The 72089-nt window shown below is 36.6% G+C and overlaps 1 protein-coding gene and 1 long non-coding RNA gene across 2 annotated transcripts; one reads left to right on the top strand and one right to left on the bottom strand.

The window, feature by feature from the left end:
• Positions 1-19312: 19312 nt before the first annotated feature.
• Positions 19313-39563, bottom strand: LOC114457530 (uncharacterized). The gene is made up of 3 exons (XR_003672949.1): positions 39203-39563; positions 20211-20336; positions 19313-19837 (listed from the first exon to the last, which is right to left on the bottom strand). It is a non-coding gene; the product is annotated as an uncharacterized LOC114457530 (long non-coding RNA).
• Positions 19561-71680, top strand: esrrgb (estrogen-related receptor gamma b). Its single transcript, XM_028439459.1, has 7 exons — positions 19561-20086; positions 29662-30074; positions 38412-38528; positions 52568-52678; positions 53467-53628; positions 61704-61973; positions 70680-71680. Exons 1-7 carry the CDS (start codon positions 20037-20039, stop codon positions 70922-70924), a joined length of 1368 nt encoding a protein of 455 aa, XP_028295260.1. The 5' UTR covers positions 19561-20036; the 3' UTR covers positions 70925-71680.
• The last annotated feature ends 409 nt before the right edge of the window (positions 71681-72089 follow it).

Here is a 72089-nt window from a genome sequence, read left to right as displayed (position 1 = left end):
AAGTACATGCAGGGACCAGGATGTTCAACTGAACCTTACGCTGCATTCAAGCTACCCTGAACTCAGCATTTCTGAGGTAAAAACTCGCAAAAATATCTCAAAGAGCAAGGCTATATTTACAATAAATACTTTTTACATTTTATGTGATTTAAAGTATGATGATTAGACAGAAAAGCCATTTTTATAGGCCCACCAAAGCGAGGGCACCATTATGTAGCACATGATTGGCTGGACAGTAGATAATCTTTTTAATATTGAACAAAACTTTAGTGGTAAACCTTGCATGTTTATTTTAATTCAATGACTCTGTTAATACAGAGGCTGTAGACATGCTAGCACTGTGCTAAAGCGCACAACTCCATGATGTTTTTTTATGAGGCACAGCTCATACACTTGGGAACACCCTGATGCCTTATTTCAGCTGTAACAGCAGCAAAGAGACAATTACCCAGAAGCATCGGGGCGAAAAACAGGAGGAAAATCAATACATAATTTCAGCATTTGAAAGGGTGTTTCCGTCAACTGGATCAATGTCTCTATTTGCTACAGTGACTTGGTTTAAGTTAACCTCCTTTTGCATGTTTACTGCTAAATATGGAATAAACAATTTACATACACTTACTGATGCAGAGTTTTTTTAAGACTGCTAAGGGGAAAACCAGCTCAAATTTTTAAATCCACACACTGAACTCTTGGTTTTGGTGGTTGTTTGTTTGGTGAATTTTTGGGTCTTGAAAAGCTAAATCTGAATTTAATTTACAAAAAGGCGTGTTAGAGCCAACGACCCAAAATGTAACAAGACCCAAATTGTTGTACTTTTTTTTTTTTTTTTTAATATAAAAACCCAAAATGTAAAATTTGTCATAATGTAACAGATGCTGAGCCAAAAACGTAAAAACCTTTTGCCTTTTTTACATATATAAACTTGTTTTTTTGTTTTTAAACAGGGGTGTGTATATATATATATATATATATATATATATATATATATATATATATATGGTAATTAAGTTACCAAAATTGTTTACATTTTTGACCAGTTATTATATTTAGGTTTTATAAAAAAAAAATGTTTAACAGTTCTGGTCTTGTTACATACTGTCTATACAACATCAACACAAAGGTGCATTTTTGTATATTCACAGCCTTTATGTCAAACCACTGGGTTCCATGACACTGTGGTGTGGTAAACAAGAAGATGGATGGGCAACCCCTGCCTACACAGCACCAAGATGCCATGGTGAGGTGACCGCAGCCAGACACTAAAATGAAACAAATCAATAGTGGCGTCTCATATGAAGAAGAGCTAACCACAAGCAACAACATGAATAACCACCACAAATGCACTCAAGCGTTGAGGCTACCCCCAGTGAGCCACTTGTTTCGATGAATGTAGCTTTGTATGATTGACTAATCACCGACAACATTAGAGAAGACACTCAAAGACCCTGGTGCTGCTTCTGAGAACTTTGTCTGCTCTGGATCATGAAAACAAATAAAGTGTTTATTTTGTTTTACTAACTTAAAACCAAAAGAGTAATACAGAAAAAAAAAAAAAAAAAACGATGAGCTGCGTTCTTCTGTTTTAAAATTAAATCTCCTGTTTGTGTGATATTTGGATATTTACGGGGAAACTATGACGAGCGCTTCATGTTTTAAGCTCACCACACAGAGGGGACCCACAGACGGGGCAGACTTTTACTCTTGGACAAAAAAAAGCAGCAATGCATAAGTCACACGACTGATTAAATGGTGAATTGGAAGGTTATTAGTACATAAATAAATCAAAACAAAAAAAATGCATGTTACGTAAAACATGCACATATGTGAGTAAAAGGAACCAGAGGTGTGTAGTGAGTCTACTGGTGCTCCTCGTTTCTTGTGATCAACTTCCGTGTGTTGACGGCTGCCATTAGTGGCTCACGGTATTATAACATGTAAAAAAAAAAAATATGATTTACTGCCCTCATAAAAAGCTGTAATTTTTGCAAAAATGCCAATGTGTCGAAACAGTTCTAACGTATATTCCTCACATCACCCTCACAGTTGATAGTCAGTCACCAGTTTATTTGGATACCATTTGGACCGTAACACTGTTGGGTAAATTTGGTATCAATAACTCTTCAACGAAACGTCATCAACACAAATTCAGCCTCTGCCATTGGTGTGAGGTGGACAACATGCTACAAGATAATTTTAATCAAACACAGCAAAGAAAAAGTCTGCCCCCCGTCTGTGGGTCTCGTCTGTGTGGCGAGCTTAAACATGATGCTCTCGTCCATAATTTCCCCCGTAAATATCCAAATTTCACACAAACAGAGAATTTAATTTTGGTTTTTGATTTTCTGTTTAGGTTTAAAGTCAGTAAAATAAAATGACCACACTGTTTAATTGTTGTTTGATTTGGTTTTAAAACGGAATAACCAAAGAACGAAGGGTACACGGATAACTACCCCATGATGGACAAAATTGAGCCTTTTCTTCCCTAACCTGGCAATTATACCACCTGCAAAAACTTCAGGCATCTCCGTCTTCCAAAATAGTAAATACCCCCATTTTTAGGATTAAATATCGCTTCCTTTCATGTTGTGGATTGAATATAAAAAGAAGAATTGGTGGGAAGCTCAGAAAGCCCCCGGGACCCAAACACAGACTTCCTCTAAAATGTTAATGGTTAGGCTAATTGAAGGGATGTTCTTTGTCAGCGCTGCGTTTTGGAAGGTCTCTTCTATGGACCAATGAGCACAAAGGCAAACCAAGCCTTTAGATGTTACCCGCATTTGACTGTTTCTGCACCGGGGACCGAGGTGCCAGTGGATTTAGGGCGCTTTTCAGGATAAGTTATGAACAAAACACTCTTAACACGCCTATTGACCCACACACCAACACAACGCTCGCGCACACAACAACACACACACTCACCTGTATGTACCATCATTTGCATCTAAAAGACAGTATTTGCCCAGGGCGGTGGCTGGGGGAGCGTGGCTCAGGATTCCCTGAGATTGCCTCTGTGAAGTGAACGAATCATGAGTTGAGACTTAACTGAAACTCTGTTTTATTACCAGCATTTTCAAACCCACGTCCTCTGGAGTAATAGGCAGCTAGAGTAGCTGTACAACGCTGCAAAAATGAATTGCTCCTTATTGTGAAAAAAGGCAAATCATTTTTACTTTTCTCTTTCTTTAAAAAAGATGAGCCAAAAAAAAACAACTTTATCCTGAGAACATTTCACACACACATGTTACGTTTTTTTTTTTTTTTTTTTTTTTTCCACGCTCACCAACTTGATTTTTACCAGAAAAAGTAGCTGTAAAGGTGACTTTGGCTTTGAAGTAAAGTGACAACTTTGGCCTAATTTCCAAACTAACTCAGAATTAAACTGATACATCGATATTAAATATTCATGTCTGATGAACAATAAGCCTACACATGCTGCAAAACATCCACCTTGCACTCTTATTTTTGACTGTACTTGTGTGTATTGTGTTTAATTTTTTCCTTTATTATTTCTTTCTATTGTATGTTTATATTGCACTATATTTCCGGGAACATTTCTTTTGTTGTATACAGCTGTCCCTGAGAAACAAATGTATTTTTTATGGAAACATGAACATTACATTAAAAAAAAAACCTTGAACCTTGATTGTTCTGATTGAACAAAAAAATGTTTTTTCTCTTTTCACACAATGCTGTATGTTATATAATGAAAAGACAGAAAGTGAACATCAGAATGAGTAACAAGCCTTTCAACACATGACCATAAGATAAAAGGCACCTTTTGTTCAAAATGATCTTTTAGATTTTTCGATAAAACCGCAAAAAAGAACTTTAAAGGCACGGAAGTCGACTTTAAATTTGAGAACTACAATTAAAAATAAAACTTCTGAAAACAGTGACACTGATCAACTTTGGTTGTAAAATAAAGCTTTATGATGGTCTACAGATAAATGAAATTTGAAGCAACAAATACAACATTTATTCTTTCTTTCACCCATGACAACCGACATGCCTTTGATTCCAGAGAAACAATGACACTGTGACTTTGATGATGACAGACTGTTGCTGATCCACACTTAAATGCTATTCATCTTAAAATTGTATCTTCTATTGCAGGGATGTCAAACTCATTTTAGTTCAGGGGCCAAATATGGACCAGTTTGATCTGAAGTAGGCCATAGATATTATGTGGGGAAAAAGAACAGTCCCTGCTGGATGTTCACTTCAAAAATGATTGATTTTGAACACATTTTGTGGAATTCTTTGTAAGAAATTGCCAGATTTGTGGAAAATTTGAGTCCTTTCCCCAAATTGTAATTAAAAATGACTGCATTCGTGTGATATAAACAAAGGAAAACTGCTAGCCCCGAAAAATATTGCAGAGTATTGTTAAATTGGTGAATTAAAGATATCCACAACTGCATTATTTGGTCATTTACGCAATAATTCATGTTATTTCTGTCATTTTTACTGTCTCCTGCGGGCCATATTGGACGATCCAGGGCCAGATTTGGCCCGCTATGGAGAGAAATTTGTCTTTTTATATGCAAACAAAAAATGTATTTGAAATTTAAAAAAGATTTGTCATATAACAAAACTATCATCACTAAAATTTATTAGCACTAGTTTCATTAAAGCTGATATCCGGAGTTTCTGAGAAACGTCTCGATGTCCCGCCCTAAACAGCCTCAATTCCTCCCCTGCCTCTGCAATCTACCAGAAGCCACGCCTCTACTTTTCTGCACACGCATCACGGAACATAACAAGATCGCATCGGGTCGGGTATTTTTATGAATTTCATAAGAATCATTCATAAACATAGATTTCTCAGAAATTCCGGATATCAGCTTTGAGTTTTGATTGTGTTTCAACTTCAAGCTTGTGGGCGGGCCCTCATCTGGTGTTTTTATTGGTCAGTTTCGAACGATGGTGTGAAAAAGACTTCGCCATCGTCCGGAGGAGGCCCCGCCCACAAGTTTGAAGTTGAAACACAATCAAAACATCAGGAAACGCAAGAAAATCTTTTTTTTTTTTTTTTTAATTTCAAATCCATCATCTATTTTTTTTGCAAATCATTTTTTTAAAATCCATTTTTTGCTTGATTGCCTAAAAAACATTTCTCTCCATAGCCCCCGGGCTTTGAGTTTGACACGTGTTCTATTGCATTACTGAAGGGTCTGCTTCACATTAGTTGTTATACCATCAGCTCAATGATTGTTCCTGTTGTGGTTTAATGGGTTAAATTGTCATTTGATTTGATGCAAGTGTCTCTTCAAGGCTCATAAACTCTTTTCTACGCAAACAAACACTGAAAAAAAATCACAAAGCGAAACACTTCACACAAAGTGGGATATAAAAGTGATTCAAATTCCTCGGACGCGGCATTGTCTCACTTGAAACCTCAGAAGAAGACAGAGCTGTGGTAAATTGCTTCCATGGATGTGTCTGCTGAAACCAATACAGTTCTCTTTGCTTTGCTAATTATTAATTACCCCTCGCCATGCATATGTGTTTACTCCTAATTGCATTTGATGGATGAGTGGCAGCTTTGACACCTCATTAGAGCAGATTAATTGAACGACACAATATTTATGTCTCAGCAATGACCAGTTATCCTACCATCTATCACTGAGATGATCTCACTGATTGAAAACCACTGGTCCGTGTAATCTTAATTATTTTGAATTAGAAAGGAATCCATAGCTTCTTGTGGCGTTTTTTTTTTTTTTTTTCTGTGATGATGGCAAATTGGAAACACTAAATGCATAACGAGGGAGAAAATGAGAGGAAGACACAATCATGAAATTAATGTGGGTGAATGTCGGTGAAGGGGGAAGGGTTAGCGAACCAATTGAGGCGCGTGTCTTGAGTACTCAAAGGTTGTCGACTAAGTCGCAGATTCAGAGAGCTGTGTTTTCTTTTTTTTTTTGTCAGATTCCGGGATAAAAATTTGTCTCCTTCTCACTGTTCTGTAAAGCAATGCCCATAGGATACCTATTTAGAAGAAGGCAGAGCTTTTTACACGTAACTACTCCCGCTATATTCTTCAACTCCCCAACCACTCACCTCTAAACATGCTTGTGCGTAACATCTCGATCTATATTCACGTCTTTCATAGAAAAGTTGGGCTGAGTACTCCGGAAAAACATTTCCACTGAACTTCATATAACCCTCCAATAACTTTGGCAAAGCTTTGCCCCTCCTGGGAGGAGCACAAACTAAAATCTAGCATTTGAGCACACAGAGAAGCAACTGGGCCCTGAAGAGTGGAGCTTTTACTATCATACGGTATAGGAAAGCCTCGAGGAAAAGACTTCTTTCCCAGGTAGAATGAAATTCCTCAAGCTTATTTTTCCAACTTTTTATGTTTCTAACACCATTAGCCGACTCCCTTGTGGTCTTGAACAGATAGAACATTGATTGCATTAAGCGGTTTTCTCTTTCGTTTCATTTTGACCTTCTTTCTTATGCTCAGTGCTGCTTCTGCACAGATACTACACACGTCAGTAGCTGCATTTTTGTTACCCTTGGAAATGCGCAAGAATCTAGATGGCGAATTTTGGAAAAAAACACTCAATATTGCTAAAAAAGTTTTACGCTTTCATGCGGAGTATTTCAGACATTTGGATATTGAAATGTGTCGCAAAAGCACTATGAAAACACTTATTCCGCAAACACACGTCACAGAACGTGAGGATACCAGGTCACATGACCACTTCCTTCTCCAAGAAAACATGGCGCGGTACGTGTAAACAGAAGAGGAGAGCGAGACATTTCAACAAAGGAATACAGCGTTTTATAAGCAGGTGTGGAGCATCCATCTTCTTGCAGCGAAGACTCGCGGGATGAGATTTCACGGGAGTTACGAGGCTCCTGCCCAAAACAATGTTCAATGGAAACTAGGGATGTAATGATTCACTCAACTCCTGATACGATTTGATTCCACGATAGTGGGTAAGATTCTTTCACGATTATTTTACAAAATGAGAGTGTAGACAAATGACTAAACAATGTTCGTTCTTTTTTTTCTTCGAAAATAAAAATGCTGTACTATTTTATTTATCTATTCATTGTCAAAAGCATTCCTTGATAATCTATGCAAAACAATGCAATTTAAAAATAAATTCTGAATGAAATAAATGAATAAATAGTACAAATGAAGAAGAAGCCTATTCATTTAAATTCTGGCTCTACAGTAAACTATGCAAAACTGCATAATTGTTCCTTTTCTTTTTAAAAGTGCAACTGAAAAATGTATTTTGTGCCTTAATAATTGTACTTTAAAACTAATCCCATATCAAAGAATAATATAAATAAACTATGGTTTTTATTCTCTCGTTTCTCCTTTTCCTCTCTGTGCCTCTCTAACCTTCACATGTTCTTTCTTTCTCACCACTCTCATTTTGTCTTGGGGAACCCAAAATGCTTCCACACTCCTTATTTTAAAACACAGTGGTGCATCCTGAATTTCAAATTCTAAACAGATAGCACCCTTTGCTTTAAAAAAAAAAAATATTTATATTTTTTTTTTTAAAGTACTGCGATTCAATTTCAGAGAATCGATGTGAACCGTGACACATTTGAATCAATTTTTAACTGCCTCACGATAATTCTTTACGTCCCTTATGGAAACACAGTCAAAGCGCAATTATACTTTGTCGATATTTAGAAGCATCGCTTTATTTTGCGAAAATCTGTAATGGAAACCCAGCTATTGACACACACATAGACTTTTCGATAAGTATGCACATCCAGATACACACACACAGTTTACATCGTGTAGCTACACAAACCTAATCTGAATCTATAGATGTCTGCTGACCAAAATCTCTCAATGGGATAAAGACCAAAGACATTCCAAGAATTTCCGCCTAAATGCCATTTACACATCATACTTTAATCAATTTCACCAGGCTTTTTTAGCTGTACTTGGCTCAAAATGCTCTTTCCGGGTTTTAAAAATAGGACAAATGGTCTTTGGGAATCAGCTGGGGAGATGTTTAATAAGATTGAATGAAGCTAAAGCCCGACATTTAGCTCCACACTGTGCAGAATACAAGATTATACCAGCCTGATATAGCCCTTGCACCACCCGTTTATTTTTATCCTCTATTAAGGCAGCGATATCCTTAAAGGCTGCCAAAATTATCCTGTAAAAATGCTGACTGGGAAATATGAAAGGTTCCACGCGGGTCTAGTAAGCAATCTGTGCGCATGGTGGAGCAATGTGACTGCTGTGCTTGCTATACATACAGGGGTGACCCCGTTTGGATGGGGAGGTGAGACCAAATGAAAGTCATCCCTGGATCTTAAGGGAGCCAAGTCTGGAATACGGAGCCTCTCGTTTGAAATGGGCAGTCCAACCAAAGAATCTGCGGTAGATACAGTATGACTCACAGCATCAATAAAACAGTGCAGTTATAAGAGAATACTGTGGATTCAAGAGAAATCAAAGAATAATCAAAAAAAGATTTAAAAAGACCTTTGGTGCGCGAGTCAACTCAATAATTTCAGCTTTGCCAATAAAACCGTATGTTTGGTTTTATAAAAATGAATGCACAAATGTATTCAGTGTTCATTTAGCTTTATTCTGGTTTTTGTGATTTAGTTGATCAAGCTTTTAATTTGAAAGACATACAAACAAATCTTTTAGAAATCTTTGGTCTTTGGAGAGAGCAGACGTGTTTTCATTCGCTCCAATAACACGACCTTGGCTACAGCTGGCTACAGCTGAACAGCCTGAAAAATTGGGCCCAAGACTGAAGGAAAATGGTGAAAAAACCGCAGGGAGGCCCTTCAGAACCCAATTCGGGTTTGGAAGAGGCCAAGGAGATGATACGCGAGGGTCTACGAAACCTATCTGCCGAGATAAAGTCGTTGGAAAAGACGCTGGAAAACTCACTGGAAAACCTACAAAGTGAAGCAAACGTACTGAAAGAAAAGAATGAAAGAAATGCTGAAGAGATAAAATTGTTGAACGCCAGGGTTGAACAGCTGGAACAAAAGGAAAGCGAGAAAGATGTCATCATCACAGGCCTAAAGATAAAACCCAGGAGTTACGCGAGTGACGAAGAAACAAAATCGATGGAACAACAGGTCATTGACTACCTGGAGTCGAAGGACAATGTCCTGAACCCTGACAACATCAACTCCTGCCATCTCCTGCCAAAGAAAAATGATAACGGAGCTGTAAAAATAACCTTCACGAATATGAAATTCAAAGGAGAACTACTGAAGCAAGGAAGAAAGCTGAAGAAAACGAAGGTTTTTATTAATGAAAACCTGACAAAAAAAAATGCAAGCATCGCATGGAAGGCACGCCAAATAAAAAAAGGAGGAAAGATTTTAAAGACGTGGACAAGGAACTGCAGAATTTACATCACACCACTGGGAGAAGAGAACGGAAAACCAATCCTCATCAAAACGATGGAAGACTTGGGAAAATACGAAGGATCCACCTAAACAACAACATTACTGATGGTAATCATTGATATGGACCCAGATCTATATAAACACTGGAAACAAAACTCAGACTGTGATTATTTTACGGAGACTGAATTAAATGTGGAAACCAAGAGTAAAAAAGGTCTGTCATTTATTCATTTCAATTGCTAGGTGGTGGGGTGACTAAGGATTACATTAAATTTAAATTCAAAGTGTTTATTGTCATATGTGCAGTTAGAAACACGTTTTCCTGTACAATGAAATTACTACCTTGCTTATGAACTAAGATATAATAATGTGTTTATACAAGTTAAATCTAACAGTGGAAAATACAACTCTGCCAATAGAACTAACAACAGCTGGATTAACCTTGATGTAGAGACAAAACAAGCTGCAAACTTGTGTGTCCAAAAGAGACATTCCCGAGTGGTGACACTATGGATGAAAAGGGAAAAAAACTTCCAAACACCTTCGAAAGAGGAACTATTCTTGCACTGGAGGAATGCTAACAACGTCTGGCAGGGAACAAGGCCAACACGAACAACGATAGAGAGAAGGAGGAATAAAAAAAAAAAAAAAAAAAAGACAACACTGACTACAGATGAGAATACACAAAAAAGGACTGTTCAGAACAACTCAAGAATGTTTGACCAGAGAGACATGTAAACCCATGTAAATTTGCGATGGTAAAACAGGGGACGGGACCCAGATAAGCAAACTGCTTCTCTCGTCTCCTTTTTCGGCATGAACAAAAAAAAAAAAAAAAGTGAATGGAACCATGTCGGAAATAAACTGAATAAATAAAAATAAATAAATTTATGAAATTATTTCTCTCTCACTTGAACTGTAGCGACTAAAGCCAAATTGATACAAAATACATCTTTATTTTAATAATAAAAACTAAACTTAAAACAAATATTCACCTATTACAATTCTCAAATTTGATGGCTTATAACTTTTATGAAGCGATTCCACAAGTATCTATTAACAAGTTATTCTATCAATGATTTAAATTTATTTTCACTCCTATTGTTGGAAACAATAGTTTATGAGTTAGCATTACTAGTTATGGTACTTAACCAAAAGGTATTGTATGGCTGTTTAGTAGCATTTAAATTACTTTAAAAAATAACTCAACAAAAATCTACCGGAGTCAGCCGATACCGGAGACGCTATAATGCAGGGGTGGGCAACTCCAGTCCTCGAGACTTTTAGATGTGTCCCTGTTCCAACACACCTGAATCAAATGAATGGCTCTTTATCAGGCTTCTGCAGAGCTTGATGACTACACATTGGTTTCAACCAGCAGGAAGAAACATCCAAAAGTCTCAGGAATCCGGCCCTTGAGGACTGGAGTTGCCCACCCCTGCTATAATGTAATGCTAATCACCCACCCAGCTGGTTAATCAAGGCTAATTAACGCCACAGTATTTATCCCAGACTTCCAACTGAAGAAGCCTTGGACAAGAGTTGAAGTATCTTCAAGCAAAGCTTGAAAAGTCCTGTTGCCTCAACTAAAACACCAGAATCATACATTGAAAAAAACCTTTCAGAAGCTCCTTCCACTGCCTTTATAGCCTTCATTTCAGTGATGTTACTGTATTGTACTGTAATATTATTACAAGATAAGTTTCATCTTTGTCGTGCAGAAAGGGTATCTAACTAGTTAGCTGCCCCCCAAACAAGAGACTTCACTACAGAACCAGGCTGCATACTTTCTGTCACATTCTGTACAGTTGTTCTGTAAAGCTATCCCTGGTTCATGCTGCGTTCACAACGAACGCGGCACAAGTTTTTGTGTCTGTAGCGAATATTTAAAAGGCGCCAACCAGACTCCCTTTATTTTCACCATCAACTATGGAGGACCCCAGTATAATTGTTGCTGTTTACCTTCTGTGGAAACTGAAGAACCGTCAAACTGCTCGACGCTGGCGTTCCTGGTTTCACCGGGTTAACCAGTGACGCATCCAACTCGCTTATTCTCCTCCACGCCAAATCATTCCTGGCCCTGTCCTGGTAAAAAATAAACTGGCTGTGTTGTAGAACTCCGGGTGGTCACACCACCACGATTATTTTCTCCTCCATGCTGACATGGGTGAAAAGACCGGTTTTTGCATTGACGGCCTGACGTCATTGAAAACAACTGATTGGCTTTGGCACCTGCGCGTCACATTCAATATTTTCAACTCAAGCGAATAACGTACACTATGTCATGGAAAAACGGGAGTGTGCATGCCTTAGCCAATGCTCTAGCCACGCGAATCAAACCGTGCCGACCAACAGGAGAAGAATTTGCCTCTTGCCGCGTCTTTCCATTGACTTTGTATATAATCTGGCTACGCAGTCATTACTGTCGTCCTGTGTTCGCGCAGCATAAAAGTACCTTGGTCATATCTAGCTGCTGTTTCTTGGGAAAATTGGCTTGAACCCTTGGAAGTGCCCACTGGGTAGTCTTTAGGTTGTAGTTTAGCCGTACCTCCACGGATTAGAAATACTGTTCCTGTCAAAATACAGGACATCTGAGCTGAGACACAGCTCATATTTAACTACAGTGTTCTTGTTTTTGTTCTCGACATATTAGAGAAATAGTGAGAATTAGGGCCGGGACAATGCGTTGACGCAATCGATGACGTCGACGCAAAATATGCGCGCCGATGCATCGTCTGACCAAAACAAAGATGGCGGCGGAGAATAACTAACGCCAGTGGCTCCTCTGAGTTTCAAAAGTGCAAGGCAGTGAAGGCACGCACTCGTTTGTCCAAGGTAGCTGTTACCCCCGTAACCCTCGTCCTTTATCTCGGGTGTGACCGGACGGCATCGCGTCGACGGGAGAAGGAGGAAACACCCGCTGTGACATCAGCAGCAACACACACACAGATGCAGCAACCCACACGCAGCATGAACACACACACACACACACACACACACTTCTTAAGGTAAAAGGAAAGTAAATTTTTTTGTTAGAAAAGCACTTTCTGTATTAGCATTTGGAATTTAGAGTTTAAGGCAAATGTGAGTGGCAGTGTATTACTTTAAGTTGTTGTTTTCATGTAAATGAAGAATTAAAAGATGCACTTTTTTCAGTTAGCTAGACCAATGTGTTTTCAACAAAAATTTAAAATTCTATTTGCTCAGGAAGGACACCATGACAGGCTGCCGGCTCCTGTTGCCTTTTTATTTTTTTATTGAATGTTACCTCTGACTCTGAATGCATTATTTTGTACTTTTATATTCTTACTTGAACTTTATTTAGGAATATTGAGTTGAAGAACATTAAACATATAATGCAATGTTAAGGAATTCATGTTTAACATGTATAAATTACTTTTAGTCAATTAATGGGGAGATAATCGATAATCAAATCCAACTGGAAAAATTTGATGCATTGACAAAAGTAATTGCCAGATTAATCGTTTAAAAAATAATCGTTTATCCCAGCCCTAGTGAGAATATCTCCATGTCAGGGTGCATGTCATTAGTTCCGCCATGATGTGCATTTCATCCATAGGAAAGCCATGTGTTAAAGTATTAGTTACTGCGAAAAGTAACATTGTAACCCTGTAAGAATGTAACATCTCTACAAAATGATACTGCATAGGATGTCGCACAAAATAAATTTCTTTCCCTGTTCTTCCATGCAATGACTAAAAACAACCACTCCACTTCTGGCCACTTATCTGTATGCTACATATTCACAGATGTCCAGAAGCTTGAAATGGCTGATGCTAAAGTGTCTTTTTTTTTTTTCCCAAGCTGCCATATTGGAATGAACACGAGATGAAAGTATTGATCCTGTTCTTGAAAGGCAAGACACCACCCAGCTACGTTTTAAAGGTGACGCCATCCATTCCCGTTTGCGAGTGACGCAGACGTACCACAGAGGGTTTACCTGGTGTCAAGGAGCCATTTTAAATTGGAGTATCAGAGGTGCGATTGATTTTTTTTTTTTTTTTTTTTTTGTGCGTATTTGATGTGATTAAACACATTGGGGGGACTGTTGCTGTAGCTTGAATCACAATCACGGCTTTCACCGGCGAGAACGTCCAATCCAGGTTAGAGAAATGTCCTCAAGATAATATATGCCATTTGGTGATTGCCTTTAACCAAAGTGACTCCTCGTAGTTGGAAACATTTCAATAAAGGGCAGTAGAGAGAGAAAAACTTTGGTAGTGTTGGCACAACATCACAAAATCTACAATTCAAAGAGTAATATAGTTAAGACTTTGATCACAATGAAATATCTGCGGCAAATAGTCCTTGAAAGAACAGTCCAGCAGTACTAGTCATGTATATAACATGAAATAGTGTATTACCAATAAACAAAATCTGTGCACGTATTTATTTAGATATTATATATACATATTTTTAGGCAGTTTTTTTGGGAAGATTTACTCCATAAAATACAAACAGCCATGTTTGATCAAATGTGATGTCAAGTCATTGATTCCAGTCCAGTTTTTACATTAGGTCCTATCTGATTCGTTTGATTTATTTGTGTTTTTCTCCACATTTTCTTTAATATTGTTTAATTTATTACGACGGGCAACACAAGAATGTTTGTCGGAACTACTTCTGATGCATCTGCAGTTGTTATTGTGAGCTTTATTTGCCGGAGAACGAGTCTTGGAGGACATTGACTGCTCTATAATAGGGGTGGGAATCAGAGTAACTCACGATGCGATACATAATTCACAATATTAATATTATCACAAATGTGTGACTTTTTGAAATATATCAATTAAAATTACTACAACAATTAACAGTCTTTTACTTAATTGTGTAACTTTTCTTTATCTTTTAGTGCATACAGCCAAAGTTAAGTGACTTTTAATCAAATGAAATAAATCGTCCTGTCCTCCTTAACTCCTTTACCCTTTTTTCCCCCACCTCTCACTTTTTTACTTATTTTCCCAAAATAAAGTTCAACTCATTTCCAATTATTAAATATAATCAATTTCAAAATGTATTTTTTTAAAAATATGCATAAATGTTGCGAAATGATTGCACTACATGCAGCGTCAATTTAAAACGACGAATGCCAACATGGGAGAAAAGACACATTTATAATTACCTTCTGCATTTTTCAAGTGGAAGGAGGATGTTTTAATGCAATATCAATATTTTTTTTTTTTTTTGTCTCACAAATACTTTTAAATAAAGTTATCAGACTAAACCTGTAGTACAGGAATGGGCGACTTTATCTCATCACATCTGAGCATTAATACATGGGGGGATTTTGTGTGTTTTTAGAGTCAGTATGTGTGTGTTATTTTTGTGTTCTTGTTGTAATTCTATGTATTTTTCTGTCATTTTCAACATTTGTATTGTCGAGTTGTGCGTTTTTGGGCTCACGTTCTGTATTTTTGTGTCATTTTGTGCAATTTTGACAATTTGTGTGTCTTTGGTGCTATTCTGTAATGATGTTTTTTTGTGTTTTTGAAGTTATTTTTTTTTAAGTGGTCTGCTTTTGTTGTCATTTTGTGTATATTTTGGGATTTTTTTTTTTTTTGCATTATGCATTTATGTCTATTTGTGTGTTGTGGGAGTTATTTTTGTTTATTAAGTTGGGCTTTATATTCCTTCCAACTTCTTGAAATACAATTTTTGGGGATTTATTTTTGGCACAAAATTACACCAAGGGCCACATGTGGCCCCCTGGCCGCCATTTGCTTATGTCTGCTCTAGTATTATATATGAGTTTAGCATTTTACGACTGATACCCTTTAGGTAAAATGTTTTTTTTTTTTTTTTACTTTTTCAGTTAACTCTTCCGCCTACTTGCTGTGGCTGATAACAAATAACACATGGGGTTGTAAATGATTAATTTACAAAGTGACCACATGGATACTTAACACCACGGAGCGAACAGAGATAATACGTTGAGAGTCCAGTGCCGCTGATCAAGACAGCAGAGTCCTTCCCCAAGTCTCTGATTAACACCATCACACGTATATAGTCCACTTTTACTTCTCCACAGTTAAATGGGAAATTAAGAAGCACGAGATAGAGGCTAATAGCATTTATTAACCCAGCGTGAGCAGGCAGCAGGGTGACAGTGGTCATCCACCAGTACTGACTGGTCGCAGAGGGGAAGGCCACATAATAAAACCTACCAAATGCACCCAGCTGATTAATGCAGCCCCGTGGCTGTAGTAATTATCCTTCTCTACACTCCTCCAGCAGACAAATCAAACAAGAGAGTGGCAGCACAGCAGAAATGAAATGTGCACAATTTATGGATTTGTGGACTGCAGTGAGTGAGTGAACGAGTCCATTAGAAAACAAGTGACCTGTTGATGGAAAAAAAAAATAAAAAAAAAAAGTTAATTAGTTTATTTTTATTAACACTTTTTTAACAAATGCTGCACAGATGACACACAATTAGGCACTAATGCAGATTTATTTAGCTTAGTATTTATTTCAGGATCTCCTAACACACACAGTGAAATATTTAGGTATTGTGTAACAATGTGCATCCATCCATATTATACACCTTCAAACAGTCAGACACAAGCAATGGACTGATAAAAATCAATAATTTAGCAAGAAATTAGTAAATTTGATTGACATATAAAAAAGGATTCCTCACGTTTGTTGTTCGCTAATGTTTATTTTAAATCTCCTACAAATAATTCTGCAGTTATGCTGTAGTAGATGCTACGAATCTGGTTCTTTTTTTTCCTGTTCCTTACAGTTTGTTTTTATTTCTTGCTTATATATGGATATTGAAAGAAAGTGATGAGATACATTTCCACATTGACAAGAGTTTGAATTCTAATAATGTGAAGAAAAAAAGACATGATAGTGAAATAAAAGCTTAAATAATCTTAAGCTTAAAATGTTTTACGTGATTGAATTGAAACCTAAAAAAAACTTTTAATTATTCTGGATTTTGTGTTCAGTTAACCCAGGGGTGTCAAACTCAATTTAGTTCATGGGCCCAAATACGGAGCAGTTTGGGCCACAAATTTCATGCAGGAAAATGAGTAATTTAAAAATGTTTGTGTTCTATTTGTGCGTCTATGTATACATAAAATACAAAATATATAATAAATCGACCAAATCCACGCATTAAGTGATAGATATCAGTCCCAACAGGATTAATAGAAATATTATGTTCTAAATTAATGGATTTTGTAAGAATTTTGAGTTTGAGATTAAAAATGACCACTGGATAAACTGTGAGCTTTTGTTAAATTTTATTTACACAACAATTCATGTTTTCTCTGTCATTTTTACTTTCGCCTGCAGGCCGAATTGGATGCTCCAAAGGGCCTTATTTGGCCCCCAGGCCATGTGTTTGACACAGACACTATTAAAACGATAAGAGCACAACACTTCTCAATGAGACACTGTAGAAAAAGAATGGCTACCATCTCCTGCACCCAGTTTAATTTAATGAAAAAACAAAAGTAAAGACTCCTCAGTTTGATGCGAAACATAAACATAAATCATGTTGATATTTTTTGATTTTTTTGTCCATTATTAAGGTTTTGAATGATTGAGATCACATATCATATTAAATTTACCTTCAGGTGTTGAACTAAAATAAATGAATGCTCTGTTTTTGCGATCAACAAATTTTTAAAGTTTAGATTTTTTTTTTTTTTTTTTTTTGGAGCAATGTAAAGCTTTAATGCAATATTCAAAGAAAAAAAAAGATTTGGATTAAGAAACTTTCTTTAAATCTTTACAACAAACGTTTTATTTCATTGTAGTGTTGCTGAATACAAACCCAGGTATTCATACCCTCAGATTCTCACAAAGACACAGGATTGTCATGACGCTGAAAGTCTGCTTAAGTACAGATTTAATGATTGGATTACTGTTTCTTCGTTTGGCGATAGCGTGATGGTGGGATTACAGACTGTGCACTGAATAGATTTCCTGTCAGATTCTTTGAAGCCTGGTGTCCCCACCCTGTGTGATCCGCTTCCTGGGAATGGGATGGTGGGAGGAAGATAAACATTTCAAACAAATATTACCAACTTCAGAAATATTTTAATGCTAATATGAAATAGGAATGGTGAAAACATTTAAAACCGTCCAAAACTTGTGCAGAAATATTCAATATGTATTTAAGAATAACCTGTAATGTCGGTGGGGAAAAACAACAACTAGCCTATTTTATTAAATTAACATTGACTTCATTATTCAACAATAATGTGAAAACCTACATGTAGTAGGTTTTCTGAGCTTTGGGCCTTTTTCTATCTTTTCTTCCTGCTTCATTAAAAGCATAAACATATCCTCACTATTGATTATGTCTGGATGTCTTAATCAGATCAGCTGGAATATCCCAGGTTTTCTTCCACAGGAAAGTACATTAAATGCCAAAATATTGATCAAAAGTGTCATTGAGAATGCATAGCTCCTTTATTAAGGCAATAGGCCTTTTGCTTCTATGACTCTGATCTAGAGTGACATGAAAAGAAAATGTTCAATTTTATAATTCCTTTTTATTTAAAAGATGCTTGGGAAACAGAGTCTGTCCTGGGGCCTCTGGCGACGCGGCACTGCTGTAATCAATAGTGTGTGATGGGTTTTGTATCGATCAGGAAAAATGTGGGTTGATGAAGTGGGTTGGAGGGCTTTGGGTTTCCTCTGTTGCTTTGTTGCCAGGGCTATGGTGAAACTTCGGTTGCTATCGTCAACATCATTGTTTCAGAAAACATTAGATGTTAAGAAACCCGAGGCAAAAAAAAAACAATAGAGTCGGCCGGTGGATTGGTAGATCCCTCCGTCTTCACCGTGTGATTGGCTAAATGCTGTGGGAAGCAGCTGTCATTACTTTAAGGAGGCTAGGCCAGTGGAAAGCTAGATCCATGGTGGAGAGGATAAAAGACTAAAGGGAAGAGTTTAGCTCCATAAGCTTGGCGCTGAGCCCTTTAAAGCACCGTAAACAGACCTGTGTGAATCACCCTCAGTGAACGTGATGCTGCACACTTCTGTTTACCTCGCCCTTTGTAAACACTGCTGTGAGTCTATCTATCTATCTATCTATCTATATATATATATATATATATATTTATCTATGGTATCTATCTATATATTTATCTATGGTATCTATCTATCTATGGTATCTATGGTATCTATCTATCTATGGTATCTATATCTATCTATCTATGGTATCTATATATCTATCTATCTATCTAAGGTATCTATTTATCTATCTGGTATCTATATACTGTATCTATGTATCTATGGTATCTATATATCTATCTGTCTACGGTATCTATTTATCTATCGGTCTATGGTATCTATCTATGGTATCTATATATCTATCTACGGTATCTATGGTATCTATATATCTATGGTATCTATATATCTATCTATCTATGGTATCTATATATCTATGGTATCTATATATCTATCTATCTATGGTATCTATATATCTATCTATCTATCTATCTATCTAAGGTATCTATTTATCTATCTGGTATCTATATACTGTATCTATCTATCTATGGTATCTATATATCTATCTATCTACGGTATCTATTTATCTATCGGTCTATGGTATCTATCTATGGTATCTACAGTGTATATCTGTCTACGGTATCTATTTATCAATGGTATCTAGCTATCTGTCTGTCTATGGTATCTAGCTATCTGTCTGTCTATGGTATCTATCTATCTACGATATCTACCCATCTATCTATTTAAGTTATCTATCTACGGTATCAATCTGTCTATCTATCTGTCTTTCTATGGTATCTATCTATCTATCAATGGTATCTATCTATCTATGGTATCTATTCTATATATTCTATCAATTGTATCTATCTAACTATCCATCTATGGTATCTATTCTATCAATCAATCTATTCTATCAATGGTATCTATTCTATCAATCAATCTATTCTATCAATGGTATCTATCTATCTATGGTATCTATCTATTCTATGTATCTATGTGTGTTTCTCAGCACTCCCTTGTGAATGGACACCAACTGGCTGTCCCATCACCTTTCACTAATCCTGCCTTGCCACTGGTCACTGGCAGGCCGGCCCTCTTACAAACCTAGCCAATGAGAAGCTGCCTGAGCCTACCCAGCCAATCCCTCCTGCTCTTAAAGAGACCCCCGGTCTTCAATGGAGACTCAATCCCCTCACTGACTTTGTACGCTCTCACCGCCTGCTGCTCTCCATCCATCTCTTTATCTCTTATTCTCTCTCTCACACACGCTTGTCCTCTTTGTTCTCCTTTGTCTTCTTCTTCTTCTTCTTCTTTGTCCTTGTTTTGTTCTTTCATCATCAGTACTCCCTTCTTCCTCTCTTTGTGTCATCTCCACTGTACTCCGAACCCAGAGTGTGCAGCACCTGTGCAGACTAGAGATCTGCCAGGGAAGAGTGCTGCGTGTGCATGAGTGTGTGTAAGTGTTTGTGTGTGTCTGAGAGAGAGAGAGAGAGAGAGAGAGTTCAGAACAGGGAAAGAAGGGATACAACACCCAGACACACCTGAGCAGCCTTTTTTATGAAGACATGTGGAGGTTTAAGAAGTGATCTTCTCCTCCTTCAGGCCAGCTGTTAAACATCTGCATTTTTTTCATGTTTTTTTATTGCAACTCCTGGGATGCTTAACGTGGACTGATGGATGTTTCTGAACTGTGCATCCCTGACTCTCTCTGCTACCACAACCAGTAGGTGCTACTTCTTTGGATTTATTAACACATTATGAACTTATACTCTAAACTCTAAACTTTTGAAGTCTTGATATGTGAGGTGAAAAACAACTCTTGAGCACACAGTCAAGAGTTTACGGACCCTCTCTTGGTTATATGGGACAGCAGGGCTGAGTAGAGACGGTGAGGCTGCAGCAGCAGAGATCCCAGGCGGCCAGTTGTCCTGCAGCTGTCTAGTTTCGCATCAAGATCCAAAATTCACCCTCAGCTATACAGGAAAAAAAAAAAGCCAGAAGCATGTTATTGCAGCAATATCGTTATAACTTCTCCCCGCCTGCAGCTGTTCTTCCTGTACACTGACTACTAGGCTTTTTAGAGAGTCATAAAAGTGCTGTTTTTAGTTGAAATAAAGCTCTGATTGAGTTGCTTTTATGGCTTTTGTATGTAATTTTTGAAGTTGTGATGATAATGATGGTTAAACTACAAAATAACAACCTAAAAAAAAATATATGTATTTTGCATTCCATGACAGTAGGTTGAACTTTCCACTGCCCCCTGATATTAAAGACACTTGCATGTCGAAGGAGACTTGAACTGAATTTGACTGGCGAGGGGATCCTCTTATTTTTAAGCTGTAGATAAGCTTTGAAATGGTTTAACCTGCTTGGTAGCCTTGTACTGCAAACTGGTAACTTTTCAACCTTTTACTAGAATTAAAGAAAAAAAAAAACTCATCTGTAAAACTCAAATAAATTCAAATGAGAAATGTTTTTCTTTAGAAGGCAAATTGCGAGACTTTTATTGTTTTGTGTCTATTCTACATTTAAATATGTGATTGTGTTTAACTTGATTTTCTGGCAAATAGAAATGAAACACAGGTGAAAGAGGAGCTTGTTGGGGATTTAAAGCATTTAGTTTTCCAGTCGAATCGGCATGTTTATGGTACGCAATGATTCATATCGACAGGAGGAAATTTAAATTCAAACAATGCTCTCTTAAACAACACTCCAGTTTTAATGGCACACACACACACACACACACACACACACACACACACACACACGTCTGTTTAAATATGAGTGTGTGGCTAGATGTTGCCAATCGTGCTTGAAATATTATTTGGCGTATTTTGGAAATATGCAGCTGTTCTCGATCCTGAAGGCAGCGTGTAAACCTAATCATGCTAAAAATAGGCTGGTGTGCAATGCATGGAGGCGCTTATACATAGTTACACACACATGTTTGTATAAAGAGGAATTCTGTGTGTATGTGGATTTAAAAAAAAAAAAGACAAGTTTATAATGAAATTATAAAGCATTGATGCAAGAACCTTTAATTCATTTCAATATGCTACATAGTACGCTAATGTTCCATGATAACAAATAGATAAAAATATGGATAACTCAAGTTTTCAAATGCTTTAAAGTAACTTTTTTATTTTAAGCACAATAAATAAATCTTGTGTTGTAATGTACAAGCATGCAGCTTACTTTACGTGTACTGTGTATCATGCAAAGCTCAGCGCTCTCTTGTCAGGCTGGAGGGAATAATGTTATTAAGCCCCTTAAGACTTTTGGCCCAATGACCAACCTATTGGCCTCAGGTAAAAGGATCAATGCTTGACATGTCAAGGCGTCTCGCCATTCTATAGCCAAGACAAACAGCTTCCTACACTGTGTGGTCAGTCAACAGCAAAAAAAAAAAAAGGTGGTTTAATGTTTGCAAAATGCTATTATGTTGGCTTTCTTTGCATGAATTTGAAGAAAAACATTCAAACTAAACATCACCAAGACTCAAAAAGTGGCTAAAATCAAAACAACAGTGTTCACATCAATAGTTTTACCTGGTTTCTCACTTGCTCGTGTTGCCTCTGCCCTATAACTAATGACTGTATTTAAATATGAATATTGCTCTTCTTTTTGTACCAATTTGTGCAGTGCATATGCCCTCCTTACTTTCTAATTATTTCTGTTACTTTTGAACCTTTTTAAAAAGCCTCATGTGGACAGGTGTTTTAAATTACCACATGCTAACACATCTGGGTAACTAATGTAAATGTGATCATTTAAAATAAAGAGAAGACTAAATCATTTAAAAAAGGGAAAGAAACAAAGAATGAGCATATGCCGTGGAGTCAGCAGGATTGTGTTATTATGTTAATAAATTCAACATTATATATATATATAGGATAAAAGCAAGTTGTTAATTGTGTAAAGGAAGCTTTCTTGAACTTGGAAATATTGGATTTTTTTTTAATTAAATATACTGAAAATATTACTATACAACAGGAAACTACCTGATCAGGCAATAATAAATAGACAGAGAAGGAGCAGTAGTTTTCATCTTTAGTACCAACCTTGTTTGTTTATTTATTTATTAATTATCTTTGTACACTCTGGTTCCTATATTCTCTATATTCTGTATTTATTTATTGTTTCAACCCTGTTTGCTTCATTTCTTTCCTTTCTGTAATGCAGAGCCTTCCCAAGGGATTATTAAAGTCTACCTATTCTAATAATATGTATTCATATTGTTGTTATTATTTAACAATTTTTAAATATTTCAAAAACAATCTGGCAAAATGTAAATAACTTACTGTTCAAGTCGATGAAGCAGCTCTCGTCAGGCTCTGTTTTGGTCCTGTTACTGTAGTAAGTGGACATGAGTAATATGATGTATTTAATCCACCTACTTCCACTCAGGCCACTGTTGCACAGCGCACTTTGTGGGATTTTGTGTTCAGAATGTGTGGGAAAAACAATCAAAATCTGTGGCAAAATGCACTCAAGCTTGATGTGATGGTCAGCGTAAAAATAAGGGACGTGAGTAAAGTTGAGTGCCTAGAATATAGAAATAAATATATGTCCAATGGAAAACTCTTCTCGACATGTAAACTCGCTGCTTGTTCATGACTTTGCTATTGTCGATGGTCAGTCCATTTGATGCCCCGTGCTACTTTTGTTGCCTCCATGTGATGGCATGAAAGAAGGAATAACTTCATTACAAGTCGTGACCCCTCCCGTTCCCCATTATTGATAGAGAAATATCCTTTGAGCAGCTTGTCAAGGACTCGGGAGTCATTTTGAGGCAGAGGCTTCTCCATCAAAACATGAATGTGCCTTTCATGGTGGTGGGGCGGGGTGGGGGGTGGGGGGCAGCAGAGAGGACTTCTTAAAGGAGTTTGTTTTATTGATCAAGAGAAATAAACAGACAAAGAGGAACGCACTGAGTCCAATCAGGGACTATGGGTCATGTTTAATTTAATGGGACTCGTCGTAGCTTTCGCGAGGTCTCACATTTGTGAACTTAATTCCTCTTCGCCGCGTTCATTTGCATTGTGTCAATTGACCGCAGAGCTTATACTGTATCAGCTTTGAGTCTCACTTGAAATTCAGCCCATGCCTTAATACCATTAGGCAAATGCAAAGTTGTGTCATTTACACATTTGAAGAAGAGAAAAAAAAGAGGTTGAGGGGTTGGGGGGGTTGGGTTGGGTGGGGGGGGGGGTGGATTGGGTGAGAGAAAAGCCAATTTGTGCCAAACAGGACTAGCTTGTGATTATCAGTGGATGTTATTACTGTGGGGAAAGCAGACGTTTGAAGGTTATGTTTCTAGGCAGTAATTGAAATGCAAAATAACATTAGAATCGATGGCCATCTCTGTTTATTTATGAAATCAATATCGTAACTGTCCCTCATGAGTCCTCCTCTGATTCCCAATGACGGCTTAAGTCTCCCCTCGTTTATTCCCCTTCCCACCCCCCCCCCCCCACCCCCTCTCTGTATAACCTCCGTCTTCTGTCTCTTTTTAAAAGGCAGTTAGGGGTGTGTTTGACTTTGCAGAGAGAGCAATTTCCAAGAGGTGGTGGATGTGTATGTAGATGGGGGTTGATACTCCAGGTAAGGAGACATCATCCATGTGGGAAATCTATGCAATCTCTCCTCCTGGCAGTGACTTTGAAGAGGCCATATGCTGAAGTTATGTGCAGGGTGAAAACATATAGGTGTGTATGGGGGGGTGGGGGGCGTGACAATGTTTAGAAAAATCACTAAGAATAATTCTTTATTTAATAGTAAATAAATGGAATTAATTAACTTATTTACAAAAATAAGGTGTAAATATTAAGCTTGGGATTCCAAGAAAAGCCCCAGGTCTGCTTTGGTGTTGGTGGTTTAAAACTACAATCTGGCAAAAGCCAAAAACGCTGAAACAAAAAATAAATAACATGCTTAACAGAAAGAAAATTTAAATAATGGAAATTACAGACAAACCTTAATTGAGTCATTAAAATACCCATAGTTTAGTCTGTTTAGATTTCAAATATGTATATATATATATATATATGTATATATATATATATTTATATATATATATTTTTTTATCATAATATGAGCAAAGTAAAATTTCAAAAACAATAATTAAAAATTTAAGCTGTGACAGAAAATGTTTTAACCCTATATTTTATTCAGATCTAAATATAAAAGAAAAACACTATATAAGCAAACTAAAAAAAACAACTTATTTTAGAAATTAAAAGTGTGACACGCAGAAAATATGTTGCATATTTCTTCTAATCCATTGATTTATTCAGATTTAAATATTTTTTAGGAATACGTTTAAAATATATATATAAGCAAACTGAAAATTGTATTTTAGAAATTAAAACTGCGACACACACAATACGTTGCATGTAATTTTAACCCTATATTTTAATCAGATTTAAAATATATATATTATCAAAAAGTTATGGAAAGAATGTAAGCAAACTAAAAATAAAAACAAAAAAAAATTTTATGACAGAAAACACGTTGCATATATCTTTCAATACATTGTTTTATTTAGATTTAAATATTTTTATCAATTTGTTATAACAAAAAATATAAGCAAACTAAAAAAATAATAACTTATTTTAGAAATGAGTGACACACACATACAAAATATGTTGCATGTGTCTTTTTTTAACCCTGTTTTAAAGTGTCAACAAACCTGCAGGAATAGAATTATGTAACAGGGGTTACTGATAAAAACATTAAAAAAATTAAAAAAAATACTTGGCGATGGTTATACGGTACTTAACAGTAAAAGACTTTATCAGAATACTTCAAAGATAAAAAAAAAAAGATGTAATGTCTTGATATAAATACTTTGAAATCACACATCTGCTAAAGATGCATTATTGACCACATCTGCTTATTTAATATTTATGACATTGCGTATATCTGTGCACGATTAAAACACATGCGAGCCCTAAAATAACAAACATCGTTTTTTGATGATCCTAATTAGTGCCTGCTCTGTCACCTGCGTGCTGTTGTTGTTGCTGCGTAACACGCGCTACCCCATTTTCCCGCTCACATGACCATTTATTTCCCAGACGCTCAGACTAACAGTGTAATCTATGTGTCAGGCGGAAAGGAGCGCTCCGTTTACAGCTGATAGAGTTCGCCCCAAACAAGGACAGCCCCATCATAGAAAGATTAATGAACTCATTTCATGCATGGCTCCTTGCTCCTGTCCTTCTGTGCTTCCATGTTCCAACTGTGTGTTCAGCATCGTGATTTACACGCCGTTTCCTCGCTACCAGCACAACTTGTCCTGCGTTAAACAATAATATTTCCCCTTAGTGAGAAAGTATGTAGCAAAATAAATGAAGAAGAATGTAGTATTAAAAATAAACCCCTTTGAGGTCATTGAAGTGTTTGGAGCAGTTGATGTTGTTGATATTTTTTGATGTTCAGCGCAGATACGGAGACTTAGCGTAGGTTGGGGTCAATTACAATTACTTTCAATTATCCATGTTCATTTACAATTCAATTATGGTTACGATAACTGGCATTTTTTTTCTATTTGCAAATAAATTTCAATTATTTTTCCCCTGAAAGTCAATCACAATTACGTTCTCAATATAACAATTTTACTAACTTTTATTCATCGAGCAATGTGACGATTGTATGCGTACGATGTCGTTTTAGCATCTTTACATTTACATTTTAGTGCATTTATTATGATAGCTTGTGTAAAAGCCCAACTTGGGACAAGAGTTGGATTTAGCTCTAACTATAAACTCTTTGTACAAACCATTAGTTACTTTTACAGTATCGTCCCTATATATAAAAAAACAAAACAACTATTTTATTCTAAACCTAACTCTTCTAACCCTTACCACCTGTATGAGTGTGAAAATTCACTGACAGGTAATGGGAAAACATAATATAAAAACATATTCTTTATATTTGTTACCTACTTACTGTATGTGTAAGCCATTGACCTGTAATTAATTTGTAGTTAAAAGTCTTCATTGAATTTCCATGGTGAATACAATTACAAAATCAATTATCTTAACCCTCAATTCCAATTATTCATTAAATTTATATTTGACAAAGTAAAAGTATAGAATACAGTTGTTTAAGACTGTGTTTTGTTTTAATTTGTAAAAGAATAATAAAAAAAAAAAAAAATACATTTTAAATCAGTATTTTTTTATTTATTTTTTTAATCAATTGCTAGATATTTCAGGCGACCTTGTTTAAACTCCTGGTGACCCCACTTGGGGTCCCGACCCCAATGTTGAAAAACACTACATTAAGGTGAGGTGAGCCTGGTTCTGCTGGAGATTTCTTGGTGTTAAAAGAGACTGTAGCTGATACATGTTCATGTGGATTTGTTGTTTTTTTTTTTTTTTTTTTTTTGAGAGTTTCATATTGTGATAGCGCTTCGAGATGACTATTGTTGTGTTTTGCACTGTATAAATATAGTTGAATTGCATTGAGGGAGTGGTGAGTTAGCTTAAGCTCAGATTCAGTGTTTATCAATAGCTTTTATCTATAGCTTAGCTGTTCTGAGGTGGTCTCAGGTGACCTTCACGTCTGATATGTCCTCTCTGCGCTGTTTTGTTTTTTTTGTTTTGCGCAGTAAAGCACACACCAACCGACTAGAAACTAGGTGAACTCCGTTTATAGATGTGTATGTGTTACAAAGGAGAGTCCGTCTGTGTGATACAACCGACGTCTCTTCATAATAAGGAAAAAGAGGAAACTATGAGGCTATTTCTGTCTGCGCCAAATCTTTCCTGCCATTTATTTATTTTTTTTTTTTTTTTCGACAGATCTGAAAGGACCCATTAGAAATTTCCATTAAACCTAACAAAAAAGCATCTCCCCTAGCGTAGCGAGTGCTAAGTGTAGAATGAACTACTTTTCTACGTATGCCACAATGTAGTATCCCACAGGGAATCCCCCCTCTATCGGGCTGCGATGATGTATTAACTATTACAACACTGGCCTCTCCAATTCCCTCCGACAAAGGAAAATAAACCATCCAAGTTGACTATATCTGCATACTGATTACTAACAGAGTTGTGTGACTCTTTTTATAGCACACTAAATCAATAAAAATGTTGTGTGTTAACGGTCGTCGTTGATTACAAATGTAAGAGATGTATCATCAGAACAGAACTGCTTCCTGTTTTCTGCTTCCTGCTTCCTGTTTTTTTTTTTTTTTTTTAAAAAAAAAAATGGGGATGAAAGTTGCAAAACTGAGTGTGTAAGGATCAATCTGGGACAAACAAAACCTGCTCAATACCCTAGACCAGGGGCGTCAAAATCTTTTTAGTTCAGGGGCCAAATACGGAGCAGCTTGATCAAGTAGGCCACAGATTTTATGCAGGAAAATTAGTAATTTCAACATTATTGTGCCCTAGTTACCCTAGCTACCGACAATATCCAAGCAATAAGTGACGGATATCAGTCCCAACAGGATCTTCACTTTAAATTTCCTAGATTTTGTGACCGATTTCTATTTAATTGAGGGAAATGTGGTGTAAAATCTTAGGAAAATAGAAGAATTTTGTAGGAGTTTTGAGTTTTTTCAACAGTTTCATTTAAACAATTTTTTCTCTGTCATTTTTACTTTTTCCTGTGGGCCGAATTGGATCCTCCAAAGGGCTGGATTTGGCCCCCAGGCCATGAGTTTGACACATGTGCCCTACACTCTCACTTTGCATGAGACAATTGGTATTCATGAAGTCATGCGCAGTCAAGCAGTGAAAATGAAGACATTATAATAGCTGTAGCCAAAGCAATTATTGCTTAAAATGCATCAAACTTCTTATTAGAAAAACAATTTATAATAGCATCTGTCTAAACGTTCCAAATTGTTTGCATTTTTTTTTTTATTTCCTCCCTTTTTAATGATTGGAATAACAGTTTTCTAAAACAAAGATCATCCTGGTGCTCTGCCTCCTAAAGAGAAACTACAACCCGACACCAAGCCCTGACAAAATAACCTATTGATTGGTCCGTATATCCCCCATGATCCTCCATGATGCTGAGTGCAACACCTCTCGCTCTGTGTCCATTAACAGACTTCTGAAGTTTCCTTCATTCATTTACGGCCAAACCAACTGTGGGCATCGTTTGCGAGACACATTTCACGCAGTTTATCATCTGGTGTTCAAGCACATTAATGGTTGTGGTTGTAACGTGATCGATCAAACTCAGATGAACGGGATGTTGGCAGAAAGATGCATTGAGTACATTAAAGGTTTAGTCACAAGTGTCAAACTCAAGGCCCGGGGGCCATATCCGGCCCTTAAGAGCATTAAATTTGGCCTGCTCGTGAAAGTATAAATGAAGGAAAAAAAAAACATGAAACATTTAGTAAATTACCAACTAATTCAGTTGTAGATATCTCAGCCCCTCTAAATACAAAGAAAAAATCTATTAAAATCCACAATAGTTCCAATCTTACATTTTTTTTTTCCAAAATCTGACAAATTTACCTCAAATTTCTCCACAAAATGTCCCCAAATTCCCCAAATCAGGGTTATTTAAGTGAATATCCTACAGCAGGGGTCACCAACATTTCTGAAACTATGAGTTACGTCATAGCTACTGTATAGTGCAACAGGCTACCAGTATGATAAGCACTTCTTAAATACTAAATGTTTCACTTTAATTAGAGGGTAAGATAATAAGTTAGGCTAGTAGTAACTTAAAAAGGTCGGAAATGTTTAAGTTTCAACATGCAACACTTTATTTCTCCTAATTTGGACAAACTTTTAACTAATCTTATAACGTGTAACATTTGTAAAATGTAACAATTGTCATATTTTGTGAAAAGCCACCTTGCATTTTTAAAAATACATCTTATATCATGTTATATATAACATTTCAAGATGGTAATTTAATGCTAAAACGTTATCACGTGCAGCAATATTTAACTTTGCTAAGTACTAGCTACATCTGTCATTTGTATTTATATTTTAGAGTTTGAATCCTGGAAAGTAAATCAGATTTTAGATGGAGCTCATTGGGGACTAGAGCTCATGAGGGCCCCTCAAATGGTCCATGTGTTGATGACCCTTGTCCTACAGGGACTGATATACTCACATACTTTCTCATTTATATAGTATTTATAAGTGGACGTGCAAACCAAGTCACATTAATGTTGAATTTGATCTTTTCCCACCTAAAATTTGACACCCCTGGGTTAAGTGATGCTGTGATTTGCTGATGTGTGTTTAGTTTGGTTTGTAGCTTGTTTAAGAACATTTTGATACCAATCTGACCCATGTCGTGGTTCTGTCTGTCCAGGTTGCTAACAAGGATGCCCTCTGAGGACCGGCACCTGTCTTCAAGCTGTGGTTCTTACGTGAAAACCGAGCCTTCCAGTCCTTCCTCCTCACTGGTCGACACCGGGAGCCACCACAGTCCGAGCGCCAACTCCGACGCCAGCGGCGGCTACATCAACAGCAGCGGACGCTCACACTCCCTAGACTCCCCCCCGATGTTCAACCCAGGCATGCTGGGGGGCGGCAGCGCCTGCTTACGCCGCTACGAGGACTGCCCCGGTGGCATGGCAGACGACCTGCCCATCAAGTGCGAGTACATGCTCAACGCCATTCCCAAGAGGGTGTGCCTGGTGTGCGGCGACATTGCCTCGGGTTACCACTATGGCGTGGCTTCCTGTGAGGCCTGCAAAGCCTTTTTCAAAAGGACGATACAAGGTATTCCCTCACTCTCGCTCTCACTATCAACGACTCACGTGAGCTGATTTTTGATGTCTGTAAAAGTCGATTTTGTTTCCCAGGTGGTTCCCACAAAATTTCTCTGCAAAAGTGAGAATAAAGTAGAGCAGTAAAGCAGTAAGAGGGGCTTTGAGTTCCTAAAGTGAAAAAGTGGGAAGAGCAAAACGTACCCAAATGTATATTTTCTAAAAAGGAACTCTGGTGCTCTTGAGGGTTGATGGTGATTTTTGAACAGATATGCAGAAGCCTCTGTGGGACTGCTGACAAATTTGGTGGTTTTGAACGTAAAAAGGAGAAATGTGGAAACAATTTTAGCTGCAAAAAAAAGTCTGCAGACATACTCACGACTCAACGATTACATTGAAGTAAATCCCTCACGTAGAACTGAACTCACAATAGAAAGCTTTTCAGTTAAATAGAAATATGTCCTACTTTCAAACAGGAAGGTTAAAATCTTTAGCGACTTTTTCAGCGCTCTGGTTTCTTCCTGAAACTTTTGTGTAAGTCGTGATTTATCCCTGTATTAATGAGCATCAAGTCCTTTCCTTCGGTCACTGTGTTTTCTGTGCAAACATAATAATCATACACTCAAAATATTGTATTTTATCACTTGTTGAAGTGACTCAACTGCTGTGATGTTGCCATGACGTCTCCGTCTTCTCTAGAATTCCTTTAGAAAAATCTCTAGATACTTTTATTTTGTGATATTCTTATATTTTCTGCCAACCTAAAAACATAATTTTAGTTATTAAGCAAACAAAAATGTCATTTTAAGGTGAATAAAAAAATAATATTTTCAGCAGGTTAGAAGCGGAACGGTCGCCTACACTGTAAACCTGAATAAGTTGCCAAGACTCAAATAAATTGAGGCAATTCATTGACTCAATTTTTAAAAGTTGATTAACTTAAAAGGCAAAATTTCCCATAACTTAAAAGGTTGGATAACAGTTAAATTAAAGTGCTATAAATCAAGTTTGTCTATTTGGAACAACAGAAATAAAAGGACTTTATCATTCCTAACATGTCATTACTTAATTCTATTAACCAAAGTTGTATTTTTAAGTTATGCTTAATTATAAACAAATATAGTTCCATTTACCAAAAAAATATAATAGTAACTCAAAAAGGAAGAACTTGACATAATGAAGTTAGTAGAACTTTTTCTTTCCCTTTGAATATAAACTACTTAAAATGATTTACTGTAATTACTTTGAAAATTTGGGTTTACAGTATGATAGTTGTGGAAGCGGAGGGTCGCTGGTTCGAAACCCTCCGTGGGTCATTGCTATGGGTCCTTGAGCAAGGCACTTTACCCTAATCGCTCCTGCTGCTGCAGCCTTAAGGTGGCAAAAGTTAGAAAGGAGCAGTATTTTACACATAACAAATATACAACTTTAGGTTGACTTGCCTTCCTTTGAAGTCGTACTAATGTAAAAAAAAAACTGAGAACAGTAGAACAATATTTGAGAATGATTAAATAATTAAGTCCATGTCGATTAAATCAATAGTATTAATCTAACTTATTAACTTCATTTCAAACAACCTAACTTATTTAGTTGGTTACAAACCAACTGTAACAACTCATTTAACTTGGTCCAACAATTAAATGTTTTTGTGATGTGTGATTCATAACGGTGATAAAGTGTCACTCAGATCCGTATAGATAGAGAGATGCAACAACAAAAGTCCCAAATCCTTCACCGTCACGTGATTCATGTAAAACTGAGTTTGTACCCCGGAAGTCACTGGCGACCTTTTCAAATCAATTGATATCATTGGAATTTTTGGTGATTTGGCGTCAATAACTGTTTTATTGAATATTTTCAACATTGTCGGCCTATTTAAAACTTTGTGTGTGCTTTCAGTCTCACGTAGGGCTTCTAACTTCCCTTTCCCTCTGCCATGATCATAATGAGCTGAGTTTAAACATGATATTAAGTTACAGTCTTGTTTAAGCTTGCTGTGTAGAAATCTCAAATATGCAGTATAAATTCATAGCAATATCACAATAGTACAGTTCTTCATTGTTGTTGTTTAACGTAAAATTTACTTTACAATCATATGTCCTAAAATTATATTTAATTCATTAATTTAATTTACTACAGCAAAGATAATGCAAGTTTAAAATAATTTTTGTTTATTTTTATTTTCATTTTTATTTCAAACTTTTTTTCTCTATTTCCACATCGTTGGATGAAATGGCATTAATATTAATATAATTGAACCTTGAGGTTAATGCTTTTATCTGCTATTTATCCCTTAACCTACTAGTTTAGCGGGGGATAATCCACTAACATGCTTTAATGCACACATTAATGAGTTTATATACGTTGATGATAATAATAATAATAATAATAATAATAATAATAATAATATCCAATATGATAATTTAAACATCTTACGGTTCAAAAATCCATCACAATCTCTCTCTGTGGCTTCAATAGGCTTCATCAGTGAAATGATCACTTCCAGGGTACGAATGCGAGTGAAAAAAGTGAACCATTGGAATAAAGGGAGTTGACGCAACTCTTTTTCCCTTATGGCTCTGGTGTCACTGCTTCTTAGTGCATAGATAGTGGTTTAAGTCCAACTTTGGGGTGTTAGGTGTGATAGACTGGAGCACAGTCCAGGGTGTGTGTTGCTTTACCCGTTGAGTAATCAGTGGTTGACTTAAGTAAACATAAGCAGGATTAGAGGGTATGGAAAACCAACCGAGTCGTGATTATTGAGAACTTCATCTTCCTTTGACTTTGGAGGTTTTTATGATCAGTGTTTACGGCTCATATCACACTGAAATAACCTTGGTTATAAAGATCTATTTTTCCCCAACGTTGCTGAAAAAACTTCTTCATACCATAACTAAAGTTCATCTTGCTGTCTCACAACTACAAATACTCATGCTATAGCTTTACATCCCCGTCTTTAAGGTTAGATGTGCATAATTCTAGTAACTTAATGGATGCATTCACAGAGGTGTAAAGAGTACTTATATATCCTACAAACAGTAAACATCATATTAATCCTTATTTAATTAACAGTCTTTCTTTCTTTCTTTCTTTCTTTCTTTCTTTCGTGTTTATTCTTTTTATTTTTAATATTTCTTGAGCCTCTGTAGCTCAAGTAATTTCGTTACAGAGATAAATAAAGTAATTCTGATTCTGATGTATGAACTTTTAAAAAAAAAAGACAAACTGTTGCACAATTGAAACTTCATTTTCAACAAAAGCATCTGCATAAAATAAAAGGTTTGTCAAAATGTCCAATTTTTTTTTTTAAATCAAAAAATAACACCAATACATTCAATACATGTAAATACAATTATCAGGCTCTAAGTATAGATAGATTTATTACATTTAAAACTGAGAAAATAACCTCCATTCAATGTGCATTACATTTAATCTGGTCGGTCGGCTTTGATTCAATTCAACTCAACTTTATCTACGGTATATTGCGCCAATTACAACAACAGTCACCTCGAAGCGGTATGATGTGATGGTCATTTCATTTTTTTGCAGTTTCACTATGTCTGTTGATCATTTTAAAACAAAAAAAAACAAACTTGAATTTACTCAGTAATGGGTGCAGAAATGTAACAAATTACTTATTTTAAAACGTACTTAAGTACAAGTAAAATGACTGATTTAGATTTAAATATACTCCAAAAAAGTACTCGTAAACTCAACTCAATTACAGTAATGTGAGTACTGTGCATCCGTCTCCGCTCGGGGGAGGGGGTGTGTGGACTGTAACTGTAAGTGATCATCATGGGTGACTTTGTGTTGTCGTGCCGTGAGATCCCTCCTCTTCGTCTCCTCTTCGTCTCTCCTCCTTTGTGGAGGGCAGGCCTGTAATGAGCTTAATCTGTCTGTCAGTCGTCCTGAGCCGCGGGAGTTTCAGTCAATAACAATCAGTGTTGGGTGACTGTAATTAAGAAGTAGACATTTCATTGGGAGAAAGTCAAGGAAGGATGGCGGGTGTGTGGGTGGGTTGTTTGGTGTGGATCTGTGATTCTTTTGCCACCCTTGGGTCCCTCAAACCCTGCACGATCTAAAGGGACGACATGGAGAAAGGAGGCAATTAGAAGCTCAGGCACGTGTAGTAGTGGGGGGGGGGGTAATGTCAGAGAGAAGAGCTGGACACCAAGGAGTCCTCTAAATAAAATAAAGGCAGAGGTTTAAGGGACAGGGGACGTGGTCATTCACGGAAAGGAGAAGCCACTTTAATGGAATGGTAATCGTGGAGGGAGGGAGGGGGGGGGGACAAGGAGAGGTCCGGCTTGAGTGGAGATGAGCGCGTGGATAATAGCATGGCATAATAATATATCAAAATTTAGAGGGAAAATAAGAGAGGTTAAAGAAGGATATTAGAGTGGTTGAAATGTCCTTTGAGAAATAAAGGTGGACACGAGACTTGATTAACTAACAGCGTATACGCCGACAGTCAGCTTTTAGAGCGAGGCAATATAGACCACACACACACGCACACACGCACACACACGCACGCACGCACACGCACCCAGTACTTTCTTTATTTCATTTATCTAAACTGTTTGAGAAATGCAAAGCCAAGTTGTGTCCATTATCAACAATACTCTTTAAATTATTTCATCTCAAAATGACATTGAGGCCTAAAAAACAAACAAAAAAAGCACATAAATATTAAATCTTTTTATTTTACAGTCACACTTATTTAGAAATAAACTGAAGAACAAACCTTTTTTTTTTCTTTTACACATTTCACATATTGGTTTTCAACTTCTAAAATAAGAACTAAATATGAAAGGTGTGTCTCAGAGTTTGATGATATATATTTATTTTTTTCTGTATAGATCTATTGTGCAAGTCCTTCACCCAAGGTCTGAGTAACAAAATGTCAACATAGAAATTTAAATATCCTAATTTCAAATAATGTTGTTTGTGTTTGAAGGGTGTTAATCTAATCTCATCCACAAAAAAGTACACCCTTCTTCAATAAAGTAAAGTTTCACAATTCAGAACCAAAAGTGACAGAATTATTGTGCAAAAAAAGACATTTTACTTATAGTTATTTTTCTAAACATTTTGCAATGCAATTGGGTGTAATGGCAGCTGTCACAAGTTAAAGTTATTTGTTCTTTAAAGTTAGATTTCCTATAACCAGGGCTTTTATTGTGAAAGGTTGAAAAAAAAAAATGACATGGTGTTTGAAGGTTGATGGCAGCTGTGTGGCGGGATGAGACCTCGGCTGCACATGTGGACGCAACGAAGCCCTTGTATGGAATAGATAAAGAATGGCACAAAAACATAATAGAGGATAATATGAGTTTTATTTCATCTAACAGCAAAAATAAACAGAAAATATACAAAAATAAAAGGGTATTTGGTATATTTTTACAAGTGCTTTAGCAGTGAATAGTAAATATTCAGTTTAGAGTGTGAGATAGGTGACTCACAACCTACAGACTACAATTAAGAGTAACACATTTGTTCAGTGTTTTTCAACCTTAGGGTTGGGACCCCATGTGGGATGGCCTGGAAATGGTAATTGTAAGTAATTGGTTAAAAAAAATTTTTAAAAATTGGTGAAAACGGATTTAAAATCTATTTGATTGTTTTTTTATTTATTAGTAAATACACATCACACACAATAAATATCAAATAACTGTATTCTATACTTAAACTTTCTCAATATAAATGTAGTTCAAATAAAATGCAGTATAAAAATATCTGAGTGTATACTCAAACTATAATAAACATGATCAGAAACTAATTTTAGAAGAAAAAATAAATGTCTTTGGGGTCGGCGGACATAATGGGGTCACGACTCGAAAAAGGTTGGTAACCTCTGCATTAGTTATTTCTTTAGAATTTTAAAATAGAGATTAAACACTTTTTACACATTTTACATTGTTGTTTTTGTTTCTTGCTCTATGTCAAATATTGTTGACATAAATAGACCATGTCATTGTGGGTTTTTTTTTTTTTTTGCAGTCTAGTTTTTTTATGACATTCAATGAAGGAAACTAAAAACAAGTAACAAACGAATAAATCTGTAACATGGGTTCACCTTGCGCTCCACTTTGTGCTCGCTCCCCTAATGCTTCTCTGTTCAACAGATTTTACTTTCCCCGAATCGGACTGCATGCCTCTTCCAACGTGCTGGCATGCTACACATCCGCCCCCCCAACCCCACCCCTCCCCTCGAGCCCCTGACTGTACATGTGACCCTGCTGGCACAATGGATGGCCGCAATCCTGACGAATGTTGGCACCTTCTCCCTGACCAATGGGGGGGTTGAATAAGTGTGACTGTGGCGGATCTGAAGCAGACAGTGCCGCAGTTTGCCTGTTTTTAGGCACCGTTTGATACAAGTCTGACATTTTGGGACATTGTTTAATCCAGGGGTCAGCAACCTTTCTGAAACTGTGAGCTGAATAATCTAAGGGGTTACAAGTTGGAAAAGCACTTCTTAAATATGAAATGTTCACGCGGGTAAGATAATAAGGAAGGCTAGCAGTGAAATTAATAAAGTAGGAAATGTTTAAGTTTCATCATGCAACACTGTTTCATTTTCATTACATTTAATAGAAAATTATCATCTTCCTATTTTACTAGCTACTAACAAAGAACTTTTAACTAATTGTATCACGTGTAACATTTATCAAATGTAACGTAATGTTCATTTTTTTCAAAAATCCACATTGTGTTTTTAAAAATGTATCTTATTTATATTAAATTTTATTATATATAATATGCCACAACCCATACACCAAATCTGCAACACTTAAAAACATTTGTCACAATGTTTCAGTGAAAATAAACATTTAAAGATGGTAATTTAATATTAAAACTTCATCACGTGCAGCAGTATTTCACTCTACTAATTACTAACTACATGTGTAATATGTATTTATCTTTGTAAATTTGAATCCTGGAAAGTCAATCAGCTTTAGATGGAGCTCATTGGGGACTAGAGCTCCTGAGGGCCGCTCACATGGTCCATGCGGGCTACCTGGGGCCCGCGGGCACCGTGTTGGTGACCACTGGATTAAGCATTGAGCTGTAAGGAAAGCGATACTTTTTTGTCATTGATTCTGGGAGTCATGTCAACAATATAGTTATTCAGAAGAGATTGTTAACTGAAGCTTGGGCAGAAAGTCAGGGCAGCCGACTCAATATGTCTGCATTTCTGGCTTTTTTTTTTGGATGTGAGTGATTAAATTGCATGGGAAACATTTCCATAGCCAGCCAACAAACGTCAAGACAGACTTGAATAATACATTGAGCTTCGCCACATGATATGGAGTCCTTAGATTGGTCCAGTCTAGCAGCAGCAGCAGCAGTTTGGGGGTCTTTCCTGGTGAACATTATGCAGAGTGCATCGGCTCCGTCTCTTAGCCCTTGTGTTGTGGAGAGAGGGCAGCTTTCCCATCATCCTTTAGGTGAAGAAAGATGGGCTGGAAGGGGTCATGGTAAGCGTTGCAGGGAGGACGCTCTGCATTAATGAAGCTAATTTATCTGTGAATCAAAATGGGAGCAGGACTGCAGGGCGGGGACGGTGCTTTTTACATGTCCCATCATAATGCCACTATGGGCTTTTCTCCTTCAGCAGAGTCACAATAGGTCACCTTGGGACAGGTGTGTGTGTGCGTTTGCGTGCGTGCATGCGTGCAATTACATATTATTTATGTACAATATTTATAAAACCAACATATCCTTATTGCTGTTATACGGAAGCAGATTCGGGCCAGTTTTGATGAAGAAAATAACACAACAAGAATAAAGTCGAAATTACGTAAATAGACTTAAAATACAATATTATTTGCTATTAAAGTCAAATCTACAGAAGCGGACTAGGACCAATTTTTGGGCAAATCAAGAACAAAGTCGAAATGTTGAGATTAAAGTTAGAATTTTGAGATTAAAGTTGAAATTTCAAAAATAAACTCAAAATATAATATTATTTGTTAATCTACGAAAGCAGACTAGGGCCAATTCACCATATATGACAATATCTCTACAAAGTCCTTAAAGAGATTACAATGCCATGTTTATGAAAGAATCTCTTTGTTATTAAACACAACTTTGACGTAATGTTTAATGCATTTGTTGATAGATGCCATTTTCTAGATGGCCACAATCTGCTGTTTGTTGTTATATGGTGTTGTTACATGACATTAGCAAACCTTTGACTTTTATCATAACATTGTATTTTGAAATTCATTTTAGAAATGTCAACATTTCGACTTTATTCTTGATTTTCTCCATCAAACTTCCGTGCTGTTATAATATTCTACGAATGTGGCATAATAAAGTTCATGTCTTTCCTTCTCCGCAGGGAATATTGAGTACAGCTGTCCGGCTACCAACGAATGTGAGATCACCAAAAGGAGACGGAAGTCTTGCCAGGCCTGTCGCTTCATGAAGTGTCTTAAAGTTGGCATGTTGAAAGAAGGTGAGCGCATGTGTCTTTCTTAACCAATCGTTTAATTTTAGCATCTGACAGCGTTTTGGAAGCAGGATCTAATTTCGTCTTTAGCCTCCAGAAAAGTAAAGCTACATTAGAATTCATTTATCTTGAAGAGTTGTCATCCAAATCTTCTCAAATTCACTGACAACCTTCATGACCACAAGAATATGAACCCTATTGGTGGTGGTGATTACTGTATTTGACCTTTCCTGCTGTGCCACCATCAGGTCAAACTTTCAGTTTTAAAGTTAGAAAGGATTTGCATGAAAGATTTTCACTAATTTGGTGTGCACATTCATGACTCTCTCAGAATGAAACATATTGAGTGAAGTTATGAACCACCTTTTCCTCTGATAAACATTTATTTACTTATTTTTATCTATTTTTTTGTAATATATTTGGGGTTATTCTCTATGAAGTACTTTGTCCCAGAAACATCCCCCTCTACGTCACTTTTACTGTGAAAGAGCTGTTCCAAAATGAGGATATTGTCTACACAAGATTGGTGGTTTTCTTTAGGGTTTTTTTGGCTCATTTTAACCTCCGGAAGAGATGAAATAACAAACCTGCATGAGCTGTTTAGTAGCAGGTGATCAGCTATTAGAGGCATCTGTGGCCTCGGGGAGACACCAGTGACATCACACACCAGCATTACTTACCTCTGCTCACACGGCCGAGCCCCCGAGTGCTTAACTCAGATGGGTGGGAAAAAAAGCTGCTGAGTTGCATGTTCTCTGTGAGAGCGACTCGGATGTGTAACGGGACTCCCTGAAAAGCACCGACTGTTCCCAAAAGACTTTGCTCTCTCTCCCCAGGGCTCTGGGTGTCTCTCGCTCAACCTTTTTTCGCTCTGCCTTCCTTTTCCACGCCGTGTCTGTCTGCCATCCTCTCTCCTGCCTGCTCTATTGATCCACTAAATGCTTTCCCAACATCCCGCCTCACTTCCTGCACGTGTTGTTTTTCCTTTAGTGTCAGTCCTCTGGGAGCCCTGAGGGAAACTCTAGTCTGTGGATTCTTTTTTTTCCTGCCCTGAGGATTTTTTAAGAATATATTAAGCTAAATTTGTTACTTAAACTTACATTTTTATAGAAATATACACCTTACTGTAATTAGAAACATCAACCCAATTTGTTTTCCTTTTTTTAGATAAATGTGGTGCATAAAAGATCACCTTTAATTGTCCCACAAAGGGTAAATTTGCAGTTTCAGCAGCAGATAAATAGGTATATATATATATATATATATATGGGCCTGTACATAGAACAGATAGAAAGAGGGAAGAAAGGAAATTGCACAATAAAAGAGAATATATACATGTACAAATATACAAACACAATAAAAAATCCTAATGCTACTACTTGGCATTATTTTGAGAATAAACTCTACTTTGTAAATTACAATCAATAGATGGCAAAATTTGTATTTCCTAAGAAAATTCACTGCAAGTAGTTCTCAAATTCAGCTTCCTCTTTATGGATGTAAAAAATATTTGTTTTAATACCTATTATTATTATTATTATTATTATTAGAAAACATCCCTCCTTATCAAGGACAAAAATTAAAACAGGTTTCTCAAAGGTTGCTTTTGTTTAAATGATATCGTTTTGACCAAACCTTGTCTGTGGTTTCGAGTCATAATTAAAACAATGCACCATTTTTGCACGAAAATGTATTTTTAAATTTAGAAATAAATAGTAAGTAAAAAATATTGTTGTAAATAATGTTATTTTGTATGAGAAACTCAAACTACATAGAAAATGTTTTTTTTTTTTTATTACATATTATTTAATAAAAAGAGTTCACACAGTATACAGCCATAATGTGCATTTGGGGATCTCATCATGCTGTAATTTTCTGTACAAAGCTCTAGAATACAAACACTTGATAATGGATTGCTTCAAGAAAACAAAAAAGGATGAAAATGTATTTAAAATGTTCCAATAAATCACAGCAATCATGAAAAATAAGTCTTTTACATTGTTTGGTACTCGTCGATAACTTTAGTTATTAGTATAATAATGTATATTTAAATTACACTAGTTTATTATTTAGGTGTATTTCTTCACCTGTGTAGACTAAATTCACATTATATTATCATACATGCCATGTGCTGACAGTGAAAACACCAAAGTAGTGCTATTTTTGCTAAAAAATAAATAAAAAATAAAAAGCACATATTAAGCTCAATGACAACAGTTCCCAGGTTATAAACTTAACATTTAAAAAGTACCACAGAGCATATTTCACAATAAAATATACCAGAAGTTTAACTGCACATTAAAGCACTCTGATGCTAATAAAGCGGGTGTAGCTGTGTTTGTCCACCACAGGCTGAGCGCTCGTCCATCGAACTGCTGTTATGGCACTATTTTTATTTTTACCTGCATGCGTTCCTGATGTCTTCATCCAGAGCCAGAAATCTGCCACAGAGCCTTTGACTCGCAGCCAAACAACACACCAGTGCCTCGGAACTAAAGCTGAAACTATTAACGCGTGCTTAGAGGAGGAACCGCGGGGTATTGTCTGCGGAGAGCCCAGCTAAGCCTTAGATATGGACGCCCATGTTTGTGTGCGAGGGAGAGCCTCAGCATCACAGCAGCCATGACATGTGGCACAGTAGGAAAATGATGGCATTCAATTAAAGGAAAAAAGACATTTGATCGTGGCATAGTGCCGTGATGAGGCCTGTTATAGAACCGCCATCACTGAACGGCTCTGCGTCGTCCAATCAGATCACAGGACGACAAAAGCCAGTAGCTTTTCTGGAAAAGAAATAATCATTCTGTGAGACATTAATGCTGGTGGTATGCTGTAAAGCTGAGGTGTCAAATCTATAATAGCACAGTGGCCATGCACAGCCTGGTTTGATCTCAAGTCATTTCTTTCATCTTATTTTATACTAATACCAGTTATTCCCTATTTTATTTTTATAAACAACGAGAAGAAAATAACTCGGATATTAGGTGCCGATGGTAAAGTCGTGCATGCTAAAATAAAGAGCAGCTTTTGCCACATTTAGCAACAAACCACGTTTAAAAAAACGTGTGAATTTTTTTTTTGTAATGTTACTTTTGACCAGATTTACAGCAATACAAGTGAAATTTGTGATGTTTTTTTTCTCGTAAAAATATGATGTCAATGATAAATCTAAATGTTAAATATTAAATATAGATGAAAGTTAAATTGAAATGTTAAATTTAAATCGAAATGTTAAACCTAAATCTAAATGTCACGGGTGAAACTAAATATTTAGGTAATATGCAAACTCACCAGAAGTACAAACATAAAAGCTCGTTCCTGTGAATTAGCATATTAGCTAAATATTTACTTTGACCCCTGACATTTACATTTGACATTTAGATTTGCATTTTATATTCAACATTTTGATTTAACATTTCAATTTACATTTTATATTTAACATTTAGATTTAGCATTTACATTTAACAATGACATATTTTTACGAGAAAAAAAAAAATCACAAATTTCACTTTTACTGCTGTAAATCTGGTCAAACGTAACATTAAAAAATGTGGTTTGTTGCTGAATGCTGCAAAAAGTTGCAGTTTATCTTAGCATGTGCAACTTTACAATCAACGCCCCATACTCAGAGAGCGCAGACCTCGGCCAAATATCCTCTCTGTCAGATATTAGCAGTTATCTGGATCAATGATCCTGATCATGGTATCATAATTATTCTCACTTTAAAGGCTTGGAAAAAAGTTTTATCCCCATTAATAACAATATAAAAGTTCCAAATGTATAAAGGACACCCCTGTGTTTTAGTAAAATCGTTATGAAATGCACAATCCAGATCCGATTCAGATGAAACTCGGTGAGGTCATTGAGGAACCCACCTGATATAAATTTCATAAAGATCAGTCAATTACAAACCGAGATATCAATTATTTTGAAAATTCGCCAATGATGAATTTTTTTAAACTGACCCAGAATCAGTATTTTGATCCAGACCCACTTGAAAATTTCATGGATTCTTCTATAGTGTGAGGTCCATCTTTGGATAAAAATAGTACTTTTAAGGTAATCCTGCTAACTTCGATGAAAATATTACCTCATTGGCGGAGGTAATTACATTACTTTTTATCAACATTGTGACCAGCTAATAATGTAAATTATGTTTTATAATCACAACAAAATCTGTAAAGGTCTTAAGATGCAAAGCATTCAGTCCTAGATATCTGGAGTAGACAATATGATAAAGAATAGATTAAAAAAAAACAACAATATGATACTTTACTAAATGCTCAGTCTTCACTGTAGTAACAGTAGGTCACACAGGCTGGATTTACACTAATGGTTAAATCTTTACTTTAAACATTTTTTTTTACATAATAAAATCAAGAGTTTATTCCATAATGTCAACAAAAACTGTATATTTTCTTTCCAAATGTATACGCTTTGCACTATAGCTCCAGTCAGACCTCGATTTTGTCGTGAGTTTTTGTCGATTTCTCTATGATTTCAACCATGCCATGAATCACCTGCCACTGCACTTCCTTTTCAGTTGGTAGTTTTAGGTGTTTTGGTAGATTATTGCTTCCAATACAATAAATATGTGTCGGTGGTGGATATTTAATGCCTATATTTGGCTTTATCCATCCACTTTCTTGCAGCGGTAACAGTTTTTTTGTGTCTACATTTTGTCTCAGAGGACACACACACACACACACACACACACACACACACACAAAAATCTAAAAAAATACAGTGACTCACACTTTTCCACCCTCTGTTGGTTTTACTGCTGTGTCATGCTTGAACACCTGGGTGAGCTGAGCAAACAGTAGGTGCAAGGATTCAGCGTTGGGGAGCGAGGTGCGACCGGTGACCCTGTAAATGTCCAGCTGAGCCTGATAAAAGGTCACGGGTTCAGTGGAAAAACTCTCTCGTAATTACAACTCACGGAAGGTATGGTGTCAGTCGCTGCTGCCAGCCTGACCCTGCCTCCTGCCAGGAGACACTCTCACACTTCATAACCAGTGTCAAACTCATGGACAGGGGGCCAAATCCGGCCCGTTGGAGCGTCTGATTCGGCCCGCAGGAGAATGTAAAAATGGCAATGAAAAAACATGTGTAAATGGAACTCAGTATTTGCAGGTGCTCAAATTTTCCCTGGTGCTTTTATCTCATGTTTTCAGTCATTTTTAATGTTGAAAAAAAATTCTTCAATTTTCCTCAAATTATGACAGAATATTTCCCTTAATTAAATAGAAATTGATCACAAAATCTAGGAAATGTAATGGTAAGATCCGATTAGGTCTGATATCTATCAATTATTACTTTGATATGGTCTGTTTTATTACATATTTTGTATTTTATGTATACGTAAAAGTGGAAATTATGGCACAATAATGTTGAAATTACATGTTTTCCTGCATAAAAACTGTGGCCCACGTGAGATCAAACTGCTCCGTATTTGGCCCCTGAACTGAAATGAGTTTGACACCCCAGCTTCAAAGCATTCGTCAGATTAGTGTATGGTAGGAAATTTCTGTCTTACAACATTTTACTTTATTTTTGTTTGTTTATTTTAATAAATAAGATAATCAGGTTAGCACATTAGCATGTTTAAAAAAAGAAAGAAATGCATTCAGCCCCTCAATCCAAGCCTTAAATATTACATACATCGGTAAGTGTTCGATGATTCAACGCTACTTCAGTGTTTCGGCGCTGTATTCATTACTTGCAGGTATTTTTGACACTGCTGTAATGTGGTGGATGAATACAAGCCGCCAGACTATTTTGGCAACCTACACCGCTGTCTCACCCTCGCCCGACCACAGATAGGGATCAGCAGTCTTTCCTGAGCGAACGTGGCTACCGGGATAATGTTACAGCCTTATTTTCCCTCTAGCCACATACACAGAAGATTACTAAAGCCATATCCAATATCACAGACTGTCAAGTCCATTCCCGATCAATAGGCTCAGATCAGAAATCAATCCATAGATTAAGATTTCATCAAAATAAAGCAATCTTTATATATTCACTATTTTGAATATGCATTAAAATTGGTTTTGTTTAGTGTCTTTGTTTTTAGAATGTAGTTTTTCTCCATGGTTTAGGTGCGGGCAATGGTTCTCAAGCTTTTTTGAACAAAAACTTTAAAGTCCCACCTGCGGCCATTGCCCCCCAAACAAACCCTGACACGTAAGAGATTTTCAATTCTATTGAACTAACAGGGAACTAGAAACTTCATATTTCATCAAAAATATAAACCAAAATTAAACCAATCTCCAGCAAAAAAAAAAAAAAAAAACAAACACAAATGTGAAAGTGCAACAGTCAAATATACAGGAAATAACGAAACATTGCTTACAATCTGTGCCAAAAAGCTCAAGGTGGCTATAAATAGAATTATTTTTTTACGTCAGCTATTGAAAGCTTGTTTTTTGTTCCACTACATGTGAAGTGCATGTCAACGTAAATCATTATTTTTGCACTTTAGTTCCATGTTTCATTTTGTTCCCGGTCCATATCTAATAATTTTATGCTCTTTTAATTTCTGCTCCATTTTTAGGCTTCTCATTATTACTTTCTTTGTGTGTAGGCCTTTCGTTTAGTGTTAATGACCTTTATTGTCAGTGATAAAATGGCATTTAAGAAAATTGAAAATGTCCTCCTGTTTGTCGCGCCCCACCTGTCATACCTTCATTCCCCACCAGGGGGGTGCACCACACATTTTGAGAAGCACTGACTTACGGGGTGCAGACCTAGATCAGGACGTAAACAAAACCAACTCACTAAGTTTGAATGTTGATTATCTCCTGATGTTCTGGATCAAGTGGTGATCATTTGAAACTGTATTGCCGGCTAGCCGGCAAGATCTATATGGGGCGCCGATTGTAAAGTTGCGCATGCTGAAATAATTAGCTACTTTTTGCCACATTTAGCAGCAAACCATGTTTAAAACTGTATGTGGGTTAGGGTTAGGGTATTTTTATTTTATGTACTTTTGACCAATATTAACAGCAATATTTGTGAAATTTGTGATATTTTTTCTCGTAAAAATCTAAATGTTAAATGTTAAATCTAAATCTAAATGTTGAACGTTAAATCTAAATCTAAATGTTAAACTTATATGTTGAATCTAAATGTTAAATTTATTTTGGTACCGCCGGTGAATTAGCTCATTGAGTGTCATCCGTGACATTTAGATTTAACATTTAACATTTAGATTTTTATTTAACATTTTCATTTAGATTTAACATTTAGATTTAACATTTTTATTTAAATGTATTATTCAGATTTAACATTTTGATTTTCATGGGAAAAAATATCACAAATTACACAAATAATTTAATTTTGGTCAAAATGAACATGAAAAATTCACAGATACAGTTTTTTTTTTAATGTGGTTTGTTACTAAATGTTGCAAAAAGTTACTGTTTATTTTAGCATGTGCAACTTTATAATCGGCGCCCCATAGATCTAAGCTACACAAGGTTTCTGTTTGGGGTTCCTGCAGAGATCAGAGCTCACCCTATCGGTGAAGAATGTACTGTAATAACAGATGAGATCGTCCACACATTCCTGCTGGAGAATAATATTTATTGACTTGTTCAATAAGGTGTTCAAAACCTGCCACAAGAATTCAGGACATGGACGGCGTGTGCTCTACGGGGCCCGCAGTTGTTTGTGGTCGACATAGTCCTTCTGACCTCCTTCCGTTACTGATTTCAGTGCAGACGTTTGGGTCTTGTTTTTCTTTTTTTTTTCCTTTTTTTCCGGTGTCACAGTAGCCGGCAGGCGGCATCTGAACAGTCAGCTGCTGCCTGCCAGCTACTCAGAGGCTCTGCATCGGCCTGTCCTCGCCGTCTGGCAGGTGATAGATCAGACACGGCGGCTAACACGTGTTCCTCTGAAGATGTGGGGGTTTAGCAAAGTGTTGACCTCTTTATAACCCGACTCAGAAGACACATTCATGTACACGCATGTCAAACATATATTTCACATGACAAGTGTCGTGGAAGTGAACCTTGAGGTGCGTGTTTTCTTGCCAACACCCTTTTTTCTCTCTGTTAGCCACTTACAGAAAGAACACCTGCTATTTATGCCAATTCACCGGGGAACCTGAATCGACCCGGACGTCTTCACGCTCGTGGATGATTTCGATTGCTGGGCACATTCGTAGTCAGAGTGTAAATACTGTTTAGAGTAGTAAGTGTTCAGCATGGTAAACAGAATGACTTTAGGCAGAATGGACATATTTTTAATTCTAAAAAAGACGACACTTGGGCCGACCTTGTCATTCTCAAAGTACTCCACGTTTTTCTTGAATCTACCTTGTGACAGCAAAATAAAATATAACAAATTAATAAGTTGTTATTGTCCATAAGGTTTAAATATACATTTCTCACCTTTATGATGTATTACAACAATGTCTTCTTGAAAAATCTCACGTTTACCTTCTGAAAATCTCTCAAATCATTGAAAGAATATGAGAAACATCGCCTTCTAGAAAGTAAAACTATAACCAAAAACTAAAGGCTTACAGAACAGTAAATAATAATTAAATATACACTTCCATAAATCTAATTTTCAATTAAATCCACCGCTATTCCGTCTCTTTTAATCTCTCTCTCTTTCTCTTGGACTTTTGTCCTGTTTCTCTTTTCCTTGTGTTTGATGATTTTTTCAAAACAAAGCGACATCTTTAATGATTATGTCACGTGTGAGTAAAATTACTGTAATAAAGCCACTCCTTAGCTTTCAGAAACCGGTGGAAATTCTCAGATAAAGCAAATATTAGCTGAGTTACGGTCTTTCACCGGACAATTTCATTAATTTGTAAAATATCCCTGGACAAGACGTGAAAAGGGGACATGCCCGGGTAAAACTAGACATATGGACACCCTAATTTAGGGCAAGATTCAGAGCAGATCTGGATAAACCTTGTTTTTACTTTCTCACTCTGACCCTCCCGTTTTTTAACATTCTCAATGCCTTTATCACCATTGTCCTCAGCCTTTAGTGCTGTAGTTCTTGAAGGGCAGTAAAGTTATAGAGTGTGCGGTTGTTTGGTGAGAGAGGGGCTGGGGGTGTGTGCGCCCGACACATCCCGCTGATTTTTCCCAGCTAAAATAGGGAGCTCCTAATCTCTCTTTGGCAGCGTTGACCGGCCGGCCAATTCTGACACATTCTCTAGAAAGAAGCGCCTCTGACAGGTGAGGCTCTAAAAATAGTCTCAGGATGAGATACCGACATACACAAACACATACGTGGTTGGATGACATACGGCTCACAATGTCGCTACAAGCTAATCGGATCGTAAGGCATGTTTGTGCGATGGACAATTCATTTTGGAACGCCTTTTCTGTGTTGTTGTGTTTTTTTAATGTATTGTCTGCATTAGTGTTTATAGTATAATTTTTGTATTCATTTATTTAGTTTTTAAAATAATCATTTATTTACAAATTTCTTCATTTTCAAGACTTTTCCTTTCTATAACTTTTTTATATTATGGTACATAAATTTTAAATAGTGTTAATTTTATAAATCAAGGTTATTATTAATATTTTTTTTGGGGGGGTTGTATAGTTTTGTCCAATCCAGTTTAAAGTAGTCCAAATTATATTCAATAAAATAAATACAATTTTAACCATTAAATGTGTTTCTTTCTCTCTCTTTATAACATTTCAAATATATTATAGTTCCTATGTGTAATCTCACTAAATATATAACATTTAGCTCACTCTACCCTTTGCCTCATGTGTCCAGAGCTTATCTGTCACACTCCGACCATGACATAATGGAAACCATTGGAAATGGAGGTAGATGCTGTAAGATGATCCATGGAAGCATTTGTTCCATCGCAGATCTCTGAAACCACCGTCTTCCTCCTGTGGTTTTGGGCCCTGAGGTGTGAGGTGTAGGGGCAACCATGACATAATTCCAACACCCTCCTTCTCCCCCGGCCATCCACAAAACGCCTCATCCAGCTGTCTTATTGTGGTCAGGTTCTCCGTACTGTTCCGTATCACATGAGGAGGAGATAATCCCGCTCTCGGCGTATCGGGCACTGGCTTAGACAGCCTGAGCTGTCAGTAACAAAACGCACACCTGATGCTAAAAAGGAGATGACGAGGAAGAAATAAAGTAAACTGATACACTGAGCTGCTTGTTTTGTCTTTTCTGTCCTGATATGTTATTTTACCTCTTAACTTAACTCATTATTTCACTAGCTGTGTTTCCATTACACATTTTCGCCAAAATAAAAGCATTATTTCTGAATATTTGCACTTTGAACATGTTTCCATTGAAGGTTGTTTTGGAGCTTCATAACTCCCGTGGAATCTCCCGCGAGACTTCGCTGCATGAAAATGGACGCCCCACACCTCCTTATAACACTTTGTATTCCTTTGTTGTTTCATGTCTATTGTGGAAGTAATCATTATATCAAGTATAATGCTGAGAAATGTCTCAGTCTCCTTTTCTGTCTACATGTACCGCGCCATGTTTTCTCGGAGAGAAGTGGTCATGTATTTGCGGAAAAAGTGTTCCCACAGCGCTTTTGCGATGCATTTTGATAGCTGCGTTTCCATTATCCTTGGAAATGTGCAAAATCTAAATAGCACAATAAAAACCGGTAATGAAAACACCTGAATTTCGAGGGGGACAAAAACAGTCAAATATCTCTAAAAAGTTTTTACACTTTCATGAGGAGGAATTTCAGACATTTTGATATTGAAATGTGACGCAAAAGCGCTATTGGAACACTTTTTCCCACAAATACGCGTCACAGAACGTGATGTACTTAGTTGCATGACGTGAGGTACCATGACGGGAGTTAAAAGGCGCCTCCCAAAACAACGTTCAGTAGAAACACGTTCAAAGTGCAATTATACTTTGTCGAAATTTAGAAATATCGCTTTTGTGTTGCAAAAATCTGTGATGAAGCAGCTATTATGGAAACTTCTTTAGATTCCTCCTCATGAAAGCGTAAAAACATTTGAGTGCTTTTTCTAAATGCAGGTGTTTCCATTACCAGTTTTTATTGCGTTATTTAGATTTTTTGCGCATTTCCAAGGGTAATGGAAACGCAGCTATTGTCAGTGCCCTCCTGCTTCTGCTCTGCGCCGTTAGCAGCACATGCTAAGCTGTAAACTGAACCTGGTTAGCACGTAATTCTTGTCAGCGTCTATTAATTATGGACCAGTTGGATGGTCCAGTTCAAAAAACCCCCGCTGATCTTGGAATTCTAACTCCGGCTGTTTGGTCACTCGTTGCTTGTCAGAGCCACAGCCACATGACCCGTGTGTGTGTGTGTGTGTGTGTGTGTGTGTGTGTGTGTGTGTGTGTGTGTGTGTGTGTGTGTGTGTGTGTGTGTGTGTGTGTGTGTGTGTGTGTGTGTGTGTGTGTGTGTGTGTGTGTGTGTGTGTGTGTGTGTGTGTGTGTGTGTGTGTGTGTGTGTGTGTGTGTGTGTGCGCGCGTGCGTGTGTGTGTGTGTGTTCATGGGTTAGGGCAGTGCTTTTCAAGCTTGGGGCCGCCTGAAATTCAAATAGGGTCATCTGAAGTGTCGAGTAATTGATTTTAAAAAAATGAAAGAAAAAAAAAAAATTTTTTTAAAGAAATTAATTAATTAAGTAAAACACAACACACAATCTTAAACAACTATGCGTTTCTTTTACTTTCCGAAATATAAATATAGCTCAAATAAAATGCAGTATAAAAATATCCGTGTTGGTGCATCTTATCACTTTGTGCACTAATCCTGGCTACTCTATATTTATAACTCAGTTACAAATATAGATCAGTCAAAAAAATGTCTTTGGGGTTGCCAGATATTTGTGATAAAATGGGGTCACGATCCAAAAAAAACTGGGACATTGTCAGCACAAAGAAGAAAGGGTAACGGTAAAAAAAAAAAAAAAAAAAGTACTTGAGTAACTAAAACTAAAAATCCCTTTTTTCAGCAGAAAACAAACGTGGTGTGAAGTAGTGTTGTTGATTGATACTTGTCCAACTCCTGGATATTTAGTCAAAGTATTTCAATTTGGTGTATTTTGCTGTAAAAAATGCTCTCAAATTTTGCTATTGGCTGAAAATAGTGGTTTGTGACATTTTGGTGGCTTCTTACATCACAAACCACCGCTGTTTGCCCCGCCCCATCCTATAAAAACTAGCACTTGTGGATTCTGCAATCTGTGACAGATTGAGATAATTATGAATGGAGCGGTAGAGTGAGTATTAAGTAGAACAGAAGCTTTTTATTGTCATTTTACAAAATATACAACAAAATTAAAGTGCTCTCCAATATTGGAAAAATAAATTTAGATATATAATTCTTAAATACTCAGCACACTATATACATTACCATAACACGCAATATAAAAATGTAAACTGACCTGTTGGTGAGATAAATGAATATGGCACAGGTCGTGGATTACACTTTGATGTAAATTATTTCATTATTATAGCTAGTTTGCATAGCGTAGATAGTTTTTTGGAGTTTTCATAGTCCCGCCCATAATCAAAGCATTTTTTTGAATTTCCAGCCTAGACACATTAGCCAAAACCTCAGGGTTTAGTTAGTCTTTAAGCGTTTTCTGTCGGAAACAAAGGTTCCTCGATGCCAAACTGAGTAATTAAAACCATATCCACATGTGTTCAAAGAACATGAAGTCTATTTGCAAGCCTTATTGATTACTTTAAGGCGTACAAATGGAAAGCTGTGTTAGATGAGGGACTCTCGATTTAGCTTCAATCTGCCAGGCATAAAATGATCTCACTGTGTTTGCTGGGAAGAATGAGCTCCCCTTGGGCACGGTGGGTAATTAGGTTAGTGGATAGTCGGTGTCAGGAAATTGAAAGGCCGTCCTAATCGGATTCTTTTGTTTCCAGGGGAATTAAAGGAATTTATATGAGTCACTGGGAAATCTCACACGACTCAATTCCACTTGACCATGTAAAATCTGTTTGCTCTTCCTCAAAGCTCAAACAACTTGCGAGCGTGTAAATTCGGCGCATAGGGCGCATGAAGAACGTGTCCTCTGTGATGGCTTTGAAGATAATCCCAGATGTGTCACATCTCTATGCTTACACCTCCATTGAACAGCCTGCTTCTCAGTCAAATCGTGACAAGTAAAATCAATAAACACTGGAAAGCCCTGCATACGCACACATGTATATTCAGGAATAAACTACTGCTTCATTAGCAACGCTGTTTATAGTGCTGAACGTGCACATTTGGAGTACATTTGTTGTGTCGTCACGTTTGGAACATCCTTCATGTTTATATTCCTTAATAATGGAAATAAAGGATTATTTATTTGGTGGATTTTATGATTTGTGTTAATGCCTATGGCAGGGTTGGGGTCAATTACATTTTTGAGTTACAATTACATTGTCAATTAACCATATTCAATTATGATTACAGTGACAAGGATTTTCTCCAATTACAATTAAATTACAATATTTTTTTTTATCCTCAGAAGGTCAATTACAATTACGTTCTCAATTACTAAAGTTCAATTAAAATCAATCACAATTACTGAGCCTGAAATAAATAACCTAATAAAAGTTAACCTTCCTCTTGTGTTAGCTTTCTGTTAGCATCTCTTATGATAAATCTTCGTAAATCAGCTGTAAAATACACTAAAAACAATTATTTATCATTTAATTTCTTTCCTATATATTGGTTACCTCGTTAGGCTTCCTAATCAATGAAAATAAAGGTTTTAATATTGCAGGTGTGGAAGTCTGAGCCTTTTTTATGTCAGTTTATCCCTTGGTTTCAATTATTTTTAAATGGTAAAATGTGGGAAAACTTGATAATAAACAGATTTTTATATTTTTATCAAATTTTCATGGTAATTGCAATTATCTTAAACTCAATTACAATTTAATTACGATTATCAGAGCAACAGATTATTGAAATTACAATTATAATTGACTCCAACCCTGCCCTACAGTAATAAATGTAACATCTGTAAATTCTGATCTATATGCTTTGAAGTCTAGATTATTTCACTGCTTATTAATGCATTTTTGTTTTCATGTTGCAGGTGTGCGTCTGGACCGGGTACGAGGGGGCAGACAGAAGTACAAACGTAGGCTGGATGCAGAAAATGGATCCTACCTGGGCTTGACCATCCCCCCACCTGCCAAAAAACCATGTGAGCCCCTCATCCAGTGTTTTATCATGGGTCTGATTTAGAAAAGCTTTTTTACCTGAAAGATAAATTATGGGTACCATATGCATGCTAAAATGAACAGCAACATTTAGCCAGAAACCACGTTTAAAAGCGTGTGAATTTGTTACTTTTGACCAGATTTACAGCAATATTTGTGAAATTTTCTCGTAAAAAATATAATATTAATGTTGAATCTAAATGTTAAATCTAAATGTCACGGGTGAAACTAAATATTTTGCTAATATGCAAATTCACTGGAATGAGCTTTTATTTTGCTACTACCAGTGAATTTGCATATTAGCTAAATATTTAGTTTCACCCGTGACATTTAAATTTAACATGTAGCATTTAGATTTAGATTTAATATTTAACATTTAGATTTAGATCAAACATTAAAATTACGTTGTCACCCGTGTCATTTACATTTAACAATTAGATTTTCAATTTAGATTTAACATTTGGATTTAGGTTTAATATTTAGATATAACGTGTATATTTGGATTAAACATTTATGTTTAACATTTATATTTAGATTTAGATTTAACAGTGACATATTTTCACAAGAAAATACATTTCACAAATACTACTTTAAATCTGGTCAAAAGTAACGTAAAAAAATTCTCACGTTTTTTAAATGTGGTTTGTTGCTAAATGTTTATTTTAGCATGCGTAACTTTACAATCGACGCCCCATAACATGTAACAGCAAGTTGGAAGCTAAAATTGTGATGTCATTAAACTGTTTTATCTCTCTTTTTTTAATTCTCTCAGTGACAAAGATAGTTTCCCATCTGTTGGTGGTGGAACCAGAGAAGATCTATGCCATGCCCGACCCCACCATGCCCGACGGGGACATCAAAGCATTAACCACGTTGTGTGATCTGGCTGACAGAGAACTGGTGGTCATCATCGGCTGGGCCAAGCATATCCCAGGTACACAGTAATAATGTATTTATGAAGTTTGTTGGTCAATAAGTCAACCTGAAAATGACAATTATCTCCTATCTAAACTTTTTAAACATTCATTTGCACTGAATATACATTTGTATTTTTTTTTTTCTAAACCTTTCTAAACCATTCTTAAATCAGAAACAGTTAAAAAAAATAATAATAATTTATTATTAATAATAATAATAATAATATTTTTTTTCTCTGTCATCTTGTGTCTTCCTGTTGTCGTTTAACACGCACACGATAATTAACATCTGCTACTCATTGGCACCTAAGGGACAAGCTAGTCCCATATTCTGAAATCTAATCAATAAAGAGCAGCTGAAACCTTTGATTTTGATTTGACTGGCTATGGGTGGGAGAGTCTGAGGGCTGGGACCCGCCCCACCCCCGCCCCAATGTCAATGTATTCCATTTCAATCCCAGACTTAAAGAAAGCAATCCTCTTACCCAATAAAGGCTACTACACAGGACCTGTGGTCAAATTGATTACCTTAAAAAATACTGACAAATAAAAAAACTAGAGTTGTTTTAGTTAAACACGAGCACTTTAAAAGACTGACGAATCCTCAATTAGCCTATAAGTTATTAACCAGTAAATAGAATCATGTCGCTAGTATTTTAAGTCAGGTTTTTTTGTTAAAAGATGCGCAGATTTTAAATACATAATGGTTAAAACCAAAGGAAAAGCCTTACCTATAGATTATTGTCTGCTGTTTTTAGCAAGAAACAAACAAACAAAGAAAAAACACTTGATTACAAATGTAAATAAGCAACGTTTTGATATTTCCAATCCATATGTCTAATAATATAAATGAAATTATCATAAACCTTGTCGTGTTTTAACAAGCTGCCGGGCGAGATTCCTTTTACTGCCGACTCATCAAATTTATATTTGGCACTTGGGGGGGAAAAAAAAGTATTTTGCCTTAAAATGTTCAGTCCTGCTACAAGTAATTCTAACATAGGATCCTGTTTTATAATATATTGAAAATGAAGGCTCATATTTTATGATTGGTTGCAAACCGCTGCTTTAAAACGTCTTTAAGATATAACTACTATGACAGCTGTACAGCTGTTTCCAGGATATCAATTTTACTCACCTATGTCATCATTTATAGTTTAGCCCTTTCATTTTCTATAAAGACTAGGCATAGATAATTAATCCAAATTGTGCTGATGTAACTCTATAGCGCACTAGAAATTGACACGTTATAACCTTTTTTGAGTAGTGACCACATTTTGATGACACAAACTTTTTTTTCTTACTTTTTTTGCTGAGAAGTTGAAAGTATTGAATTAAATTGTTTAAGATTGTGTGTGAAATAATGATTAAAACATACTATTTTTTTTTTTTTTTTTTTAATAGTTCATTTTAATCAAATACTGGACATTTCAGGTGACCCCGTTTGAATTCTAGGTGATCCCACATGGGGTCACGACCCCAAGGTTGAAAAACACTGCCTTATAGAACACAAGGACAACATTGTCGTTCTTATTTATGAAGGTACGCTAGTATACATTATGGTTAGTGCTAACATTCTAATGCTAATTCCTGGCAAAAAACATACATTTTAACTTTGTTGCTTAATAAATAAACGCACGTTGCTAAATTACATGTAAATTATATTAGAGATTAAGCAAAAAAAATTAACACAAAAAAAAGACAGTTTAAGAACACGTCCTCACAATTTCCATTAACAGCTAAAAAGTAAAAACCTTATTTAGATGAAACACCCAAATGTATTTAAAGCTGCAACCAATTTGGCGAACAAATTTCCAATGCGTTGTCTTTGCATAAGAATTGATTTTCCATTTGTGAAGATCTTAATCCAGACCTGGCGGAGCTTTTTCAGGGACATGTGAAGCTCCAGGGACATTTTACTCAGTGTCACCAAGTAAAGATTAAGACAAAAAGGGGTCCCTGCAGTTTAACCCTTCACTCCCACCATTACACTCATAGCCCAGTGCGCAAATGGTCCTAACGATGAGGTAATAAGAGTCATTAGTGCAGATCGCTCCATTAAAGTTAAAGTCCTTCAGCATTCAGCAGAACTGGGAAAAGAGACGCAGCACTTAAAGGTTTACTGGTTGGATTGACTTTAGATTGGCTAATTATTTTTAGTGTGTGGTAGTGGTGGTAGTAGTGGTAGTGGTAGTAGTGGTGGTGGTAGTAGTGGTGGTGGTAGTAGTGGTGGTGGTAGTAGTGGTGGTGGTAGTAGTGGTGGTAGTAGTAGTGGTAGTGATAGTAGTGGTGGTAGTAGTAGTGGTGGTAGTAGTGGTGGTAGTAGTAGTGGTAGTGGTAGTAGTGGTGGTAGTAGTAGTGGTAGTGGTGGTAGTAGTAGTGGTGGTAGTAGTAGTGGTAGTGATAGTAGTGGTGGTAGTAGTGGTAGTAGTAGTGGTAGTGGTAGTAGTAGTGGTAATGGTGGTAGTAGTAGTAGTGGTAGTAGTAGTGGTAGTAGTAGTGTGTATGATTTCAGAACTTGTATTAGTGCTCGAATAACATTAGATTTAACTTCAAAAATAAAATCTAATATGTGCAACGTTTTCTATGCAAACGTTTAAAATTACTATCACAAAAATGTAAACAGATCCCAGTTTTCCACATTATTAACATTCTTTTCAGCATTTAGAATAGAATAGAATAGAAGAGTAAGAAAACAATAAAGAATATAGGACATACATTAATTAAAAAAAACAACAACTAGCAGAAAGAAAACAACAAATGTTCAAATATAATGATCAATCTGAGCATTAATACAGAAAAGAACAAAGAGTTTTGTAAATTTTATATATATATATTGTTTTGCTTTATGTGCTTTTGCAGTCAATTTCATATTGTTTTTGCCATTTGTCTGTTTTTGGAGTCATGTTGTACATTTTTATGTGTTGTGTGTTATGAGTCATTTTGAGTATTTTTGTTGTCTTTTTTTCATATATTTTCTGTTATTTTGTCCACATTCGTAGTCGTTTTTTTGAGAATTTGTTTTTTGTACTGTTTGGGTTCTTAAAGACATTTTCTGTGTTTACCTCGGGGGCTGCACAAATTATATCGTATTATATTGTATATATGTGTATGTTATTTATTTTATTGTTTTGCTGTGTATGCTTTTGGAGTCATTTTTAAATCATTTTTGCCGTGTGTTATGATTCATTTTGAGTATTTTTGTTGTCGTTTTTGCATGTTTTTCTGTAATTTTGTGTATATTTTTAGTCATTTTTTGTGTGGGTTTTTTTTTTTTTGGTGGTTTTTGACATTTTTCTTCGTATGCTTTTTGGAGTCATGTATATTTTGTGCATTGCGTGGGTTTTTCAAGATGTTTTGTGTCTTTACTTTGGGGGCCGCACAAGTTATGACTCCATTCTATCGCAGAATCTCACGCTTGCACATCTATAGTCAAGTTGCCCTTTGCTTTCCTTTGGCGTAGCACTCGCGTCCTCTTCCTCGGTTGTTTTTCTCTGCCACAAACACGCATACGTCCCATCTCACGTGGATGGACGCCGTGGCCTGCTCGTTCCTCTCCCTGTCCTCCCCCCCTCTCCCCCCTCCTCGTCCTCCTCATATAGGGCCCTCTAGTGTCATTATTACCTCTGTCTTTTTATTAGCTCCATTAGGGCTCTTAGGAGGCCTGTAATGATACTAAATGAATAGAGAGTGAACTGCTGTCTGTTTCAGACTGCGCTCTCAATGACAGCTTCAAGCCTCACTGCCAGCCACTCAGTCTCTTCACTGTACTGAATAGGGATTCAATTAGTTATCTGATCTGTGCCTATACTGTACCGTAGCGTCTGCACAGCACTTTGATGCCATCACCAACATTGTTTGGTTGTGTTAAGTATTAGTAGCCTATAGAAATGGGTATAATGGTGTGATTGTTCAAACCTACAGTGTTGGAGGGAGTTGTATGGGGATTTAGAACCTGTTTGAAGAATATGACCTGTACATTATGATGATAACTTCCCCATTTTTGAAAATAAGTGTGCACAGTTTACTCGACGCCTTTTGTTGCCAACCAGCAAAAAAAAAAAAAAAAAACATAAAAAAAAATCAAATTCAAAACAACTAGTGTTAATAATCATAATAATCATATACATGTAATTATAGTGTATTATTAGAATGTCATTTAATGAATCAATAAACATGAGGAATTTGGTGAATTCTTTGGTAAAAAAAAAAAATACATGTGCATCTGCAGGTGTCTTTTGTTAAAAAAAATGTAATATCCTATACATCCAACACGAGAATACTCATTTTCTTTCCCTCGTTTGTATTTTTCTCTTTTATTTCTAGTTTCTCAGCATCTTTTTAATTATTCGAAATCCCAGGAAAAAAATAATAAAACATATGATTATCACTGGAAATAACAAATTAATGTACTTGTCTTCATAATATGAATATATTTTGTAATGACAACACAGAGTCTTCTCTCACAAGTTGTAAAATAAAAAACAACACAATTATCTAATACATTTTTTTTTTTTTTTGCGTTTTTTTCTTCTTTTTTCATGTTCATTCTATTATCTGTCATTGTATAGTAGTGTATTTCTTTTTTTTTTTTAAAGATAATTTCAATCCAGTTTGCAACGATTTTGCTAACAAACAAGCAGCCTTTTTGTTTTGCAGAGCATCTTGGTTCTATTCATGTGTGAACATCTCCCATTCTCCCACTCTAACTGTGACATTAATGTTCCTATGCATAATACTGTGTCATGTTTGGTCAAACGGCAGTAAATAAGATGGATGAAATATTGATATTTCAACGAGGTGGGGGGGGTGGGGTGGGTTTTGTCCTCCATGGCGACACTTAACTCAGCCACCTCCGGGTGACGCACCTGAAGCTCTCGAGTGACCCCCGGGGAGTCAGGAAGTCACTCCATCACCTCGCTAAATTGAGTGGAAAGAAAAAAATACACAGGGTCGAGAAAAGGAAGAGGCGATGGGAAAAAGAAAAAAAGAAAAATTTTCAGACTTGTGCTTCCTTTTGCCAATAAATATTCCTTTTTTCATATTTTTGTCTACTTTCGCAGGTTCTTTTTGACACTTTTATCCAGTTTTTGTCCTTTCTTGAATTTTTTTGGGCCACTTTTCATCCAAATAAGATAACTTTTGCCCAATAAATACCACTTGTTTCCTTTTTCCCCTACTTTTTCTTCCACATGTTTGCCCTTTTTCACTGTTGTTTGCAACATTTTGCTCATTTAACTACCCTTCGCCATTACATACCACCTGGTTCCTCTTTATTTGCCCATTTTTTTGGCCACCCTTGACTGCTTTTGTCACTTTTCACTCTTTTCTTGCCACGTTTTTGCCATTTTTGGACCATTTCTGGACCATTTTTGGCTACCTGTTACCATGTCTGCCTGCACTCACAAGAAAAAAACAAAAAAACAAAAAAAAACATACCGGACCGGGCAGGCACGCTTCGGGTCGAAGGCCCACCGGGACTAACCCTGGTGTCACGTACTGAGTTTACCTCCGTACTGAGATTATAATCCTAACCTAACTCTAACCCTAACCTAATCCAATAAACAAATAAAACTTGTGTCTGTTCGCTTTGAAAACAAAAACAAACAAAAATGATATATGCGCATATACAATCTCAGTATGACGCGCACTCAGTACATGACACCAGTATGCCAGATGGCCAGTCCACCCCTGATCCAGTTATTTAGCAAAGATAAAAAACTTTGGTGGTTAAACTTTGATTTCATGGCAACTTTGCAGCTAATTAACTTTTTCAATAAAATAAATGCGTATAGCTTAAGGGCTAACCTTAACTAAATGTATAAATTGTTGATTTTGCTGAGATATCTAAATTCAATGATCTTGTAGTCGTCCCTTACCCCACTAAACATGTACCGGATGTCCTCCATCAACTGTCTGTTTGTCAGATCTGAGGCCTGGATCGATACTCCTTTCGCATTTGGTGGACTGATTACAATCTACTAATCAATGACACCCCAGCACTCTTTTCTCTCTACCTAATTCTATCCATTTGCTTGATAAGAAACATCGAGAGAACTTTTAAGTCAACCTGCCTGAATCAGATCTATACAAGTTCAAATTTAAGTAAGCATCGCGGTGGGTTCAAGGCCCCCCGGTCAATACACCCCAATCACCTTCCTATTCACTGCCTAGGAGTGAAAGCTATTGTGGAGGTTGAGGTCTTTTCAGTGGTCTGTCTGTGTGATATGGTGTGTGTGTATGTGGGAATCCTAGAGGAGAGTTGATAGGTCGACCTCACGATCTAGACATGTTGCTACAGCAGCTAAAGCACATATGTGAAAGTCAAGGCCCGCGGGCCAAGTCCGGCCCACCAGAGCATGTAGTCCGGCCCACAGGAAGATTTTGTTCAAAGTAAAAAAAAAAAAGTAAAATAAGTTGTAGATAAAAACGATGGCGGTTACAAATATTTATTGTAATATTAAATTATTTTTAAAAACAAATTATTCCATTTAATTCTGGCAAATTGCATTGCAAATTTTGAGAAAATTAGTGTAAAAGTCAAGGAATCTTCACCAATTGCTTAAAAATCAGGATTTTGTTGAAATTTGTGCTTTTTTTCACGGCCCACTTAAGGTCAAACTGGGTCGTATGTGGTACTTGAACTAAAATGAGTTTGACAAACAGAGTGGAAGGTGTTTCTGTTTTTGTTCACTCGTGCACATTAATTCTGAAAGATATTATATTTAGTGCTGGTAGTGTGAAGTCAGTCCCTGCAAATAGGGTCAAATGCAACAAAAAAAAAGTTTTTTCAAACATCATTGGATCTCTCTTTAAGTCAATGTTGAGTGTGTGTAATTTAGTTTTTACTTTTTAACAGTTTTATAGCATCAACATTTGCAGTATACTGAATAGCAAAGCTGTATGAAGCTATGAACCATTTTAGAAATTGTTGTATGACCAACTATTCATTTTGGTCATCCAACAATCAAACCAAATATTCAATTAATCTTTATTTATATCACGCCAATTACAACAATAGTCATCTCGTAGCGCTTATCAAAATATAAAATTCTCAAGAAAAACTCAACAATTCCAATAGACGCAAACAACATAAACAACTGCTCATAAACCAAAAATGTAATTTAACTGTGTGGTAAAGATATTTGACATACTGTACAGCTATTTTTCCGATAACAAAATAATAATTTTAATAATAATACTTCATTTAATTACTTTACTGTTGTGTATCGTCGGACTTCGCACAATATGAAAACTAAAGCACAAATTATAAAATGTGGGTAACCGTTTTATACTGTCATTATCTGCCATTAGCATGAATATGGTGTCATTAAGTGTTGTTTGCAAAATTTTGACAGCTTTCGCTAAATTATGACACCTTTAAAGCTATGTTGGCATTTTTCGGTTAGTGTTCAGGGTTGGGGTTATGGGTTAGGGCTATGAAGGGTTGGGGTAACGAACGATACTTAATGACAACCTTCATGTACTTATAGATAAAACTTCTGTTTTCATTTATTTTCCACCAAACTTCAGTTCTGTTCTCAATTGAAACTGCCAGTCTTGCTTAAAGCGAATGATTTTCCCTAATGTGTTGAATCGCATTTCATTTATTTAAACTGTTTGGATAAGAAGTGATATTATAGCCGTTTACTTGGATTGAAAAAAGAGACAAGATGGATTTGTCATTTCTGGACCATGTCTCATGAGCTCCTGCTTTCCGTCTGTCTGTTGATTGTCTGTTGATTGTCTGTTGACTGTCTGTTGACTGTCTGTTGACTGTTTGTTGACTGGCTGTTGACGGTTTAAGCAGCCCAGACTCATGTTTCAAAAAGTCTCAACACTTGACTGATTTATGTTTCTCCCTTAAGCCACTGCATGCGGCAATAGTTTTCTGTTTCCAATTGGACTACTTAGGGGATTGTACAGCGATTGTACACACAGCCCATAAAACACACAACTCAAGGTGGCCAATTACTAAGCAGCAGCAGCAGCAGTGGGGTTAATATAGGGTGATCGCTCTTGCGCTGTCATGGTTGTACTTTTTATTCTCAGAATGAAACAACTTTTTTTTTTTTTTGTTGTGATCCTGCAGGTTTTTCCACCCTCTCACTAGCGGATCAGATGAGTCTGCTGCAGAGCGCCTGGATGGAGATCCTGGTGCTGAGTATCGTGTTTCGCTCGCTTCCCTGTGAGGACGAGATCGTGTACGCGGAGGATTATGTCATGGACGAGGAACAGGCAAGAATCTCAGGCCTGCTGGACCTTCACATCGCCATACTTCCTCTGGTTCGTCGCTTCAAGAAGCTGCGCATGGAGAAAGAAGAATTTGTCACCCTCAAAGCAATTGCGCTCGCAAACTCTGGTAATTTAGATTTTTTTTTTTTTTTTTTTTTCAAAAACACAAAAAATGAGAGAAAAATGGACAAAACCACAACAAAAATACTCAGAAAAATGAACAAAACCAAACAAAAATGACTTTAAAAAACAGAAACAAATTAACTCCAAAAATACACATAACAACAAAAACTAACAGCAGAAAATACACACAAAGGCTCAGAATCGCACAAATTACTACAAAAAAACAGAAACATACATAGAACAGCAACAAAAACACACAAAATTTTCTCAAGCCATCAAGTACGGTGGCTGGGAAGTGTCAGGTGAATGCATTTAAAGAAATGAAGACAAATGCAAAAAGGTCACAACACGAATGCAAAATGGCCACAACGGAAGTGTTTCCGACGGACCGGTATTACAGACGGACACGTTTCTGGCCGATGTTTTTAACCCACCAGAACAGAGAAGAGCAAGAAGACATTGAAACGCGTATGAAAGCAAGTGAAAGTTGATTAGGATGCTCTTATATTTTTCGTATCAGTCTATCATATCATAATACCCGTCCGTCTGTAATACCGGTCCGTCGGAAACACTTCCGTTGTGGCCGGTTTGCATTCGTGTTGTGACCTGTTTGCATTTGTGTTCGTTTCTGTAAATGCATTCACCTGACACTTCCCAGCCACCGTAATCAAGCCTAGCACACCTGCTGCCTTGTTCTAATCAGCCCTCGTGATTCGTACTAAATGCTAATTTAGTCCAGGTGAGGTTTTCTTGTTGCTATAAAGGAAGCAGAAAGCACCGCCTTCAGCTTTAGGTACAGGCAAAGGAAATTGGGCTGATTTAGTTGTGGAAAGATTGAGAACAGTACATCATGATTACATCCCAGTGTATACAGACGGATCTAAGAATGTACAGGGTGTGGCTTTAATATCCCTAGTTGAAATATCAACATTAATAAAAGAACGTCACATCACTTAACAGTATATACAGTGGAAATGTTAGCTATTGTAGTGGCAATGCAATGGGTAGAACCAAATCAGTTAAGGAACGTCATAATATGTTCAGATTAATTATCATCCCTGGTATCATTGCAAACTATGTCATCTCAAAACAGACCAGCACTATTCAGATTACAGTTATATTTATGTGGATCCCAGCTCGTAGTGGTATTGAGGGAAATGAGACGGCAGACGCTCTAGCAAAGAACTCGCTCAAACAAAATAAGGCAATGGAAGTAGCTCTGAGTAAAAGTGAAGACAAATCAATAATCCGGTGGCAAAAAGTTTGGGATGAAGGAACTGAAGGTCGTCACTTGTATAATATAAAGCAAAAAGTTGGAGGTAGGGAATCAGCAGGAAGAAGAATCAGAGAGTAAACAATTATATCTAGATTAAGGATTAGGTAATACTGGATAAAACAAGACAATGCATATTGCGCAGCGGAGTGGTTTTTGGCTGTGTGCTATTCTCCCCCTGTGCTTAAATCAGTCGCCGCGCGCTTTCATCCCAGTTACGCACTGTGGGTGGAGCAGCCCTGAAATGTGGGTGTTCCCATTCAAATCTGGCTTTACGCACGTTCTCCGGTGTGCGTAAGTCCTTTTCCTCTTACGCACTTCTAACCCTGGAATAAGTGTAGCGCCTCGATAAGGTGAAACATGATATTGCATTAGAAATATGGACTTAGTTACATTTGAAGCCACACGGACTCGTGCGTCGTGCAGCAGCAGCTGTGATCGCTCAGCTGCTGCTGTGCGATCAATTAAAACTGACAGACGCAGACTTCTGTCCACGTTGGTCACAGTGATTCAACTATTTTCACACTATGTCCAACGTAAAGTCACATTTTGAAACCACTACAGAGTGATGACAGCTTGGATGAGGATGGACCAGAAACTGTTCCCACACATATTAATGAGGCTCAGTTTGTTTTAAACAATTTATATTTAAAACTGCGTATTATGGAAGCCAATAGTTCTGTTTCACTGTATTAAACGCTTTACAGCGATGATGATGATGATGATCAAACTGTGACTCGGACAGAAAAATGTGGCCGATCCTCAGTCACACTGCAATAATCTGATCAATGATCTGATCAAATCAACCTGTTACATTGTTTTTCAATGAAGGCGTTTCAAATTAAAAGTGAACTTTATCATTTTCACGGATTTTACTGACATTTACAAGCATTGGGAAAACTCCATGTTTCGTGATTTCTAACAGGCAAAAAAAATGACATCACCTCCTCCTTTCCTTCAACCCGCCTTCACTCACAGACTACGCGGTTTTGCTTTACTTATGCACGGTGGGCGTGTCAGGAGCCTGGACCGGAGAATACGCGTAGGAGAGAAGTGCATAACTACAGGCGCGCAAAAAAGTGCTTAAGAATAGATCTCTTAATGAGGAAGCATCTGACAGGACTTTGATTGTGGCTGAGAGGAAACTGTGGAACATGTTGTGTCACTGCTGGAAGTATATCACACAGATGGAAATATTTAAAGAAGAGTTAAAGCGTTGTGGGACAAGTTTTTTAATCTCAATAATATATTGAATATTCAGGAAGGGAGGGTTAGGGTTAGGGGAGGTAGTTCTCTGGTTCACACTCCAGTGTAGAAGGTGGCGGTAATGCACCTGCAACACTAGGTGTCACCCGCCAAAAAACAAAATGAAGAAGAAGAAGAAGCCTTCAGCTTTTGCAAATATTCAAAAAAACATACAATCATTCTATATTGCATATTGAACTAAATATATTTTACCCCAACAGCTACAGTGACATGAACTTATATCTCTGTGTTTAATCTAAACTAAATCAAGATAACTGAAATTTCATTAAACAAACAAAAAAATGAAACCAAACAAATGTCGGGTGGTTATCTGTATCTTGTGGCCCAATCGCATCTCCATTGAAGGACCCCCTGATAAGAGGAGACATTGAGGTCAAAGCCTGGTTCTTTAATTTAACACCACCCCGACATTGTGTGTGCATGGGGTGTGTATGTGCAGCTATATTCTAATGTGCACGTGTGCGTGCGTGCGTGTGTCACATTGCGCTCCCATTCTCTCCATAGCAGTAGCTGCCAGGCCGCTGCAGCTGAGGGAGATATATTTAGCATTTCATTAGAAAAACAAGGGCTGTCAATAAAATGTGTTAAGTGGAGTGGAATGAGCGTCGGGGAGCGAAGGTGCTCGTTTGTTCCGATGTGAAGATGCTGCGCCAGTATTGACAGTTTGCTTTTCATGAGGCTTGGCCTGTCGTCCCCCTCCCCCCAACTAATCAATGTCTGTTAGGGGTCTTTTCTCCTGCCTGACTGAAAAAAAAAAAAATGAAAAATGCTGATGCCAGAGCTTTGGTCTTTCTAATGACAAACACTTCATTGGAGACTTGGGGGGGGGTAAACTGGGATGGAAAGACAGGGATGTAAAGGTAAGGGAGAAGTGTGAGAGAGGAAGGCAGGGGTTGAGAGGGAAGCTCAGCGAGGGCTAGAGGGCAACTTCGGCTCGTTTGAACGCGGTCTTGGGAGCCGTGGGGCTCCAGAGGGGCCCGTGGGTGTGACAGCTGTGGAAATTCATGACCATTGATTTAGTAATTAGCAGAGTATTGACGGGATTGACGCCAGGCTGCTGACGGATTACATGGAAATTGTTTCTTCAAAGTTGGTTTTGCATTCCGCCCCTATACTCATTAAACACACACACACAGACACGCACACATACACAGACAAGCCTTTCAGTGGGAATCCGCACACATGGACAAACATTAGTTTTTACCTTTCTTCAGAATTGTTAAGAGTTCTGATAGATTCTTCTCTAGTAGAAGTACTGTTACGTGATTGAAATTTTACTCAAGAACAAGGTAAAATAAGTCATACATTAAAATACTCAATTAAATAGTAATCAAAGTAAAAGTTTTTTTGAGTTCAGGTAACTTACATGGGTTTACAGTGAAGGTAACCAATAGATAATAAAGAAATTAGATGATAGATATTTGTTTTTAGTGTATTTTACAGCTGATTTTGGACCCGTCATCATAAAAGATGCTAACACAAAGAGCAAGGTTAAGTTATATTATGTCATTTATTTCAGGATCAGTAATTATGATTAATTGTAATTTAACTTTATTAATTGAGAATGGAACTGTAATTGACTTTCTGAGGATAAAAAATAATTGTAATTTATTTGTTATTGAAAAAAAATGCTTGCCAAAGGTGTAAAGAAAGAGTACTGATATATCCTATACTCAAGTAGAAATACTGTTACTTGATTGAAATTGTACTCAAGTACAAGTAAGTCATACATAAAATACTTAAGTATAAGTAAAAAGTAGCTCAATTAAATAGTACTCAAATTAAAATTACTAGTTACTTTCACACCCTACGTTTATTTTTGGTAATAAATCTTGCCATGGTTCCCTTGCATACAGTAAACATCTCATGTATAAACTTTAAAAGAAGAGACAAAATCTTGCAAAATTGGAAGTTAATAATTTGTCAAACTGTACAATTCCTTTTAAAATAAAAAAACACCAAAAAAATAATTTCAAACAAAAACTCTCAGGCTCTAAGTATAGCTACATTTATGAACTCTAAAACAGTGCGATGTGAGACCATGAAATGGAAATTTAAAGAATAATCATAAAAAATGATCATTTACTCAGTAACGGTTGGGTGTAGAAATGTAATGAATGACTTCACTTCTTTTAAAACACACTTAAGTACAAGTAGAATTACTGATTTAGAAAATGTACTCAAAAAAGTACAAGTACCTATAAAATTAACTCAATTACAGTAACATGAGTACTTGTAATCCATTACTTTCACATCTGCCTCTCTCTCTCTCTCTCTCTCTCTCTCTCTCTCTCTCTCACACACACATATATACACACACACACTATAGCGTAGCCAAACGAGGATCAGATAAGTATTAACACGAAGGTTTCAAATAAAAAAGAAGCGCTGTAACACATGTGCGGTCCACGTAGCCTAGTTAATTTCCCAAGATAGAAATGCAATTTACACAGAAGGCAACTGGTAAAAGAGACTTAATCAGTCAGTTAGGAACATAATTAGCCTTGTACTTTCATTTTTTTTCCCTGCCTCATTTACATGTTCGTACACGGGCTTATTTTATACTCCACAACTTTCCTGACAAGGAGCTGATCTGATCTAATTCAGTCAACAGCCAGCGTCTGGAACTCACACAGCAATACATCACATTTCTGGTGAGACAAGACAGGTTTTTCCCCCCCAATTTTTTTTTTTTGTATTAAAAAATGGGAATATGATGCATATACTTGATTTCATAAGTGTATGCTGGCAGTCTTCAGAAAAAACTAAACAAACAACACTCAAATGTCTAAAATTCTTCAGCTGAAAAGGTGTAGGCTGAATCAAAGCTTATACATCACAACAAAACAAAACAAAACAGGGTTCTCTAGATGATATCACAATTCACATTATATTACTATTTTTACAAGATACATTCAATATATATTTTTATACCAGCGGTTACCAAACTGGGAATATATACATATTATACTGTATATTATTGCTGTTTGCTTTTTTTTCTTATACTTACTAATGATATACGTCTTGAAAAGCTTTTCAAACTGGTTATGTCGGTGCTTTGTTTTATTTCATCCTTTAGGCGGTTCCATAATTTAAGAAAGTGTCTATTTGTACGGTTGCCGTATGGACAACCTCTGGTACATTTAGTGAAGTACAGCACGTAGCGTCTTCGGTTTAGGGTTAGGTTATAACCCTTTATCGCAACAATTTTTAGGGTTAAAATTAGGTTTATGGTTAGATTGAGTCTTAGTCACGTGACCTAAACTGGCTAATGAGGGGCGGTGCGTACAGATTGAATGTGGGTATATTGATACGGCAACCGTACGGATAGCCACTGCCATAATTTAACCCCTGCTGTTGTTATACTCATCCTTTTCACTGTTGTTCTGGCATATTGCATCAGGGCCGGCCTTCCCGACAAGCAACACAGACGGCCGCCTAGAGCGCCATCAGCTGGAGGGGTGCCAAATTGCACCTCCCCATTTTTTTATTTTTTATTTTTTTTAATAATAATTTTAAAAGGTAAAATAAATGTGAAACGCATCCTTTGCAATCACTGTACATGTTTTTTTCTTAACTGAATATTAATAATAATACCTGCTAATCTTCTGCCCATATTTATTTTAATTATTGTTCTATTCTATATTATATATATAATTCTATTGCATTGTTTTTTCTTTATATTTAAAATAATGTGTACGCACTGTGTATAGACTTGGGGGAAGAAAAGTTTATCTATTTTTATTCATTCATGGGGGGGCGGGTGGGGCGGTCAAAGTCCACTCTTGCCTAAGGCCCAGTATTGCATCTCTCAGTCTAAAAATCTTTTCTGCAACCAAGGAATTTTTACTTGCTATATAAATAATTTGGACAGTTTTGAGTTGGATGAGATCTGGGAGTTTTAAATGAAAGCAAAACAACTGCTTCCCCGTTAAAATGTTCTGTAAGACTAGCTTGCATCCCACCCTTAACATCTAGACTTACATATTTTAATAAGCCTAAACTGGTTTTATTTTAGAGTCGTCCCATAAGGGGGGGACGACTGCTCTTTCTTATGGAAATGAAGGCCATCTGCCGCCATCATTCAGCTGAACGATATCCCAGTAATGCAGCCATCTGAATTCATTAGCAGAAGGATGTATGTGTATGTGGTCCATGATAAAAAAAAAAAAAAAAAAAAAAAAAAAGATCTTTCTCTTTCCACAGAATATTTATACAGACCTCCAGTACCTCTTTCTCTCTGTAGTGTTTTCCCCTGAGTAATGGTTAGTAGACATAGGCATTTATTTAGGGACAGTCATTCCCATTAACAAGAGAAAATCTCTCTGCAAAACTCTGCTCTACAAAGACATGCTTCAGTACTCAAAGCCACATATGTTGTGGTTATATTGCAGATGTAATATACTAATTTAATTTGATAAAAGATCTAACGAGTCTCTCCTTTTCATTATCCAACAACATTCAGAATCCGTGCACATATGGAGAATTATACAAAGCTACATTAAAAATGACACAGAATCGCCACAGAGTTACATAAATTGACTTTAAAAAAAAGGCATAAAAATAACAGAAAAACATACACAGAATAGCAACTGCTAATTCACAAAAGCACAAAAAACACAAATTGACTCCAAAAACACAAAATGAAAAAAAAATATACTGAACCACAACAAAAATACACAAAATGACTGAAAAATATACAAAACTACAATAGACATGAATTAAAAAAACAAAGAATAATTACAAAGTTTAATAAATTGACTCCAAAAACACACAAAACAACAAAAACTAATAACAGAAGAAAAAAAATGACTAAAATTACACAGAATCATCACAGTTATACAAATTGACTCCAAAAACAAACAAAAAACAAATACACACAAATTAATACATTTAATTTTGTGCGGCCTCCAAAGTAAATGCACAAAATTACTACAAAAATCCACAACTTGACAAAAAAATATGCCAAATTCACTCAAAAAACACACAAGACGAATACAGTAAACTATACAAAGAGACAAAAAAAATGACTGCTGTTACACAAAATCACAAAAAAAACTAAAATTGTCTCCAAAAACGCACAAAATGGGAGCAAAATGGACTAAACAATGACAAAAATACACAGAATTATAGAAAAATAAACACAAACAATATAATTTACTTCAAAAACACAGAATAATGACTAAGTTACACAAATTGACTCCAAAAACACACAAAACAACAAAAATACAGAGGCTCAAAATCACATACATGATTACAGAAATGTGCAAAAATAACAGATAAAAATACACAGAATAGCAAGAAAAACACAAAATGATCCAAGCCTAGCACACCTGCTGCCTTGTCCAGGTGAGGTTTTCTTGTTGCAAGAAAGGAAGCAGAAAGCAAATCTACAAAACATACAATCATTCTGGATTGCATTTTGAATTTAATAGATTTCACCCCAACAGCTAAAGTAACATGAACTAATATATCTGTATTTAATCTAAACAAAATCAAGATAACTCATATTTTATTAAACAAACAAAAAATGAACTCCTCACCTTTAATGCAAGGCCATGTCTTATTGAATTCATATAATCCATCAAATATGGTCTCAAAATCTTCATTCATCAAAATTAAAAAATCCAATGAATCGCAGCATTTAGTCCAAAACACAGTAAAACTACTGAAAAAAAAAAAATGTAACGTCCTATTTACAAGAAGAAAGCAGCTCCGCCCTGATTTCTTTTTACTTACTTCATTTTTAGATTAATGTTGTAAATTCATGATAAAATCAGGCAGGTAGCCACTTTCTGCTTCATTTTTGCTGCAGTACCATACATGAACTGCTGGGGGCAGTGTTGTTGACCATTGACATTGTGAAGAAGATGAATCAAGTGCCAAAAGATAACTTGTATTTTTAAAAGAACAACAAATGATTTTATATATACTGTATAAATATTGTACAGTCACTGTGTTTCATGACACTTAAAATATTTGTATATTATCTACATTATATTAAGAATGGAATTGAAAACTTTTGACTTCGGGTGGTGGGGGGGGCAGTGCTCCCCCTGCCCCTGCAAACTCCACGTATGTGTTGTAGTTTTATTTCAGATCTAATACACTAATTTATTTTTGACAAAAGCTCTAACAAGTCTGTCCTTTTCATTCCCCAACAACCTCCAGACTCCATGCACATAGAAAATATCGAAGCGGTCCAGCGGCTCCAGGACTCCCTGCACGAGGCTCTGCAGGATTTCGAGGCTTCCCAGCACCCAGAGGACCCACGACGGGCTGGCAAACTGCTAATGACCCTCCCGCTGCTCCGTCAGACCGCTACCAAGGCCGTCCAGCATTTCTACAGCATCAAGATGCAGGGCAAAGTTCCCATGCACAAACTATTTCTGGAGATGCTGGAGGCCAAGGCTTGACACCTGGGTGTCACCTGTTTGACAGAACCTGTTTGCATCATCACTTGAAGGAAAAGCCGCAAAAATAGATGAAGAATAGATTTAAAAAAAAAAAAAAAAAAAAAAAAAAAAGATGGTGTGCCAATTGACAATGAAAGGATGAAGCTTTGGACTACTTTATTTAAAAGTGTTCAACATCAAAGTGAAAGAGACTCAGAACTAGTTTTAACAAAAGGGTGACCATCAGCCTGACTGGTGTGGGATCATGGGTTAAGTATTTAACAAATGTCATGTACAGAAAACTGCAGTCGAGGTCTCGTTATAACCAGTGGACCCCCCTTTTGCTTGATATCACCTTGTTTCTCGTCTGCATTTCAAAAAACAAAGTGTCATAGAATAAACGCCCCTAAAGAACTGTACAGACGTGTATAGCCACATGACATGTTTTCCTTTCTTTTCATCTCATCGTTTTTCAAGCTCAGTTTACGGTAGTCCTTAACTGATTCTGCGTACAATATGTGTACTACTGTATTATGTGTGAAAATGCTCTGGGTAGACAGGGACAGCTGGGAAATGTTTGACATATTATTCCCATTCTGTCAGTAGCTGGGTTTCCATTGCCATTGGAAATGCGCAAAATCTAAATAGCGCGTTAAAAATTGGTAACGGAAACACTGGAATTTCGAAAAAAAACACTCAAATATCACAAAAAAAGTTTTTACGCTTTCGTGACAAGGTTTTTTCAGACGTTTCTATATTGAAATGTGTCACAAAAACGCTATGGAAATACTTTTTTCTGCAAATACAGAATGTAAGCTTCATGGTCACATGACCACTTCTCGTACGTGTAGACAGAGGAGGAGACCGGGACTTTTCTTAGCATTATACTTAAAAAATTATTACTGCCACATGAGACGTGAAACAACAAAGGAATACAGAGTGTTATAAGGAGGTTTGGAGCGTCCATTTTCCTGCAGCGAAGTCTCGCGGGATGAGATTTCACGCAAGTTACGAGGCTTCTACTCAAAACAACCTTCAATGGAAACACGTTCAAAGCGCAATTTTACTTTGTCGACATTTAGAAATATCGCTTTCATTTGATGGAAACCCAGCTAGTGACACCTGTAGCCCCGACTCGGGTGCTTAGGTTCCTCCAAATCTCCTTGTGATATATTGTCCTCGTAGT

This window comes from Gouania willdenowi, chromosome 24 (assembly GCF_900634775.1).
Source record: "Gouania willdenowi chromosome 24, fGouWil2.1, whole genome shotgun sequence".
In the NCBI taxonomy this organism is placed as follows: domain Eukaryota; kingdom Metazoa; phylum Chordata; class Actinopteri; order Blenniiformes; family Gobiesocidae; genus Gouania; species Gouania willdenowi.
The sequence above is the reverse complement of the archived record's forward strand: the minus strand, read 5'-3'. Positions and strand labels throughout refer to the sequence as shown.

What these genes read in the sequence shown, in the direction of transcription:
- esrrgb (XM_028439459.1), top strand. Translation starts at nt 20,037, where the DNA reads ATGGATGTTTCTGAACTGTGCATCCCTGACTCTCTCTGCTACCACAAC. An exon ending in TTTCAAAAGGACGATACAAG is followed by an intron (nt 30,075 to 38,411) that starts GTATTCCCTCAC and finishes CCTTCTCCGCAG; the next exon opens with GGAATATTGAGTACAGCTGT. An exon ending in AATTGCGCTCGCAAACTCTG is followed by an intron (nt 61,974 to 70,679) that starts GTAATTTAGATT and finishes AACAACCTCCAG; the next exon opens with ACTCCATGCACATAGAAAAT.